Source organism: Triticum aestivum, chromosome 2D (genome assembly GCF_018294505.1).
Source record: "Triticum aestivum cultivar Chinese Spring chromosome 2D, IWGSC CS RefSeq v2.1, whole genome shotgun sequence".
In the NCBI taxonomy this organism is placed as follows: Eukaryota; Viridiplantae; Streptophyta; class Magnoliopsida; order Poales; family Poaceae; genus Triticum; species Triticum aestivum.
Genome location: NC_057799.1, coordinates 448,612,313 through 448,683,481, shown reverse-complemented (window position 1 = coordinate 448,683,481; position 71,169 = coordinate 448,612,313). Strand labels below are relative to the sequence as shown.

At 49.8% G+C, this 71,169-nt stretch overlaps 2 protein-coding genes, 1 long non-coding RNA gene and 1 pseudogene across 7 annotated transcripts; 1 reads left to right on the top strand and 3 right to left on the bottom strand.

Annotated features, from left to right (window-relative positions):
• Window positions 1-26,018: 26,018 nt before the first annotated feature.
• On the bottom strand, window positions 26,019-31,951 carry LOC123055831 (protein NRT1/ PTR FAMILY 4.4-like; annotated as a pseudogene).
• A 208-nt stretch (window positions 31,952-32,159) lies between these two features.
• On the bottom strand, window positions 32,160-37,813 carry LOC123053749 (protein NRT1/ PTR FAMILY 4.6). 5 transcript variants are annotated; one of them, XM_044477292.1, is made up of 8 exons: window positions 37,530-37,813; window positions 37,060-37,354; window positions 36,482-36,972; window positions 35,547-35,685; window positions 35,194-35,411; window positions 33,557-33,997; window positions 33,334-33,458; window positions 32,321-33,225 (listed from the first exon to the last, which is right to left on the bottom strand). In XM_044477292.1, the coding sequence occupies exons 4-8, from the start codon at window positions 35,632-35,634 to the stop codon at window positions 32,418-32,420; spliced, it is 1,680 nt and encodes a 559-aa protein (XP_044333227.1). In that variant the 5' UTR covers window positions 35,635-35,685; window positions 36,482-36,972; window positions 37,060-37,354; window positions 37,530-37,813; the 3' UTR covers window positions 32,321-32,417. The 5 variants fall into 5 exon arrangements, with proteins under 5 accessions (XP_044333225.1, XP_044333227.1, XP_044333228.1 ...); XM_044477293.1 differs by having other exon boundaries at window positions 37,060-37,377; window positions 37,530-37,693; XM_044477294.1 differs by having other exon boundaries at window positions 36,482-36,626; window positions 36,961-36,972; window positions 37,060-37,531.
• LOC123053751 (uncharacterized) lies at window positions 37,538-39,418 on the top strand. Its single transcript, XR_006425803.1, has 2 exons — window positions 37,538-37,708; window positions 38,494-39,418. It is a non-coding gene; the product is annotated as an uncharacterized lncRNA (long non-coding RNA).
• On the bottom strand, window positions 38,267-46,376 carry LOC123053750 (protein NRT1/ PTR FAMILY 4.6). The gene is made up of 5 exons (XM_044477295.1): window positions 46,162-46,376; window positions 40,985-41,199; window positions 39,950-40,390; window positions 39,462-39,580; window positions 38,267-39,210 (listed from the first exon to the last, which is right to left on the bottom strand). Exons 1-5 carry the CDS (start codon window positions 46,247-46,249, stop codon window positions 38,421-38,423), a joined length of 1,653 nt encoding a protein of 550 aa, XP_044333230.1. The 5' UTR covers window positions 46,250-46,376; the 3' UTR covers window positions 38,267-38,420.
• Window positions 46,377-71,169: the final 24,793 nt, after the last annotated feature.

Sequence of the window (71,169 nt, the reverse complement as noted above, 5' to 3'; positions counted from 1 at the left end):
GTTGGTCATGTGGTGAACGTAAAATATAAGCCTGGGCTAGACGGGCCACAGCCCAATTGAAATCCTGCTCCGTCTCAACAATAACAAAAAAATATTGCTCGAGCAGCTACGTCTCAGGTGTCAGCCGATCTTGTGTTGTTCTCTTGTCTATTGACTATACACTGACAATGTTGTGGGTCACAGATGTTAGCAAACCACTAGGAGGAAGCATTTTCTTTTTCTATACGCTGACAATGGAGTATATAACAAAAAATGAGGAATTTGCTTGCGTACGGCCATGGACATGGTGGGCCCCTGCTGTCATCCTCTCCATGTACAACCCTCTCCCGATTCCTCTTGTTTGTTGACCATGTTGACAACACGAGAGGGCGGCACCGTGGCGAGCGCACCAAAGAGCGCTGAGGACGACGGTGAGGCCTCGGACGTCGGCGTTAACAATTTAGGAGATGGTGGGGCAGCGATGCGTGCGCTGAGGCGCAGCCAGCCGTGGGAGGTGGAAGCAGGCAGCCCCGCCGGCGTTGGTTTCATTTTGGCAGCTGGAGGAAGACAGGACGAAGAAACACAACAGATTGTAAAAGTAGCAGGAGTACTTAACAACCATAACTGAAACCAGCAGGGCCTGATTGCGGCTTGAGCTACGTCGGTATTTCCCCAAAGAGGAAGGGATGATGCTGCACAGCGACGGTAGGTATTTCCCTCAGCGATGAACCAGGGTTATCGAACCAGTAGGAGAATCACGCAACACTACGTAAACAATACATGCACACAAAAAACAAATACTTGCAACTCGATGTGTTAAAGGGGTTGACAATCCCTTTCGGGTAACGGTGCCAGAAATTGTCGAGTTGACGGGATAAAAATATGATAGATTGGATAAATAGATCTTGAATAAATGCAAAATAAAATAAATTGCAACAAGGTATTTTTGGGTTTTTGGAAATATAGATCTGAAAATAAAAGCGAATAAAAATAGATCTCAAAGGCAAATATGATAAAGAAGAGACCCGGGGGCCTATATTTCACTAGTGGCTTCTCTCGAGAAAAATAGCATACGGTGGGTAAACAAATTACTGTTGGGCAATTAATAGAACTTCAAATAATCATGACGATATCCAGGTAATGATCATTATATAGGCATCACGTCCAAGATTAGTAGACCGACTCCTGCCTGCATCTACTACTATTACTCCACACATCGACCGCTATCTAGCAGTGTATTAAGTTCATGGAGAAACGGAGTTATGCAATAAGAACAATGACATGATGTAGACAAGATCTATTTATGTAGAAATAGACCCCATCTTGTTATCCTTAATAGCAATGATACATATGTGTCATTTCCCCTTCTGTCACTAGGATCGAGCACCGTAAGATCGAACCCATCACAAAGCTCCTCTTCCCATGGCAAGAAAAATCGATCTAGTCGGCCTAACTAAACCAATGATTTGAAGAAGAAATATGAGGCTATAAGTAATCATGCATATAAGAGATCAAAATACTCAAATAACTTTCATGGATAAAAACATAGATCTGATCATAAACTCAAAGTTCATCGGATCCCAACAAACACACCGCAAAAGGAGTTACATCAAATAGATATCCAAGAGACCATTGTATTGAGAATCAAGAGAGAGAGAGAGAGAGGAATCCATCTAGCTACTAACTACGGACCCGTAGGTCTACAATGAACTACTCACGGATTACCGGAGAGGCACCAATGAGGATGATGAACCCCTCCGTGATGGTGTCTATATTGGATCTGTGGTTTCTGCAACTTGCGGTGGCTGGAATTGATTTTCGTCGACTCTCCTAGGGTTTCTGGAATATTGGGGTATTTATAAAAGCAAAGAGGCGGTGCAGGAGGCCACCGAGGTGGGCACAACCCACCTGGGCGCGGCTGGGCCCCCAGGCGCGCCCTGGTGGGTTGTGCTCCCCTCGGAGCCCCCCTCTGGTAATTCTTTGGCCCAACAGGTGTCTTCTGGTCCAGAAAAAATCTCCAAAAAGTTTTGCTGCGTTTGGACTCCGTTTGTTATTGATTTTCTGTGAAGTAAAAAACAAGCAAAAAAACAGCAACTGGCACTATGCAATATGTCAATAGGTTAGTCCCAAAAAATGATAAAAAGTTGCTATAAAATAATTGTAAAACATCCAAGAATGATAATATAACAGCATGAAACAATCAAAAATTATAGATGCGTTGGAGACGTATCAGCATCCCCAAGCTTAATTCTTGCTCGTCCTCAAGTAGGTAAATGATAAAAGCAGAATTTTTGATGTGGAATGCTGCCTAACATGTTCATCACATATTATTTTCTTTGTAGCATGGACATTTGGACTTTTATATGATTCAAAGCAATAGTATAGTTTTGACATGAAGATTTCAATACTCAAGCATACCAACAAGCAACCATGTCTTTCAAAATATCAACACTAAAGCAAGTTATCCCTAGCCCATTATGCTCAATCATTGATCCATTCATGAAACACACTCGCTTATTAGCTACCCAATGCTCAAGTACGATCATAGTGCCCCTTAGTTGGTGCTTTATAAGAGAAGATGGAGACTCAAATAAAAATAAAATTGCATAAAGTAAAAGAAAGGCCCTTCGCAGAGGGAAGTAGGGAATTGTAGAGGTGCTAGAGCTCAAAGCGAAAAAGATAGAGATAAAAACATTTTGGGTGGCATGCTTTTCCTGTCAACAAAAACGATCGAGTAGTTCCCAATACTTTCCATACTAGATATCTCATAGGCGGTTCCCAAACAGAAAATAAGGTTTATTCCTTTTTCCACTATACTTTCACATTCCACGGCAAGCCGAATCCACGGGTGCTGTCCATACCAACACTTTCCAAGGAATTATTATTTGGCAACATAAAGAAAATTCATTTTTCATTTTGGGACTGGGCAGCCCTAATACCTTTGCCGTATTCTTGTGCAATGACAAGTGAATAAACACTCATCTTGAGAATAACACATCTAGCATGGAAACATATCAGCCACCCCCTACCGTTTCATGAGTGGTACGAGCACACAAAAGAGAAGTTTATTTTGAAAATTAGAGATGACACATACAAATTTGCTTAGAACGGCAAAAGAATACCGCATATAGCTAGGTATAGTGGACTCATGTGGCAAAACTGGTTTAAGGATTTTGGATGCACAAGTAATGATCATACTTAGTGCAAATGAAGGCTAGCAAAAGATTGAGAAGCATCCAACCAAGAAACGAAAAATCTCATAAGCGAGCATTAAGCATAACTAACACTGAATAATGCACCACAAGTAGGATGTAATTTCATTGCATAACTATTTACTTTCGTGCTTGCATAGGGAATCACAAACCTTAACACCAATATTCTTACTAAAGCATAATTACTCATCAACATGATTCACATATTATATCATCATATTGCAAAACTATTACCAGGAATCAAGTTTATTTTTTCCAATGATCTTCATGAAAGTTTTTATTGTATCCCTCTTGAATATCTATCATTTTGGGACTAATTTCATATGTTGCTTTTTATAGCTCAAACAAATCTAAGTGAAGAACCTGAGCATAAAAAATTTATTCTCTCAAACTAATTTAAGTCAAGCATGAGAGAATTTCTTAAAAAATTTACCAACTCTCAAATAAATCTAAGTGAAGCATGAGAGCATTTCTTCAAAAATAATAAAGCACACAGTGCTCAAAAAGATATAAGTGAAGCACTAGAGCAATTCCATAGCTCAAAAAGATTTAAGTGAAGCATAGAGAGCAATTCTAACAAATCATAGCATAATTTTGGCTCTCTCAAATAGGTGTGTTCAGCAAGGATAGATGACTTCAAATAAAAAGCAAAAAAAGCAAAGACTCATATCATACAAGACGCTCCAAGCAAAACTCATGATATGTGACGAATAAAAATATAGCTCCAAGTAAAATACTGATGGTCGTTAGAAGAAAGAGGGGTGCCACTCGGGCATCCCCAAGCTTAGTTGCTTGCTTCTATTTTAGATAATAGCTTGGGATGCCATGGGGCATCCCCAAGCTTAGGCTCTTCTTACTCCTTATTCCTTCATCCATCGTGATCTCACCCAAAACTTGAAAACTTCAATCACACAAAACGCAACAAAACCTTCGTGAGATCCGTTAGTATAACAAAGCAAATCACCACTATAACTACTGTTGCAAACCCATTCATATTTTGTTTTTGCATTATATCTACTGTAATCCAACTTTTATATAGCTTATACCCTCCAATACAAACCATAGATTCATCAAAATAAGCACACAACGCAAAGAAAACAGAATCTGTGAAAAACATAATAGTCTGTAGTAATATGAAAACTTCGAATACTTCTGTAACTCCAAAAATTCTGAAAAATTAGGACAGCATGGGCAATTTGTATATTAATCTTCTGCAAAAAGAATCATTATTTTATCGCGCTTCTGTTAAAAATGAGAACTATTTTCCTGGGCGCAAAAGTTTTTATTTTTCAGCAAGATCAAAGTAACTATCACCCAACATGATCCCAAAGGCTTTGCTAGGCACAAACACTAATTAAAACATAAAAAAACAATCATAACAGTAGCATAATTGTGCAAACACTCAAGAACAGAAAGAAAAAGAAAAAAATAAATGTTATTCATTGGGTTGCCTTCCAACAAGCGCTATCGTTTTATGCCCCTAGCTAGGCATAATGCAAAGATTCAAGTATTGTCATCTTTATTTTTTGCAACTTTTGTAAGGGCCTTTTCAAACCCGGGAGGTTCTTTACGCTTCCCAAGGAAAAGAGACCATTTTGGGATCCAAAATATCCAAACGCTTATTTGTTGACGTATAAATGTATTGTCTAGTCTCTTCCATCAGATCGGTCTTTTGGTTGCATTGGCTAGAGCATGCACTTCTACATGGTACCGGATCCAAGAGGTCTTGAGTTCAAGACCCGGCTGGCGCAATTAAATTGCAGCCCACTTTCGGTCCACGTTTAGGCCTGAGGGAGCCACACGTGAGGGTGAGTGTTGACGTATAAATGTATTGTCTAGTCTCTTCCATCAGATCGGTCTTTTCGTTGCATTGGCTAGAGCATGCACTTCTATATTATCGCAAAGAGTAATCAAAGTATTCATTCAATTAAGGTTTCCACTGATATGTTTCAGAGGTTCATGGTATTTTTGTAACTCAACCATATGTTTATGCAAATCACTCAACTTATCCAAAATTGGAGCTCCTTCTTGAGTAAAGGAAATCCCCTTTTTAATAGGCGGAATTCCCAGAATCCCCTCTAGGACCTCATAAGCGGTATTAGCATCAAGCTCAATAAAATTTCCTTTAGCGGCAAAATCTAAAAGTTGTCTATGATGCAAGGCTAAACCTATATAAAAATTTTGAAGCAAAATTTTTGCATCCCCTTTTAGATTGCAGATGCAATGGGATTCCATAAGCCTATACCAAGCATCTTTCAAATTTTCTCCTTGCCTCTGTTTGAAGTATAGAAGGAGGAGTAGTCATGCAGGCCATAGCAACAAGGTCACAAACAAAAAGACAAATCTGACGAGAAAATGGCGAACGAAAAAAAGGGCGAATAAAACGGCAAATTTTTGTGAAGTGGGGGAGATGAAAATGAGAGGCAAATGGCAAATAATGTAAATTGTAAGGAGATGAGATTTGTGATTAGGAACCTGGTAGATGTTGATGATGTCTCCCCGGCAACGGTGCCAGAAATTCCTTTTGATTGCGGCTTGAGCTACGTCGGTATTTCCCCAAAGAGGAAGGGATGATGCAGCACAACGATGGTAGGTATTTCCCTCAGTGATGAGACCAAGGTTATCGAACCAGTAGGAGAATCACGCAACACTACGTAAATAGTACCTGCACACAAAGAACAAATACTTGCAACCCGACGTGTTAAAGGGGTTGTCAATCCCTTTCGGGTAACGGTGCCAGAAATTGTCAAGTTGACGGGATAAAAATATGATAGATTGGATAAATAGATCTCGAATAAATGCAAAATAAAATAATGTGCAGCAAGGTATTTTTGGGTTTTTGGAAATATAGATCTGAAAATAAAAACGAATAAAAATAGATCTCAAAGGCAAATATGATAAAGAAGAGACCCGGGGGCCGTAGATTTCATTAGTGGCTTCTCTCAAGAAAAATAGCATACGGTGGGTAAACAAATTACTGTCGGGCAATTGCTAGAACTTCAAATAATCATGACGATATCCAGGCAATGATCATTATATAGGCATCACGTCCAAGATTAGTAGATCGACTCCTGCCTACATCTACTACTATTACTCCACACATCAACCGCTATCCAGCATGCATCTAGTGTATTAAGTTCATGGAAAACGGAGTAATGCAATAAGAACGATAACATGATGTAGACAAGATCTATTTATGTAGAAATAGACCCCATCTTTTTATCCTTAATAGCAACGATACATACGTGTCGTTTCCCCTTCTGTCATTGGGATCGAGAACTGTAAGATCGAACCCATCACAAAGCACCTCTTCCCATGGCAAGAAAAATCGATCTAGTCGGCCTAACTAAACCAAAGATTCAAAGAAGAAATACAAGGCTATAAGTAATCCTGCATATAAGAGATCAAAAGACTCAAATAACGTTCATGGATAAAAACATAGATCTGATCATAAACTCAAAGTTCATCGGATCTCAACAAACACACCGCAAAAAGAGTTACATCAAATAGATCTCCAAGAGACCATTGTATTGAGAATCAAAAGAGAGAGAGGAAGCCATCTAGCTACTAACTACGGACCCGTAGGTCTACAATGAACTACTCACGCATCATCGGAGAGGCACCAATGAGGATGATGAACCCCTCTGTCGTGGAATTGTCACGGCAGATGTCCTCGAGCAAGGACTTAGTCATGGAGCCATCGCCGCTAGGAAGCTTAAAGGGGTTAAACAGGACAAAGGACACGAAGATTATACTGGTTCGGCCCCTTACGTTCAAGGTAAAAGCCTACTTCCAGTTGAGGTGGTATTGCTTAGGGTTTCGATGACCAGGAGCTAAACCGCTCTGCCTGGCTATCGATCTGATCTTACTTGTCCTGAACCGCCGCCTGGTCGTCCCTTTATATAGAGAGGTTAACGCCCAGCGGCTCTCAGAGTCCCGGATGGCTTATAAACAGCGTCCAGCTCGGACTCTTAACTATTCTTGCCTTACACTACAAGTCACGCCTTACGGCAGTTTACCCCTACGGGCCTTAAGCCGCCTCTGGGCCTTAAACCTATTACTAAACCGCCATCCTTAACCTGTCCTTGGGCTTCTTGAACGAAGAGTTGTCGCAACGTAACCCGGCCCATCTACGGCGGGTTACACCAGTAGCTATATCCTCAACATTAGGCCCCAGATTGATTTGAACCGGTTCATGTCAATCTTCAGTATCTTAAGAGAAAAATCTTCCGGCTTCTGTTCGCGCGAAGGCTATAACCCGCCATGACGTCATCTTCTGGATTCTTGGTAACCCGCCGTGACATCATCCGCCATTAATGCTCGTTCCATCCAACGTATCTCAACAGATCCTTATCTTAATAACTATCCTGAAAATCGAGGCGCCTCTGCAGCTGGATAATCATGTCTTCAGCCTCCTCGTTTCTCGCGCCCACTCATCAGCCGTCCCTTATAAATAGGTCCGGCCCTCAGGTCTTCATCACTCTTCCCTTTCCATCGTCTTCCTCCTCTCGACACCCCAGAGCCCGAGCTCCGCCGCCGCCGCGCATCCCGTCTGCACCAACCAAGGCCGCTGCATCGACCTGTCTTGACCAGAGAACCGCGACGCATCTCCGCTGCTCGTCAGCACCAATAAGTCCTTGTCGTCCTGTATGCTAGATCCATATTAGGGTTCGCAAGTTCTTCTGTGTTCTTCGTGGTTCCTCGCGATTCCTTCGCAGTTCTTCCACAATGGCTCCCTTTGTTCCAAGAGTAATGCACAACTCCGGCGGTGGTCGTTTCACGCCCATTTTCAATATTAGCAGACCCCTTTTGCTTGCAAAAAGACCTCATTTAGAGCTTATGAACTTCTCCGTATCAGTTTTTAGGTCTAGAAATTTTTCTTTTCTGGACGATCGTTTGATCCAAAATAATCCCTGTAATCTGTGAAACTTGTTTGTACAATACTTAGGAAAAAATTGCATCTGTTAACCATGGCGGGTCATATCGCCGGCTTAAAAGAAGCCATGCCTTGTGAAATTTCTGGATCATTCATAATAGAGTTAAATAACTTAATTGCTCATGATATCCACGACGGCTTAAATAACCTAACACAATTAACCATATATCATTAGGCCCTTTCATAAGCCGCCATCTTGAATACTGAACTAAAATTTTCCTCCGGCTTAAATTTGAACCAAAAACTTTATTTTGTCATAGGCTTCCATCTTTCACAATGCCACCTAAGGCTCCCAAAGCACCCATCACCTGCAACTGGGTTAGATCCAACGTCACCGACAGCATCTTAGCTGACTTCATGAAACGGGTTATCTGCCAAAGAAAGAGGTCATGTCCTATCGTGCTCCTGACCCGTCAGAAGAGAGGCCTCAACCCAAGGATGGGGAAGTTGTCATGTTTACTGATCACATGAACCGGGGCTTTGCTCCTCCCGGCTCAAAGTTCTTCAGAGATGTCCTGCACTTCTTTGACCTGCGACCTCAAGACATCGGACCCAATTCCGTGTCAAACATCTGCAACTTCCAAGTGTTCTGTGAGGTGTACCTCGGAGAAGAACCCAGCTTGCTGCTCTTTAGGGAGTTATTTTACCTGAACCGCCAGAATGAATGTGCCAACGGGCCTAGCTTGGAACTTGGCGGAATTTCAATCCAACAATGGAGAGATTGTCTTTTTCCTTATGCTGAGCCGCCAAGCCACCCGAAAGATTGGAACCAGACATGGTTCTACTGCCAGGACACTTCTCCGGCTGACGAGAACCCTCTGCCCGGCTTTCGCGCCCTGCGTCTGGAATCAAATCACCCCTTGCCAGACAAATTATCTCAAGCTGAACGTCAACCACTTACACCCACCATCAACAAAATCAAAGCTCTTCTGGGGAACGGCTTGAATGGTATTGATCTGGTCCGGGTCTGGGTTGCCTGGCGGGTGATTCCTTTAAGCCGCCGCCCCGGCTTGATGTGTGATTACACAGGCCAGAAAGATGATCCTCTACGACACAGTCCAGACGACTTACCTGAGGACGTCATTGATGATACAACCAAGTCGCTTCTGAACGAGAGCCTGGCAGATTGCGGGAGAGTGGGCTTAAGCCCTTTCTGCAAGACTAATCAGGCTGCAGTGGTAAACCATTGACCTGAATGCTTCTCCTTCCATTTTAACGATTTTGTCTTAACTTACTAACCTTTGTTGTATTTTACAGGCTAATGATAAATTCTGGAAGGTCAAGTATGACCATGAAGCTGCCAAAAAAGCCAGGAAAGTTAAAAAAGCCGCCAGGAAAGCCGCTCCCCGTAAGAAGGGGAGTAAACCTAGCGCCTCGGACCTGCTTCGTCTGGAAGACACCTCCGAGTCAGAGGTAGTTCTTGACTCTTTAGGCTCCTTTTTTAACCATCTTATTGACACGGATTATCAGCAGGAGGATACTGGAACAAGTCACGAAGTGAATGAAGAGGTAACTATAATCTCATCCGACTCCGAGCCTTTGCCGAGATGGAAAGTTCGAAGAGTAACCCGGAAAGTAAGATTTTCACATCCTTTAGCTTATCGAGATCCTCAATTTCTTTTGAAGCGACAGATTTATGAGAGCCGGAGGCAGACCCGGACCAGCAAAGACGCAGACCTCTCCTTCGGCTTACCCGAAGCAACAAGGAAGCGCCGGACTGAGGTTATCTCCGACTTATATCCTTTTCATCCTTTGGCGGGCGTCACTCATCAACCACTCAATTCTTCTGATTCAAACTACCAGGGAACTTCACCTTCCTCCGGCGACTCAATGCAGTCTAGCTTGCCGGCCTTCAAGACCGCACCCAGGTAATGATGATCAGCTTACTTTGTGCTTATCTTACTCATGTTTTTGCACTAACTCTTTGACTTTGAGTGTACAAGTAAAGCCCAGCAAGAGGGCGAAGAAAAATAAACCGGCCGAAGAGCCTGTCCTGACTGAGCCTGAAGCTTCTGCTCATGAGCCGCCGTCTGCACCGGCTCCTGAAACCACCACTGCTCCATCTGATGATTAAGTTATGGAAGGTTCGGATAACCCAGAGATCCCCAGCCCGGCTCATCCAGATGATCCAGACGTTGTAATCACCCGGACAGAGTTTGTCGAACCAGGAAGACCCACCGTGTTAGCTAGATGCTCTGCCAAGGAAGAGCTTTTGGAACGCCGCAGGGCCAGGCTGGACATCACTGACTATACCAATCTGAGCATTGGAGATATTGTCTCTGGCTATGTTAATCAGGTGCACAACAGCCGGGACCTGGAAATTGACATGGTGAAGCAAATACAGCAAAAATCTGAGGTATGACTCTCTTGCTTACTCCATAGTTATCCTTACCATGCCAGCCCCCAAGTCTATGACTTATGATAAAATATGTTGTAGACTTAATACCGGCTTAATAATCACTGCAAGAAAACCGGCTTACCTGGTAACACTCAAGGGCCGGCTTAAACAGCATAGTTGACCCGGTTCCTTCCTTACTTTAATCAAGTAATTGAGCAACTTTACACATTAGCCCCCAAGTGCCAAGTACCTTTGCCTGCAAAGTGCTTGGGACTTATTTTCATGAACCGGCACTATAAATAGAGCTTTTCAGCATACATTAGCCCCCAAGTGCCAAGTGTCTTTGCTTGCAAAGTGCTTGGGACTTAATGTTGCATTATAATCACCCTAACTGTAACTCGGAATTTGTACAGGCCACCTGTAAGAAATTTGAATAGGAAATCTCTGATCTAAAGAACCGCCTGAAGACTCAGGAAAGTGAGACCCAAAAGGCGAATTCCAAATTTGAATTCAGTGTATCTGCACAAGAGAAACTGAAGAAAAAGTTTGAAGCAGAAAGAAAAGCCTGGGCGGATGAGAAAACTGCCTTGCTCAGCCGGGCCGAACAAGCGGAGGCCGCTCTTACTGAAAGAACCGCCGAACTTTCCGGCTTAAAACGCCATGTATCTCAGATGGTCTCCGCAATCTTCGGTAAGTTACTCTGTAAGTTTCTAACTAGTTTACATCGTTCATTTCCCATAAGTATCACCATTGCCATCAGCTCACCTGACTTTGTAATGCAGGTCCCAGAAGTTCCAATCTCAATCAGAACGTGCTGACCAAGCTGAAGGCGGTTTATACCTTGGTAGAACAACTTTACACCGGGTCACAGCGTGCCTTAGCCGTTGTGGCTCTGTCAAATGAGGTTCCCACTCACCTGGCAGATGTACTCAGGCGGCTTGCCGTACTTCCTCAACGCTTCCAAGAGTTGAGACGGGCTTCTGCAAGAGCCGAAGCTATAGCCGCTCTGAGCCGGGCCAAGGCGTTTCTACCGGAGCTAGACCCGGCCGACATCGCTCTTGGATACCCCAGCTTGAAGGAAGACGGCACCCCCTTTGACCAGAAAGACTTCGCCGCCTGTGTGAAGAGCGTGCGCCCGGTGGCCACCTTGATTAGTAATGATACAGACCTTACCAAGTATCAGCCGGGCTATGACGCGGAGAAGTAGAGGATCCCAACACCATGCTATGAAGCAGTCAGCCTGATTCCTCTGACTCGTAAGCATACCTTCGCCCCTAAAGTTGACCCGGCCGGGTTAATTGATGATGAGGCTCAATTTGAAGCCTTGAGTGGCATTGACTGGAAATCATCAACCTTCCAGGTCATGGACACAGCCGGAGGAGCGGAGAGGGATGACCCGGAAACCTCAGGCCAACAACGCCCTTGATCTCGCAGGCGGCTCATATGATGTCTTTAAAAAATGATGCCTCACCTTTCGGACTCGGGCAGTCATGTAATAGAGTAGGACAAACACCTAATTTTGTCGTGCCATCGTGCATGTGCGTAACGCTCAACATTGTGTAAGCTGCCCTTTTTATATTCTTCCGGGTTATGCTTGATCCTCTATTTTCCTTATGTTTAAAGAGTTGTCCTCAATTGTCCTGCATAAAAAAACAAAGCACAAGTCTCTAGGCAGCTTACTGCATGGAGAGTCACCTATTTCACATATAACCCGGAATATGAATCAAGGTCATAATAAACTGGCCCTCAATTATATCTTCGAGATAACCATAACAGCATACCTGCGAGCCTTCAAATATACTTCCGGTTTATATAACCCGAATAATGAGGTTGAGAACTCCGGCTCACCAGCACTTATAATACTTATTATGTGCCATCAACATTATTAATCAAGGTTAAGCCGGTGGAATTAGAACCACCCTTGAATACTTTTGATATGATCAAAAGAACTTGTTTGCAACAAAAAGATGTCAAAAATTTGGAGGCTTCTGATTCGAATACGACCAGAGAACCGTCCCAAAGGGGTTAAGCTAATATTCGAATACGATCATATAGCCCCCAGTGGCTTTGGCGTTGCCGATCAAGAGGGTACCGACAGCTATGTTCTCTTTGGTTCGAATACGACCTATGTTTGAACAGGAAGCCCCCAAATGACCTTGAGAGTTGTTTAACGACGCTGATTCGAATACGATCCACGTCGGTTCCCAAAGGGGGTTGAGCTACGATTCAAATATGATCAAGAAAAACTCCCCAATGAGCTCGGCAATATGTCAATCAAGTGGGTATCGACAGCTATGTTCTCTTTGGTTCGAATACGGCCTATGTTTGAACAGGAAGCCCCCAAGTGATCATATTTTTAACGGCTAGATTCGAATACGATCATAAGCCAGATCAACCTCCAAGTGACCATGTAATATTATAATGAAAATAACAATGATACATTTACCTTTGGAGGAAAAAAGGACAGAGGTCCTGCTTTATTATTTATCACAATATATACATGGCTATAGAAATATATACATTATGAGAGCCGGTGGCTCAAGTGTAATAAGGCCGAAGCTGAGCTATGTTCCACGGCCGGCGGGTCTCCTCCTCCGACTTACGTGAATCTTTGTGCTCCCGAACATCGATAAGGTAGTATGACCCGTTGTGCAAGTTCTTGCTGACCACAAAGGGCGCTTCCCAAGGCGGGGATAACTTGTGTGCATCTGTTTGATCCTGGATGAGCCGGAGCACCAGATCACCTTCCTAAAAGACCCTGGACTTAACCCGGCGGCTGTGATAGCGGCACAGGTCTTGTTGGTAAATCGCCGAGTGAGCTGCTGCTACGTCACGTTGTTCGTCCAACAAGTCAAGAGCATCTTGACGCGCCTGCTCATTATCCGCCTCGACATAAGTCGCCACTCGAGGCGAGTCATGACGGATGTCGCTAGGGAGGACCGCCTCCGCACCATAAACCATGAAGAAAGGCGTGTAACCCGTAGACCTGTTAGGAGTAGTATTGATGCTCCATAACACGCAGGGTAACTCCTCCACCCAACAACCCGGCGTCCATTGCAAAGGGACCAAAAGCCGGGGCTTGATGCCCTTCAAGATTTCCTGATTGGCTCTCTCAGCTTGACCATTGGATTGAGGGTGAGCCACTGATGAAACATCAAGCCGAATATGCTCTCGTTGACAAAACTCCTCCATGGCGCCTTTAGACAGATTGGTACCATTGTCAGTTATAATGCTGTGTGGAAAACCAAAGCGAAATATCACCTTTTTCATGAACTGAACCGCCGTGGCTGCGTCACACTTACTAACGGGCTCTGCCTCAACCCACTTTGTGAACTTGTCAACCGCCACCAAGAGGTGGGTCTTCTTATCTTTGGACCTTTTGAAAGGCCCAACCATATCAAGCCCCCAGACTGCAAACGGCCAAGTGATTGGAATCATCCTCAACTCTTGAGCCGGCACGTGAGCACGTCTTGAGAACTTCTGACAACCGTCACATTTACTGACTAAGTCCTCTGCGTCAGCATGAGCCGTCAGCCAATAAAAACCATGACGAAAAGCCTTGGCCACAAGGGACTTTGAGCCGGCATGATGGCCACAATCCCCCTCGTGGATCTCACGTAAAATTTCTTGACCTTCCCTCAGAGGAAACACAACGCTGAAAAGCTCCAGTGACACTGTGATGATGCAGCTCACCATTGATAATTACCATTGACTTAGATCGCCGGGTTATTTGTCTAGCCAAAGTTTCATCCTCAGGTAATTCTCCCCGGGTCATGTAAGCCAAGTATGGCACTGTCCAATCTGGGATGACGTGGAGAGCCGCCACCAACTGTGCTTCTGGGTCAGGAACAGCCAAGTCTTCCTCTGTAGGCAACTTGACAGAAGGGTTATGTAGAATATCCAAGAAAGTATTAGGCGGCACCGGCTTTCGCTGAGAGCCTAACCAGCTTAATGCATCAGCCGCCTCGTTCTTTCTGTGATCGATGTGCTCTACTTGGTAACCCTGAAAATGTCCCGCAATGGCATCAACTTCGCGGCGATAAGCCGCCATGAGGGGGTCCTTGGAATCCCATTTGCCTGATACTTGTTGGGCCACTAAATCTGAGTCGCCAAAGCACCTTACCCGGCTTAAGCTCATCTTCTTAGCCATCCGAAGACCATGGAGCAAGGCCTCGTACTCAGCTGCATTGTTAGTACAGGGAAACATCAACCGTAGTACATAACAAAACTTGTCACCTCGAGGGGAAGCTAACACAACTCCAGCCCCCGAGCCCTCCAATTTCCTGGACCCGTCAAAGTGAATAGTCCAGTATGTATTATCCGGTTTCTCTTCAGGCACCTGCAGCTCTGTCCAATCGTTGATGAAATCCACCAATGCTTGAGATTTGATAGCAGTGCGTGGCACGTACTTTAGACCATGAGGTCCAAGTTCTATAGCCCACTTAGCAACTCTTCCTGTGGCTTCTCTGTTTTGGATGATATCTCCTAGGGGAGCAGAACTGACCACAGTGATAGGGTGGCCCTGGAAATAATGCTTAAGCTTCCGGCTTGCCATGAACACCCCATAGACAAGCTTCTGCCAATGTGGATACCGTTGTTTGGACTCAATGAGTACTTCGCTGATGTAGTAAACCGGCCGCTGAACCGGATGTTCCTTACCCACTTCCTTACGCTCCACCACCACAGCCACACTGACGGCTCGTGTGTTAGCGGCTACATACAACAACAAAGGCTCCTTGTCGACAGGAGTAGCAAGGACTGGCGGCTCAGCTAGCTGCCTTTTCAAATCCTCAAAAGCAGCATTAGCAGCATTATTCCAGACAAAGTGTCCAAAAGGAGTAATGAACACCGTCTTCTCTTGGTCCTTAACAGCCATTTTGATCTGATGGTAACCAGAATACGCATCCAAAAAACTCAAACGCTCACAACCCGCCGTAGCATCAATAATTTGATCAATACGAGGGAGAGCAAAAGGATCAACCGGACAAGCTTTGTTTAAATCCGTATAATCCACGCACATACGCCAGGTGCCGTTCTTCTTGAGCACGAGCACCGGGTTAGCTAACCATTCCGGATGAAAGACTTCAACGATAAACCCGGCCGCCAAGAGCCGGGCTACTTCCTCACCAATGGCTTTCCGTCTCTCCTCATTAAACCACCGGAGAAATTGCCTGACTGGCTTAAATTTCGGATCAATATTGAGAGTGTGCTCAGCGAGTTCTCTTGGTACACCTGGCATGTCAGAAGGTTTCCATGCAAAGATGTCCCTGTTCTCACGGATGAACTCGATGAGCGCGCCTTCCTATTTCGGATCCAGATTGGCACTGATGTTGAACTGCTTAGATGAGTCACCTGGAACAAAGTCAACAAGTTTAGTCTCATCAGCTGACTTAAATTTCATTACCGGCTCATGCTCCGTGGTTGGCTTTTTCAAAGACGTCATATCTGCCGGGTCAACATTATCCTTGTAAAACTTCAATTCCTCTGTCGCACAAACAGATTCAGCGTAAGCAGCGTCACCTTCCTCACACTCCAAGGCTATCTTTCGGCTGCCATGAATCGTAATGGTCCCATTGTGACCCGGCATCTTGAGCTGCAAATACACATAACACGGTCGTGCCATGAACTTGGCGTAAGCCGGCCGCCCAAATAAAGCATGGTACGGGCTTCTTATTTTAACCACCTCAAAGGTTAGTTTTTCTGCCCTGTAGTTGTACTCATCTCCGAAGGCTACTTCCAGCTCGATCTTACCGACTGGATACGCCGACTTACCGGGCACTACCCCATGGAAAACAGTGTTGGACTGGCTGAGGTTTTTATCAGTTAATCCCATACGACGGAAGGTCTCATAATAGAGGATGTTGATGCTGCTGCCTCCGTCCATGAGCACTCTAGTGAATATATACCCCCCAACCTGAGGAGCCACCACCAAGGCCAGGTGACCAGGATTATCAACCCGGGGAGGATGATCTTCCCTACTCCATACAATAGGCTGCTCAGACCATCTTAAATAGCGGGAAACCACCGGCTCAACAGCATTTACAGCCCTCTTATGAAGCTTCTGGTCTCGCTTGCACAGACTGGTAGTGAACACATGATACTGTCCACCATTGAGCTGCTTTGGATTGGTCTGGTATCCCCCCTGCTGCTGCTGCTGATTACCCTGGCCAGATTGCTGATTAAAACCCCCTTGAAAATTCTGAGAATTGGAATTTGAGCCGCCGCCCGGGCCATGAAAGCCGCCGGCGCCTGAGCCGCCGCCCTGCCCATTGTTGCCATTAAAAGCGTTGGAATTTTTGAAGGCTTTCATGATTGCGCGGTCTTTCCATAGATGAGTGGTCGGCTTCTCCCTAGAGCCATGCCTTGAACAAGGCTCATTCAACAACTGCTCAAGCGTCGGGCCTGACCCGCCGGCTCGGGGAGGTGGTCTCCCCTTACGTCGGTGGTTGTTACCCTGTGCATTGGCGTTGGCCACAAACTCCATACTGCCATCAGCCTTACGTTTGTTACCTCCCTGGTTCGTCGGGTTATGCTGAGGGCCCTTGCCATTGCCGTTCTTCTTTCCCTTCCCTGTCCTTTCATCATCCAACGCGGGATCCTTGGTACTATCAGAGTCGGCGTACTTGACCAGAGCCGCCATCAGCGTACCCATATCATTGCAATCGCGCTTGAGCCGCCCGAGCTTCATCTTCAGGGGCGCAAAACGACAATTTTGCTCCAACATTAAAACTGCAGAGCCGGCATCCATCTTATCAGACGAATGTATTATCTCTTTGACCCGGCGAACCCAATGGGTTGTAGACTCGCCCTCCTGCTGCTTGCAGTTAGTCAAATCCACAATTGACATAGATTGCCTACATGTATCTTTGAAGTTTTGGATGAACCGGGCTTTTAGCTCTGCCCATGACCCGATAGAATTAGGCGGCAGTCCTTTCAACCAAGTGCGGGCGGTCCCATCCAACATCATGGTGAAGTATTTGGCCATTGCTGCTTCGCTGACCTCTAGTAACTCCATAGCCATCTCGTAGCTCTCGATCCATGCTCCGGGTTGTAAATCAGCCGTATAATTAGGTACCTTCCTAGGTCCTTTGAAATCCTTGGGCAGACGTTCATTACGGAGAGCCGGCACCAGACAAGGGACACCCCCGGTCCTTGCAGGTATACCCGCCTTGATAGAAGCCGTCGGATAAACCGGGAGGGGCTGGTAAGCCATCAACTGAGGCATCTGCTCCACCTCTTGCCGTGCTCTATCTGGGTCTGCCGCATTAAAGGCTCCATTATGAGCCGGGCCATGGCCAGCTGGCAAGTCACGGCGCCGGACGTTGCTTGAGCCGGTCGCTGAAACCATGTGTCTGCTATAACTTGGGCTCCGGCCTGGACGAGGGGTTGAATGAATCCTGTCCCGGCTATATGAATATGCCTCCTGTTGCGCCAGAGCCGTCTGAAGAAGTTCTCTGACCCGGCGGGTTTCGACCGCCGTTGGAGAGTCGCCCTCGATTGGGAGAGCCGCCAGTCGCGCCGCCGCGGTGACCATGTTTTCCAACGGGTTGGCATAATGACCCGGTGGTATTGGCACGTACTGAGGCGGGGTAGTGTTCACACGGGGAGGCCCCATCACTTGCGGCAGAATCAGCGTTCCAGCCCCGGGTGCCGTGATCTCTGGCGGGTTACTGGGCCCGGCACCAGGCGTGTTGAAGAGGTTTCGAGGATCGTAAACCGGAGGGAGTCGAGATTGAGCCTTCTGATGCCTCCTTCTCATGATCTCATTGGATGCGTTCTGATCCATCGTGAGCCGGAAAGACTGCGCCTGAATCAGCTGAGTCTGGGCGTCGAGAGCCGCCCGCTCTGCAGCCATCCTGATCCCTTCCGCTGCCAGATCTTCCTTGGCTCTTGCTATATCCAGCTTTAACTATGCCACCTCCGCATCATGCTGAGCTTGATCCGTTGGGACGACCGTAGCGGTTAACAGGGCCGTCATCTTATCTGTGAGATCCATTAGCACCTGAGCCGGCGAGTGCGCAAGGCCCCCTGCCCCAGCGGCGGGGTTTTGAACAGGTTGTGCGCCAGCCATGAAGATTCCAACCCGGCTGGGCGGCTCAAAGGGGTCCGGAATACGGTCGCCATCGGAACAACCCTTGAGCCTCCCATCTTGAAGTTGATATAACGAGTTGGTCTCATCTGTGGACGACTCGCCGTCAGAGCGAGCGGCCGTCTCATCGCCAGATCCAGATCCTTCAGAGAGTCCTCCATGGACGCATCCCACGAAAGCACGCTTCAAGGCAGGCAGAGTCCGGGCAGGTCTTGCACGCTGAGCCGTCTCGATGAGGTCGGCGCGGAGGTCCAGCTCAGGGCCCGGCTTGCCAATCTTGCCAATGAAAACGTGGATTCCGCCGAAGGGGACCCGGTACCCGTACTCGATTGAACCGGCGTCGGGGCCCCAGCTTGCATCGTCGATGTAGAGCTTGCCGCGACGACTCTTGGTCATCCGGCCCACAGCGTATCCCTTGAGCCCTTCAAAGCTGACCTTCAAGAACTCAAATCCACCGTGCGCTGGCCCCACGGTGGGCGCCAACTGTCGTGGAATTGTCACGGCAGATGTCCTCGAGCAAGGACTTAGTCGTGGAGCCATCGCCGCTAGGAAGCTTAAAGGGGTTAAACGGAACAAAGGACACAAAGATTATACTGGTTCGGCCCCTTACGTTGAAGGTAAAATCCTACTTCCAGTTGAGGTGGTATTGCTTAGGGTTTCGATGACTAGGAGCTAAACCGCTCTGCCTGGCTATCGATCTGATCTTACTTGTCCTGAACCGCCGCCGGGTCGTCCCTTTACATAGAGAGGTTAACGCCCAGCGGCTCTCAGAGTCCCGGCCGGCTTATAAACAGCGTCCACCTCATACTCTTAACTATTCTTGCCTTACACTACAAGTCACGCCTTATGGCGGTTTACCACTACGGGCCTTAAGCCGCCTCTGGGCCTTAAACCTATTACTAAACCGCCATCCTTAACCTGTCCTTGGGCTTCTTGAACGAAGAGCTGTCGCAACGTAACCCGGCCCATCTACGGCGGGTTACACCAGTAGCTATATCCTCAACACCTTCCGTGATGGTGTCTAGATTGGATCTATGGTTTCTAGAACTTGCGGCAGTTGGAATTGATTTTCATCGACTCTCCTAGGGTTTCTGGAATATTGGGGTATTTATAGAGCAAAGAGGCGGTGCGGGAGGCCACCGAGGTGGGCACAACCCACCTGGGCGCGCCATGGTGGGTTGTGCTCCCCTCGGAGCCCCCCTCTGGTACTCCTTTGGCCCAACAGGTGTCTTCTGGTCCAGAAAAAATCTTCAAAAAGTTTCGCTGCGTTTGGACTCCGTTTGGTATTGATTTTTCGCGAAGTAAAAAACAAGCAAAAAAATAGCAACTGGCGTTGGGCACTATGTCAATAGGTTAGTCCCAAAAAATGATATAAAGTTGCTATAAAATGATTGTAAAACATCCAAGAATGATAATATAACAGCATGGAACAATCAAAAATTATAGATACGTTGGAGACGTATCAGGGGCACTTAACAACCATAGCTGAAAGCAGTATGAGTACTTATACAGGTTCAACCGTACAAAGCACGCCTCGAACAGTGCTACTTTGCCTACAGTTAACCAAGGGTGAGGCCACCAAGCCCCAGGACAAGGCCCAGGCGCCACCCCGCGCATCCACAACCTTCTGAAAGTGGCTTCATCTCGCAATGTGGTCAATAATAGGATATTCACTTTAGAGCCATGGAAAAGCATGAGCATAACCTTCTGTCCTATTCTCCAAGATGGACAGGCCTTCATTATTTGAGACCACCCATGAATAATTATCTTTTCACATCCAAGGGAAATGGAGTAGGTCGACATAAACATCATGTTGTGACCAAGCGCAACTCTGACCCGACCATGGTCAGGCATCTGTATAGGAACAATATAACTGGGCAACTTCTGTTTCAAGAAGATCACAGCAGTAAAATTGTGTATAAGCAAGAGTTTATTCAACGTGTGCAGCAGTGGCACACATATCCCACGTGGCCTTCCACCATTGAAACGCCCCACAAGGACCTCAAGACGATCAATAAAGTGTAGGAACTGGTGGATGTCGTCCCAGTCAACTTCAGTGCCATCAGTAACAGTCGAGTTCTTATAGAATAATAAACGAGTAGCGTGCTTAACTTTGAAATAATCCAAACGTGCCACCAATTATAAGAAATATTAGTTAGAAGTAGCATCTTCGTGAGAGAAGGAATCATAACGTTGCTACTTCTAAAGTTAAATTGTGATTAGTTAGACAGAATAGGTTGATTAAGAAGTAATCGAGGCAACAAGCAAGAACAAGATACAAAACTAAGATGGATGAACTACTGGAACAACATCGGGGTGGAAGATCGCAGTGAAGATGAGACCAGGTTTTGCTATTTCCATCAACATTCGTGCGCCAACTTTCAGTCTGTAACACTTGAGAAAGTTAATCCAAGTTCAGCCATAAAAAAAGCAGCGATCTTCTTGGTTCATGAACCCAACTCGGAACTTATATCCATGGCTTGTCTTCAATGTGACCATTAAACGGTGTATCCAGTTATGGCAAGGCCGACCATCTTGAGTACATATGTTCTGGCAGAGCAAGGAATGCACTGCAGGAAAAATAATATGAGAACACAATGTATTCGCTATCCAAATCTAGAAATAATTCCTCCTTCACGCAGTGTTGACCATGGTACTAGTACCTTTTATCCAAATATATAGCAATCCAAATTTCCAAATTAGTCGACAGCATGTTCAAAAACCCCCACCCTCCCGGATAGAAAAGAGGATTCTAGGAACATACTGTGCGTGTTTAAAAGTCATGTGTTAGGATAAGAAGGAACAAGTGTGGCGTCTCGCCGAGGGTGCAGAAACCTGTAGGGTCCTCGCACTTTGGGCACTGCAAATGAAACACACTAGATTCAGTAAGAAGAAAAATGCATCAACGACGGCAGCTGCCATCCTAGGATTACCCGCGACGAAGGGACTTGGATTTATTGGGGATGGATGAAGAATTCGTGCATGGTTCTCCATGAGAAAACCCATGCAATCGCCGAGAGGGGGTTTTCTCTGAACAAGCAGACGAGGGAGAAGGGGATTCAGGCCCTGTGAAATATTGTTGCTTCGTCCGTCCAGCTTACTGCTAAAGCTGGAAATGTGGGGGTTTTTGTGATTTGATGGCTCATTGGGCATTACTGCGGCGCTACGACCGGGGTGAGTCTACCGTGCAGTTGTGCACTCTAATTTGGTGCATGGCACATGGACCCCATTGCCGGATGCCCCACATATCAGCGAAAGGGAGTAGAAAGGCAGGAGTAACTAATTACACATAAATATATTTTTGATAGAGAGATACTCCCTCTGTAAAGAAATATTAAAATCTTTTATATCGCAACTTTATACATAAGAAAAATCTATGGGAATATATAAAACATAATATGGGGGTTCAGCTGAGAATATAATACTCAGACAGGCTCATGGTTCTGGACTTTGGGCCATAGGCCGGTGGGCCTGCATGTTTGGGGGGCCATGTGTTCTAACTCGGTGCATTTCATATTGCAAGCGATCGGTACAGCGCTGGTTTTAGATGTTGTCGCAAGGCGAATACAGAAAATTAAATAAAGCACGACTGCTGTTAGAATGAAATCGAACGACAGTTCCTAACCAACAATCAGAGTTGCAATTCTTTCACGATATCCTACGTGATAAATAATACCAGCGTGCTACTTATACACACAGGACACTTGTTTCACCATGCCATTTATTACATCAAAAGCTCTCGGAGGATAGATCAGTTCGGCAGTTGCGTGCTGCTACTGAAGAATTTTAAAGTTGATTTGGACCCGCTCTCCTTGCCGAGAAAGTTCGATTTTGACATCATCCCCTACCGCGAGATTTGATTTAGTTTTGAACCTTGACCATCCTTTAGCATCAATCATCATGCGACCATCCTTTGTACTTACGGTATATTGAGCAGGTTCATTCACACCAAGGCTATGCATGGTAAGAGAAACTTGGCCACGGTCGCCGGATTATTGAACGACTCCCTCGTTGCTCTAGGAAAACCGGCCAATGAAAACTGACTAAAAAAATGTGCGCTAGACAATGATCGAACCCCGGATCTGTAGCTACGTATACGCTGGGACTACCAATTGAGATACCGATTATATCTATTTAAATATAGCAACACAAAACAATATACTTCTAAAACAAAGCAACACAAAGCTATATGAATCAACACCAGATTCGAATATTTTTTAAATTTCGAACGCAAAAAATGTTTTGATTCTTTTTGAGTGTTTATGAACAGCGACCACTTTTCAAATTTGTGAACAAATTTACGAAAATAAATTTGGAGAATTCAAACAAACTTTTGGAACATGCACATTTTTTAAAACACCAAAACAAAATTTGGAAAATGAACAGTTTTTAAAATTCGCAAACAATTTTGAAACGGGAACATTTTTTAAACTCCCGATTTTTATTGAAAACACGGACATTTTTAGAATTTTATGAAATGTAGGAATATTTTTTGAAACTCCAGAACAAAATTAGAACACACGAACATTTTTTAATTTTGTGAACAATTTTTGAAACCGAACCAGTTTTTGAAATCACAAAGGTTTCTTTAAAAAGTTGTCAAAATATGAACATTTTTTAAAATTCCCAAATAATTTAATAATCTGGTTCACGAATAACTTTATATTCTCTCCAGAATCTGGTTCACGAAAATACACAATGAACATTACTGTGATGTGCGCTGAACAATTTGAACATACATATTGAACACATTTTTCATATACGCTGAACATTGTTAAGTACATAATGAACATTTTCTTAAATATATGATGAACATTTTCATAATACATGTATTAATGGAAGAAAAAGGAAAATGAAAAGAAAGAAAAAAGAAAAGAAAACCAGGAAGAAAAAACCTAAAAGTTAAAATAAAACAAAAGGTCAACAAAAGAAATGAACGAAAAAACAAAGCAGTGAACGGGCAGCGCGCTGCCGCATAATGGGCCGGCCCACCCGCGGGCGTAGCCACTACTGCGGGCGGCAAATAGGTTTAGCCACCAATCCCGGCCATCCTTTGCAATCCCTGTTTGGCAAACGATTTCAGGGTTTGATTTAGACCGGAATTGCATAGTTCAGGGTGCAAACGACACAGATTTGGACTTGAGGGTTTGATTCGCCGAACCTTTACGAGTTCAAGGTTTAAAATGGACTTTTTCCTCTCTCGAACTAGGCTTTCGCCCCGCTTTATAAATAAAGCCAACATCCATACAATCAAGTGACGAACATGAAGGAAGATGCAAACAGCTGGGGCCACAGCACAAGCATGCCCAAAAAACTAGAGAGAAAACATAAAAGGCCACCTAGTGGCAAGCTCCTAAGGAAGTCTATGGAGCTGAAAGACGCCGCGCCGAAGCCACCAGCACATCCATCATCAACCCAAGCTGCTCGCGATCCTGCCGCCTAGCAAGCGGGTACCAGTGCTGCAAAAAAGCCAGAAATTTGAAGAACGAATCAGACGCCTGTCGCGGGAAGATCCGCTCAATCACCATTTTATTGCGAGTAGTCCAAAGGGTCCATGTCAATGCCGCAAATATAAGCCAGAATAGGCGGCACTTGCGCCCAGTTTGGGTTGCCCTGGCCTGCAAGAATTCCACCAGGTCTCCGGCCTCCCTGTCGGGCCCGAGTGCGTCCCGCCCAAAGCTCCACAGCGCCCTCGCCACCATGCAAGAGAACAGGATGTGAGAGCCCATCTCCGGGACACTACAGAGAGGGCAAATGTCGTCGCCCGGGCCGTTGCGCTTACGGACTTCTGTCCCCGAGGGCAAGCGGTCCCGAAGCAAATGCCTTGTGACCACGTTCACAATTTCCACCAGGAGGCTAGGACAAATGCCAGTTTGACAGGCCTCTCTCGCGCCGCTCCCGCGGGCGGCTCGGGAGAGGAAAATCTAGCCACCGCCGGAAGCCCACCCACCACACCTACTCCCCTCGCCGCCGCCGGTGTGCGCAGCCAGGCAAAGCCTGTGCAGCGTCGGCGGCGGCGGGGCCATTGGTCCCTTCTGCTCAGGCTCGAGCGGCGCGGGTGGCTCGATCTGGCGGGGAAGGGAGCTCGGCACGGCGAGGTGCGTGGAGGAGCACGAGTGGGGCAAGCTCGCGAGGTTCTGGTGCCATGGCGGGCGCGGGGCTGCGCGGATCTGGCGCCGTCGCCGGTGGACGAGGCGGAGAGGAGCTGTGGTGCTACGTGGGCCCTTGAGCGGGCGGGCAGGCGCAAGGAGACGGCGCGGGGCTGCAGCGATCTGGCGCAGTCGCCGGTGCTTGAGGCAGAGGGGAGGTGCGGTGCTACCAGGGCCTTGAGTGGCCGGGCGGGCGCGGGTGGCTCGCTGCTGCGGCGAGCGCCCTTGGCGGTGGTGTGGCGGGCACTTGCAGATCCGGCTAGTTGGTGGCCAGGGACGGCCGCGGATCCGGCGAGCATGTTGGGGCTGGCGTTGGTGAGGCGAGGCGCGAGGTTGCGGACGGCCGACCAGATCTGGGCCCGTCCAGGCCGGAGGCTACGCGCGGGGTTGCAGTGCGTAGTGGAGGAGGTCCGAGGCTGCGCAGCGGGCGAGCGCGGGCGGTGCTGGAGCAGAGAGGCTCCGACCGCGGTTGGATGCGGGGTGTAGGACCCGATATGGTCTCTGCAGGCCCGCCGTCGGGGAGGCTTGGTGGTGGCCCGGCACAGCGGTGGCGCGCTTGCTGTGTGGGGGGTGCGCGGTTCAGTGGAGGCACGGGTCGACCTCGACCTGCTGCATGGGAGTGGCTGCCCCGGGTGAAAGCTTGGCCGGTGCTGGCCGGCCGGCGGCGACGGCGCCTGTGGGCGTCGCTATCCTCCTTGGAGGCGTCGTCGGGAATCACACAGCCAGATCTCCCGGATCAAGTCTTTCGGGTGAAAACCCAGATCCTGCTGCAGGGTCGGGCGGTGGCGTCGTCTTCAACGCCGTTCCCCTCTTTAGGGCACCATCTTGAAGACTTTTATCCCTTTGGTGCTTCCAACAACTGGACACGCACGGTGGTTTCTGTGGCAACGATGACACGGTGGTTTCTGTGGCAACGATGACGATGGTGAGCAATGTCGGAGGCGTGGCCTTGGTCATGGTAGTCGGCTCTTCTTCTCCGGCGTGTCCGTGGGTGTGCCTCGACTGCCTTTTGTTGTGAAGTCAAAGCCATAGTGGGGGGCGGTGGTATACGATGACGCATAACAAATGGCTCGTTCGGTGATCTCTGTGATGCCACCCCTGCCTAGCTTCCTTAGTAGTTCGCCGTCGAAGTCGCTGCGCTGCCTAGTATGGATTGGTTTGGAGTGTTGAGCCGCGGCTATTAGGGCTGTAGTTTTTTTTTTCTTTCCCTTTTCTCTTTCTTTGACCTTCGGATCTGGTCCTAGGACTTTCACCACCTTGTTGTTTTCCGCTGCTTCCTGCTATTATCAATGAAATGCCAGCGATGCTGGATCTTTCAAAAAAATCCACCAGGCACCAGGAGTGTGGCCATCAATGACGCAAGCCCTAGATCACACCAGAACAAGGCTGTGGCAATTGACTTCATGCCCCGTGGCGCCTCGGTGTTGAAGAATTCAAGGAGCCCGGTGAATGATGTCACATCTGACACGCCAAGCAGCAAGAACTGTGGTGCAAGCCAGAAAAGGGACATCTGCACTGTATCTTCCTTTCTCTTTTTCTCAACAACTGCTGCGATGACAGATGCAAGTATCATGGTGGCGAAGCCTGTACCAATGCGTTGCAAATGAGTGATGCCACCAACATAGCCTGTACGTCTATGCAAGAACGGCACAAGAAATTGGTCATAGACAACTAGCATTACCATCTGGGATGTGGTGGGGATGATAAAGAGTGTCGCGGGCGAAACATGGATCCTGCCCAGCCTTGTGTTCGTCATGCGACCTTGTTGCACAGTGAATGTGAAGAGGATAATGTCCGACACATATCCAATCATGCAGCTAATGATGAGAGGAAACACACGTAGCACAATCTTCGTCTCCTGCACCTTCGTTGTATTGCAAACTGACCAGGCTCCATTTTTGCCATGGTTTATGCAAGCTTTGTCGAGGAATCTAGCAAGATGCATGAAAGAGTTTATAGTAGGGAACACTATTATAATTCTAGAGTGTCTACAACTTCTATTTTCAAACGAAACAAATGACCACGCTCCACTATCAATGAGATAATGGAGTAACAAAAGGTTTCCCAGCATCCCCATGCCAAAATATGAAAATAGTCCACATAGAAGCGAGAAAATGTTACTGTTTCAGTGAATCTTACTTCAGACTGTTTGTTTGAGAGAGTGTGGCAACAGAACTTGTCCTTGTTCCAGTGCAGCTTACCTGTGCTTCTTCCGGTTTCTCAGGAAGTACAAGCTTCCTGTTCCTGAATGCGACCACAAGAACCTGGGAGAGGCAAGATTGTAGTTAACTAATGTTTCTAACACATTCCCTGAAAATTCTGATGGCACATTGTGTTTTAAGCCAGGAATATGAAGCACAACCTCCAGAGCCGGATTAGATCTCGTCATCTGCGGCTTGCCTGCGGCTTGCCCGCGGCCTGCCCGCGTTGTTGTGTTCTTGTTTTTATGTTTTGGGCTTGTTGAGTTGTGCCCTCAGCAGAACCTCGCACTACTTATCCTGTTTCACTTTCTGTCTGTGTGTGTGGGTGTGAACCTTATTGTATCCGTTGGCTGTGGTGGTGGTTTGCTTTATTTATAAAGCGGGGAGAAAGCCTTTTTCGGTAATATGAAGCACAACCTGCAGTATGCCAGCATTCGAGTTAGAGGACTTCCTTCTGGTACTTGGTTGCGGTAGAAAGGGAGACCAGCAGCAACTATGAGCAATCCGAGCAGCACACACCCCAAGTCCGATATCCCACCCTTTGTAATTTGGAAAACGTTTATAATCAGCCGGATGATTTGTCTCTCACGTAAACCTGCTCCTCCGATTGACACGTGCCCCTCTTTGAGGCCAGCCCACCGCATCCCCAGCCTTATCCTCTCCACCTATCAATGTCCGATGCTAGGCGTAAGCCGGCTGATGCCAGGAAATTTTAGGCCGCCTAGTTGACCGTTAGATCAGCCCGGCCGAACCGTCTGATCCTTCCTCTCAGCCAATGGACTGGTCAACGCACGCACATCTCCCCCGACAACCAGGAACCAGCCCCCCACTCCCCTCTCTGCTTCGATGTCGCAACACTGGTGGCCGTCGCAAGCGCTGCGATGCGGCACCTTGAGCCGCCGCCGAGTGCTACATCGGAGCACAGGTAGCCATCAGCGATGCTCCATAGCAGCAAGGGAGCTGCTTCATCGCAGCGCCGGTGGTCCGGCGATGCTCCATAGCAGCAAGGGAGCTGCTTCATCGCAGCGCCGGTGGTCCGGCGATGCTCCATAGCAGCAAGGGAGCTGCTTCATCGCAGCACCGGTGGTCCGGCGATGCTCCATAGCAGCAAGGGAGCTGCTCCGTCGCAGCACTGGTGGTCCGACAGTGCTCCATCACAGCACCGGCAGCCGCCTGTCCATGCTCCATCGCAGCAGTACACGCGCTGCATCGCAGCTCTGCCGCGCCGCCGATGACTTGAGGTCCATGCACGCAGCGTTGCAGCTCCGCCACCGGTGTTGCATTGCAGCTCCACCGTAGCAGCACCGGTGACCCCCACGTAGCATGACGGCACTGGAGGGGATGCTCACTGAGGATTGCGGCGAGGTGGGCGACGGCGTCGGGCGGGGGGACGAAGCCGGGGGCGGAGCCGGCGAAGACCTCGTGGCTGGTGTCGAAGAGGCGCTGCATCGGCGTGGGCGGCACCGGCGCCGGAACAGCGACCACGGGGGCAGCCGCGGCGTTGGCGTTGGAGGACTTCTTCTGGTGGCGGCGGTTCCTGCGGGACGAGGCGCTGTCCGCAGCCACGGGTTGCCCTCCCGCCTGCGCCACCGGCATGGTCGTCGGGGAAGGGCGGATCTCGGGTCGCCGCTACGGCAGAGGAGGGGCGCGTCGTCGGCGGCGAGGGCGGGGGGTGAGGTGGGGTCGAGTGTGGAGGCCGGGTCGGGGGACGGGAAAGGATAAGGATGCCAGGGATGAGTGGTTATGCGGAGGTAGGGGGAGAGCACGTGAGGGGACACGTGTCACGAAAACGAGGCGGCTTACGACACGCTGAAATCAGTCGGTTGATTTCCATCGTTTTCCCCTATCAATCCTCATCCACACGTGAGTCATCTTCCTCTCGAGCATCTCTCTCCCTCGTCTCTTTCCCTCTGGTAACTCCCCTGATGCAGACCGCTGGGAGGAAGCGGAGCCGGCCGGAGATTTGCTCCTCCTCCTCCCCCTCTCCCTCCTCCCCGTCGAGTTCGAGGGATGCTGCGAGCCCCGCCGCCCAAAAACACCGTGAGGAGAGAGACGGGATGGAGCTGCGATGGAGGCAGTCGGTGCTGTGATGGAGCACCGCCGCGTCGGAGACCACAAATCGAGAGAAGCTTCTACGCCGACCACCGCCCGCCATGTCCGTCTCCGTGAGCTGCAATGGAGCGTCGCGCGTTGTTGCGACGGTGACCGCGGCGAGTGTTCGACAGAGGTGTCGCAACTCCGGCGTTGTTGCCTTGAAGCTGTCAGGTAGCACCGCCGGTGTTGCAATGGAGCAACGGCAATCCGCCGGAAGCATAGCCGGCGCTGCAATGGAGCTTCGCCGGCGCCGTCGATGCTGCGCTGGAGCTTCGCCGGATGTCGTCGATGCTACATTGGAGCAATTGCCGCCGCACGGTGCACCATGAGAGCTGCAGTGGAGCTTTGCCGAGGTGCCATAACCGCTGCGTTGAAGCATCGCGTGGTTGCTGCTGCTGTGGCCTTGCAGCGATCGAGCGGCTGCAAGCTGGCAGATCCAACGGCTGGCTAGGCGGATGATTTTCTCGAGAACTCACCCGACTTATTCGTAGCAGCCGCCTTGTAATTTTCAAGCCACACTATGAGAATCAGCCCTACAAAACCTCCGAAGGAGATTCCAAAGGTATACCAATTAAAGAAGCTGGACTGTTGACGGGACTCGGAGGGATCTTCGTGGTCAAATTGGTCAGCTCCGAGGGATGGCAAGCAAACACGCATAGCACCAAGTGCGCTCATATACAAGGCTGTGTACAGTAAGGTAGCATTACAGCCATGGACCTCTTTGCAGTTGTTTACCTCTGCTTCACTATTGCAAAGGTGGTGGGTGGAGTGAGAGAAGGTAGGCTTGCGGTGCTAGCAATCCGTATCCCTGCAAAAATGCATGTTTGATTACACTACAATGGCACAATTGCCTATAGAAGGTGCAAAAGTACTGCTGTCAGCCAGCACTCCACAAATGCATGTTTGATTATACTACAATTGTGCAATTGCCTATGGAAGGTGCAAAAATACCTGTCAACTAGTAAGAACTTGGTGTTAAAATCTAAGCCTGTTTGAAATCCTTATGAAGGAATTTCAGAAGCTAAGAAAACAATTGTGTAGCATAATTAATACTACATTTTTTACATGTCAACATCGTAAACTGTATCAACGTAAGGCCTGATAGGATACAACAAACAAGAAGATGCTAATACTAGCATTTTACACTAAAAGGTATCCCTTCATATCCACATCAAGTGGATTTTATGTAAAGGATATGCCAGAGTAAGTATTATATGTTTGTTAGGACATGAGCTGTATTAAACCACCACAAATTGTAAGGTAGTTCTCAGTTTTAGCATTTGCTCCATATGTAACAGGCGCATAGCTGTTTGAGTTAGATATACTGAGAGTCCATTCTCACCCTTACACCATATGATTTTGTACACCCATACATCTCAACTTTGGGAAATTACTTCTTCACTGCAGATAACGCTTCTCCCTAACTTTGGTCAGACCACATCACAATGACGAGAAATACAAGAAAATAAATTTTATGAGAAAAGATGCAAGAATAAAAGAATAGTTCCGTTGGATCGTAATAGAAAATCAGAAATCATGTAGGTAACCGAACAGACTAAAACACACATTACCAGAAACATAAACGGACCAAAGAGGAGCATAGTTCTAGAGCGAGTAATGTATGAGTCCGAGAGGAAAGCTCCCATCAGTGCAAAGCCAGATGTGGCACCAATAAAATTAGTGGCTGTAGTTGCAGAGCCTGAGACCCCCATGTGCATTGTTCCGTGTAGGTAAGTGACCAGATTCAGCAGGTTTGGGACAATAACCACGTTGGTTACCACAGTCAGAACTGCAAGGGGGATCATACAAAAATGCTTCAATATTTTGAACTCGGAACAGAAGCTTCAAATGGCAACAGTGAGATAGTGCATATGCCCAGCCCACGCATATGCAAATATGTCTGCAGAAGGATTTGGTGCATAATGACTTACCGTACAAAAACCAAGCTGCTCTGACTCCGCCATGCACCTCTTTATTAATGGCGTTTCCCCTCCAATCCACAAAGCCTCCAGGTGCCATGGTGCTTCTTCTTCCTTCGGATTACTGCATGTGGCATCCCTAAGTAATTGACAGGGGTACAAATTAGCAGATGTGGATGCTCATATTCAAAGGAGACACAACATCGACAGGAAGAATCATTGATTCTTGCCATTTGTTGGTAACTCCTACTGACTTGGATTTGGACACTATAAAGACATTCACTAATGCCAAAGCAGAATAAAAAGATTAGGGACATGTAAGATGAGATTATAGAATTCCACAAGTACAAACATGCAGATATGGATATCAGTGTGTCATCATCATGAAAGTGACATTTTGCAAGTCCTTTTGATAAGCTAATTTCCTTCAAAGTAGAGCACCCTAACTTGTGAACTGGAAACCTCACGTCTGAAAGCAACATGATAACCAAGTATATAAAAATTCAGCAGTACAACAAAATAAATTATCAACCAGTGCTCGACACACTGGTCCATGGGACAAAAAGCATACTCCCTCTGTTTTTTCTTCTTCAAAATAGCATACTCCCTCTGTTTGGAAATGAAAGGCGCAATATGACTGCCCAAGATTGAACTTTGCCTGTAAATTTCTTTTACTCTATTTTGTAAGCAGTTACAATATCAGAATTATAAGAAAGTGCTCTTGATTACGAATCCTATCAATATTGTGTAACATAACCCATACAATATTACTTTATTAGATTAATTTGGTCAGGAGACTGAACTTGGAGAGTCAAACTAATGCCGCGCAGAGCGGCAACTGCCCCCCTGACCTGTGCTGTAGCCAGTGGGGTTACTGCGGTGTCGGGTGCCAGTCGAAGCCATGCTCGGTTACTCAGTGAGCAGTGGACTACTGGTGCCGTCACCTGGGAGGCGTCCCAAAGCTGTGGGGAGGAGCAACAGCGCCCCTAGGTGGCACAAATGCTGCGTGCCCCTGCCTCAACTCCAAAGCCTGAAGTGATGATTCAGTTTTCCAAAGGAAACTGATGATCCCAGTTTAATCATTAGACTCAGCTAAGTAAATGAATTTATGGGAGTAAAGCAAAGCTACCGTATAATGTATACAACTAATACATACTGAAGGTGAATGATATACACACCTTCTACAGGAGTACGTAGTAACCAATGCTGAAATATAACCAAAGACCATAACTCACTGTTAGGAGAAGTAAGATATTTGCCCTTGGATATTATTTTGACATGAACAATCCACGTTAGGTAGTGTTATGCAGAAAGCCATTTCTTTTGACAATTTCACAAATGGAGTATATCAAGGATGAACCCAACCAATCAGCACAGCACATCAGAGCAGAACACCGGTTACAGGCTTCTACATTGCTTTGCAAACTTAACTGATCCATGTTATGGTGAATCATACATGTTACATTTGTACTCAAGTAAAAACAACGGGTATGCAATATTTCAAGGCGAATCCTGATCAACCGATGTCTCAACGATGTGTGGATTGTGCTGGTACACATACTTCTTGGCCCAGTACAGATAGTTGCAGAAGCCAAGCAATCCGACAACAGCCACAACCCAGTAGAACAGGTCAAGACGGCTGTTGTTCAAGCTTGTACCCTCGAGCCAGCCTCCCTGGCGCCTATGCCTTGTGGCCTTGTTCACAATTTCCACCAGCGTTGTGGCCAGCAAGGACGCGAGCCCCAGAGCACACCAGAACAACGCTGTGGCAATAGACTTCATGCCGCGTGGTGCCTCGCTGTTGAAGAACTCAAGGAGCCCGGTGAATGATGTCACATCTGCCACACCAAGAAGAAAGAATTGAGGTGCAAGCCAGAAGAGGGACATCTGCACCACAGCTTCCTTTCTCTTCCTCTCAACAATTGCTGCAATGACTGACGCAAGTAGCATGGTGACAAACCCAATACCAATGCGTTGCAAATGAGTGACACCACCGACATAGCCTGTGCGTCTACGCAAGAATGGCACAAGGAACTGGTCATAGACAGCAAGCATTAGCATCTGGAATATGATGGGGATGATAAAGAGTGTCGCGGGGGAAACATGGATCTTGCCCAGCCTTGTGTTCGTCATGGTGCCTTGCTGCACAGTGAATGTGAAGAGGATAACGTTCGATATATATCCGATCATGGAGCTGACGAAGAGAGGAAGCACATGGAGGATAACTTTTGTCTCCTCCACCTTTCTCAGACTGCTAACTGACCAGGCTCCACTTTGGCCACGGTTGATGCAAGCTTTGTCGAGGAATCTGCCAAGATGCATGAACAGTCTATAATCTCATACACTACTCTCAATGCCAACTTGATAAGTAGTACATACAAAAGTCAGAAAAAGGTATTATTTCACTGAATCTTACTTCAGACTATTTGTTGGAGCGAGTGCATCAACAGAACATGCCCTTGTCCCAGTGCAGCTTTCCGTCGCTTCCTCCAGTTTTTCAGGAAGTTCAAGTTTCCTGTTCCTAAATGCAACCACAAGAACCTGGGAGAGGCAAAATTGTAGTTAAGTAATGTTTCTAACACATTTCCTGAGAATTGGGATGGCATATTATGTTGTAAGCCAGGAATACGAAGCACGACCTGCAGTATTCGAGTTAGAGGACTTCCTTGTGGTACTTGGTTGCGGTAGAAGGGAAAACCGGCAGCAACTATGAGCAATCCTAGCAGAATTAGGATGGCACACACCCCAAGTCCGATATCCCACCCTTTGTAGTTCTCGAGCCACACTATGAGAATAAGCCCTACAAAACCTCCAAAGGAGATTCCGAAGGTATACCAGTTAAAGAAGCTGGACTGTTGGCGGGACTCAGAGGGATCTTCATGGTCAAATTGGTCTGCTCCGAGGGATGGCAAGCAAACACGGATAAAACCATCACCAAATGCAGTCATATACAAGGCTGTGTACAATAAGGTAGCATTCCATCCATGGACCACTTCGCAGCTGTTTAGCTCTGCTTCAATGTTGCAAGCTGGTGGACGGAGTGAAGGAAGGTAGGCTTGCAGTGCGAGCAATCCATAACCCTGCACAGATGCATGTTTGATTATAAAACAATAGCATTATATATATAATTTCCTATAGAAGGTGCATAAAACAGCTGTCAGCCAGTGACATTTCACTCGTGGACATCCTTATAAAGGTATTTTAGAGGCTGAGAAAAATATTTTGCAGCATAATTATATTTTTTTACAAGTAAAGATCATGAAGGGTGTTAATGTAAGGATTTATAGGATAGGACAACAATGAAGATGGCGTAGTAGCCTTTTACACCAAAAGGCATCCGTAACTATCGTCATATTCACATTAAGTGGATCTAATGGTCCAGGATATGCCAGAGTAAGTATTATTTGTCAGGAATTGAGCTGTACTAAAGCATGTTATGTTATAAGGCAGCTCTCAAGAACTGAGCATCACCCAGTTAACTATCTGCTTGTGTGCTTGGTCAGCCCACCCATGTTCGAGGCTTGGTCTCCCAGCGGTGCCTCACGGTTGTTCTAAATATAAACACCACAGGTGCTAGTTCCTGTTGGTTGATTTTTTTCTATTATTATATAAGGCAGTTCTAGGTTTTAGTATTTTCTCCATATGTTAGAGAAGCATCGCTGCTTTAGTAATATAGTTAGTTATTTACAGTCCATTCTCACCTCACCCCTTCCAATTTTGTACGTCCATACATTTCAGCTTCTGAAAAGTCTTCATCAAAGCAGATAACAGGTTTACTCATGTTTGTGGGATCACATCACAATTAGGATAATTACAATAAAAGTATATCAAAATTATGATAAATTTGCAGCAACTTTGTAATCATTTTTAGGACCAATCCAAGGGTAGTAAGGTGGTAGGATTTTATTTTCACTTCTTTAGCTAACATAGCTGCTTGTGTTTAAAAACTACTCCCTCCGTTCCTAAATATTTGTCTTTCTAGAGATTTCAACAAGTGACTATATACGGAGCAAAATGAGTGAATCTACACTCTAAAATATGTCTATATACATCCGTATGTGGTAGTCCATTTAAAATCTCTAAAAAGACAAATATTTAGGAACGGAGGGAGTATTTGATAAAGCCCAACAGGTATTATTAACACTCTCTAATCTCTATCATGGGCACAATTCTTGTTACAAAAAGAAAGAGAACATGTAAGTAACAAAATAATAATTGGATCATAAGGAAAATCAGAAATCATGCAGATGACTGAACAGAGGAAGATGGATATTACCAGAAACATAAATGGACCAAAGAGGAGCATAGTTCTAAAGCGAGTAATGTAGGAGTCGGAGAGGAAAGCTGCTATCATTGCAAACCCGGATGTGGCACCAAAAAAATTAGTGGTTGTAGTTGCAGAGGCCGAGACCCCCATATGCATTGTTCCATGAAGATAAGTAACCAGATTCAGCAGGTTTGGGATAATAACCACGTTGGTTACCACAGTCAGAACTGCAAGGGAGATTACAAAAAAATAGTTCAATGTTTTGAACTCAGAACAGAAGCTTGAAAATAGAAACAATGAGATATTGTATGCCCACACATATATAAATGTCTGCATACTAGATTCGGTGTATAGTAAATTACCGTACAAGAACCATGCTGCTCTGACTCCACCATGCACCTCTTTCCTGATGGCATTTCCCCTCCAATCCACGAAGCCTACAAGTGCCATGGTGCTTCTTATTCCTCCTAATCACTTCCTTTCTGCCTGCCCATAGCATCCCTGACCATAAGAGGGGTATAAATAAGCAGGTGATATCCATATTCAAAGGAGTGACAGCATCAACAGGATTAATCAAACATTCTTAAATATTTAATTCCATTGTTACCAACTATCAACACTAATTTGACTTCCATTTTATAAACTATCAACAATAATTTGACTCCCATTGTTCATAATTCCTACTAACTAAAAATTTGGGCATTACAAAAGACATTGAGCAATGATGAAGTAGAAAAATAAAAGATTAGGTGCCATGTACAATGAGGCTATTGAAGTCAATAAGTATCAACAACTAGCAGATATTGATATCAGTGTGCCATCATCCTGATAGCAACATTTTGTAAGTTGGCTCCTTATTCATTAATTGTTTCGAGAACAAGTCCTTTGATAGGCTAACTTCCTTTAGAGTAGTGCACCTTAGCTTATGAACTGGAAGGCTCGCGTATGAAAGCGACCTGACAACAATGTATATAAAAATTCAAAAGTAAAACAACAAATTATCAATCGGTGCTCAATGCATTGAGTCAAGACAAAAAATATACTCCCCATGTTTGTAAATGTATGGCATAAGGTATCAACTTTGTGTTCACACTGCGGTACTGATTGCTGGTCAGAGCTTTCACTTGACAGTCAAACTGCGCCGTACACTTCCAAACGGAGTGAGTATTTTCTACTCGTTGTTATTCATGGGCTAACGTAATTAATATGTTTAGTGGTTTACTAGAAATCAGAAAGCAAGGCACATTAAGCCAATAAGAAAATGAAGTCTAAATTCAAATATCATCATTGGCCATACCAGAGTAGAGAAGTCAAAGAACTGCAATCAACATCACTTGTTGGTTAGGTATGTTAATCCTCCTCCAAGCCGCTAACGGACAACAACGTATCTCTTTCCAGCACACAAGCAAGGGGGGGGAGCCTTTGTGGTATATTCATCATCCCTGCATCATTTTCATCCATATCCAAGTATCCATCTAGCTTGTGAGGTTATGATGTACTGCTGATGTCGTGACTACTACAAGAATGTGTTTGCTTGTGACATTCGAGAGTTTCTTTTTCCGATAAAGGGTGCTTTTATTAACTCAAAATGTAGCATCAAGCGGATACAAAGCATGATGAGCAACACCCGGCCTCTGCATAGTTAGGATGCACACAGCCAAACACGAACAGCCCAACAAAAGAAAAAAAAGAACGACATATCGACAATAGTAAAGTCATATCTGAGAGTTGAAAGCTAAGAAGAAAGTCATATCCACATGGTCATGTTGTACATACCGCAGCAAGAATCTGTCAAGCAATGAAGCAATGCATGTCAAGTTTGACAAATCGATGTGGGCTACATGAAGTAAAGCGTATAAACTGTAAAGATACTACCTCCTGCATTCTCCTGGGGCAAAATTCTCTCAGCGGCATCTCCGCCTCAATCTGGGATGGATGGGAAGAATAACGGAGCCTCGGAGGCAGGGCGAGTGGCCGCCGGGCGGGCGCCGGTGGCCAGAGGCTGGCTCTGAGTGGATTAAATCCACCGAGTCCCTCCATCGCGCCTGCCGCAGCCAACGGCGGCGGTGCCTCAGTCAGACGTAGCTCAGCCGCCGCCGTCGCCTCCACGGTCCGCGTCCGCACTCCTTGTCTCGTGGACCTCAGACGTAGCTTCTGCCAACCCTGAAAACTGCAGCGCCAGTGTCCACGATGCTGGGGGCTTGTGATTGATTGGTGAGGGGAAGAGCCGAACAAGAAAGGAGAGAGAGGAAGAGGAGCAAGAAGGGCATGCTGACAGGTGGGACCCACTCGTCGGTGTGACTGATAAGCTGATCCCAGCTGCCGAGGTACACTGGACTACCCACCTGCATTTCTTCTCGCCACCGGCGTCCACCGCCGAGCCGAGCCGAGCCGAGCGAACGAGCCCCTCCACTCCCCAACTCTCCCTACCATCTCACGCACACCGGCCGTCCACCTCGCCGTTTCGGTCCCCGCATTGTCCAACACCTCTGGTCCCCGCGCGCTTCGCCGGAGACTCGCCGCGGTAGGTTTTCCTTATCCGCATCTGGACTGCTTTATCACTTTTACTTTCCGGCCACCGCGTTTCGTGGTTAGTTTGGGGGTGCCGCGGCGCTGAGGCCTCCAGCTGGAAGACTGCGAGGGTTATCGACTTGGGAAGATGGATACGATGGTTCTTACCCAATTACTCCATCTACCACGATTCGCAATGAATCTGTTGATGACTTTGTGTGACACTTCTTTTTTCTCTTCACTAAAAGGGGTGAAATTTGACAAAACTGGCCCTTTTTCCAAACTTCAACACGAAATGGCCTGAAAATATTTCACAAAGTGGCCCTTTTACATATGACTCAGCATGGCGCCCAGCCCGGGGAGTCATGCTACATGTCGCAACCATGGCCCCTAGCCCGGGGCGTCATGCTCTCTAGCATGGCGCCCAGTTTGGGGCGTCGTGCAAAAAAGGGCCATTTTGTGAAACATTTTCAGATTTGGTTCATTTTGTGTTGAAGTTTCAGACAAGGGCCAGTTTTGTCCATTTTCACCTAAAAGGGAACATATCTATATGACACATTTTATCGATCACTGGTGCTGTCAAGCTACTATTGAATATTGATCGGTCCAATTATAGTACTTCTCAGTTACAGTCTGTATAGCATTGATACACTATCTAAAACAATTCATCAAAAAATATTTGGTCTATCACCTATTTGCCTATGTATCTCGCTATGCTTGGCTATTTAGTTTTCAGAGCTATCACCAACTAATCCAGTACCACTGCTCTGTTGCGTCTTGGCATATCTCCTCGCCCAGAAAGCATAGTTGATGAGTGCCACCAGCTCCAAGGCTGCCAGCAACAAGAAGAAACGATCAAGGCGCGTCCTGTTGAAGTCTGCTCCATCTAGCCACCCTCTTCCGCCATCTCCGTGCCGTGACGCATTGTTCACTAGCTGTATGAAGGCACATGCCAACCAGGCTGCTATTCCAGCAACGATGGATTGCGCCGCCGGTGCTACCAGCTTCATTTCTGGGGATGACTCGCTCTTTATGAACTCAATCAGTCCACTGAAGGATGCTGCATCCATGATGCTTAGCAGGAAGAATTGCAGCACCAACCAGAACACGGACATCGGGACGCCTGCTCCTGTCGATGTTAGTCCATGCTGTTCTGCGACGGTCAGCCTTCTTGTTTCCACTAACGCCGCAAGGCATGCTGCTGCTACCCCGCACACCGAGCCAGCACCGATACTCTGCAGTGGGGTGATTCCGTGTGTGTGGCCTGTAAATCTTTTTAGCAGTGGCGTCAATATCTGCCTGTAGCATGGTTGCATAAGCATGTGAAATGCTGTTGGGATTGCAATGAGAGAGGCGGAAGGTATCTGGATCGCGCCTATCCCTTTGTCCATGGTGCTGCCGACTTGTATCGTTAGTGTCATTAGCAGCGTGAAGGGCAGGTAGATGAGCAAGCAGCTGATGAAGATTGGAAGCATTTGGGTGATGGCCTTTGTTAACTCCTCGACCCGAGTGGTGCTGCAGAATGAAAATGAATTGTTACCTCCATCAAATATATTCTAGATTTTTCTAAGAATATGCTAAAAGGATTATAGTTGAGTACTTGAGTTAATATCACGATATTGCTACGTCCGGGCATTTCTTTTACTCTTTAAATTGTTGACATCCTAGGTTGTAACACTTCTACTTATTTTCAGAAATATAAATGTACTAACAATTAGCTAAACAGAAGGCAAGAGTTTGGGAATATTGACCACTAAGGAACTTACCCAGTGCTCTTGCTGTCATATTTGCCTTCCCCATCAACACTATCCGCCGCTCCTATCTCCTGCAGCTCGATAACATCTATGGTAGCAACCTGCCTCTTCTTTGATGAAGTGACAAGAACCTGGAGAATATAACTTGAATGTTGAGAACCATTTGCATCTTCAGTTTTTCTTGTTTTAACTTGATAGATGCAGGAGGAGACACATTCAATTTTTCAAAATTAGCGTGTTGATTCCTTTATTGCTTGATGAGTAACTAATATGCTAGTTAGGGATGGGACATGGTGACCTTTCAGGATTAAGATTATAAGAATGACTAATACAGTGCATTGGGATCAAGCAAAATTCTGTTCTACCCTGTAAAACTTGGACCGGATAGTCTAGAATTGTGTTGTTCACTTGGAGTAGGATGTAGGAACGATGACATGAGACTAATGAGTACTGGAACCTTCATAATTAGCATGCATACTGTGCTCTGTATGAAGTTTTACCTGCAATATTCCCTTTAGAGGACTTCCATTAGGCTTCTGTGTTCTATAGAAAGGCAGTCCACTGGCTGCCACAAACAGCCCTACAAGTACAATAAGTGCAGATATCATAAAGCCAAGGGCCCAGCCCAAATTGTTCTCGATCCAGACTAAGAATACCAATCCCATGAGTGCTCCAACGGAGTTTGCAAACTTGATCCAGCTCAAGAACGTACTCTTGAGATGTGTTTCTTTTGGATCATCATTGCTGAACTGATCTCCACCAAGCAATGGTATGCAAGCGCGCATGCAGCCTTCTCCGATGGCAAACATTAATAAGCTCAAGTAGAGCAGTGTTAAGCTCCAACCTTTAGCTGACTCACAGTTGTTTGGTTCTTTGTTTATCTCACAATCCAGAGGATGTAGTGAAGGCAAGTATGCCTGCAATGCTAGCAACATATAGCCCTGTGTCGTTGAACAGAAAATATTTAGAATTCAGGATTTGTCATCTACTTCCACAATCACAATTATTAGATACCTAAATGATCTGATAGTAGTTACTGTTAAGTACTCCCCCCGTTCCATACAATGACCGCCCGTTGACAAGAATTATGGAACGGAGGGAGTATATGGGAGCATGATCATACACTGATACACATGGCCAAAATTGTCTAAGTTGTTGGCAGATTGCTCAATCAACGGGCGGTCACTCTCTTGAATTGGTCAGTTACTGAAACAAAATACTATCAACCCTTTGGTTCATGCTCTTATGTTTATTGTCTTTATAGAAGACTAAAATTATATCCTATCTTATACAATAACTGCAGTCGTCAGTAACAAAAAAGAAGGGAACTAAATTCTAGATAATATGCTTCACTACAGCATCTCTACTTCAACCTGGTAGCCGAAATAGAAACTTAAGAAGCCAAAGGGAAACATAAAGCTTCACAGTTTACTTGATAGTACCAAGATAATGAAGGCCATTAAAAGTTTGCTACTTCACTATTAGGCTTGATTGACATTGCTCTTACAGGGAGTTTAATGGGCAAGGAGAATTACCAGGACTGCAAGGGGACTGAATACAAATATAGCAGTGGTTCGCTGGATATATGCGCCAGCGATAAAGTTCATCAGGGCAGCAAAGAAGAATATTGCACCGACCAGATAGGTGATCACAGCTGAGGAGGTCACAATATCCAGATGTAGTATCCTGTGGAAATAGGCTACAAGGCTGAAGTTTGCACTGTTGGGGCAACTTCGCAGCACGACCAAAACTGCAAATGAACATAGAATTCAGCTCCGACAGATTGTTCAATTCTGGTTCAAGATACATGCAACTATATTATTTTAGGATCAGCAAGAGTGAAACAAATCATACTTTTCAGGTTAGGCTAAGCCATTTGATTCCTACAAACAGATCTGTGTGGACCAATGAGATTCACTCAGTTTTACCAAGCTGAGTTGTAGATGCCCAATTAATAGATATATCATGCTTGAACAAACACAACTAGTCTGAATTCAGTTGAGCCCAAACTTTGCTTTGCCCGAAACTGAGTTGCTGGTAATACCGTCTGAGGTTGACCATGCTGTGGCAGATCTTCCAGATATTCAGTATAGAGTTATTTTGCACATGCAGCATGCCGCTTTCAACCAAAGGGAGGTTGTTCTTCTACTTATCCGTGGTACGTACAAAATGTTGCAGCTTTACAGATGATCTTTACCAGCATTTTCCAGATGTGGTGTATTTTCATCGTATTACATGACAACGTCTTTTTGTTAATTTATCTATTTTCCTTTTTCTTCCTTGAGAGAAGTGTAATAAGAAGAGAAAAAGGACCATTGATTAAATCAATGGTCCTTTTCTCTTCTTAAGCCAGAAAAAGGAAAATAGATAAATAAAAGGACCATTGATTCTTGACCATGAGGTTTTGTCAGAATTTCTCATTATCATGCATCATCAACGAGGATTTGGCTGGTTCTTTAACTTCCTCGCCACATTTCTTGTTTAATGCTTGGAAGTCATAGACTATGTCCTGAGATTTTGTTTGGTATCCTATATATCTTGGCAGATATATCTTTTTGCTGCAGCGATAGGAGACATGACAACATCTTTTCGTTTATTTATTTATCTGTTTTCCTTTTTCTTGCTTAAGAGAAGTGTAAGAAGAAGAGAAAAGGAGCATTGATTCTTGACAATGAGATTTTGTCAGAATTTCTCATAATCATGCATGATCAACGAGGATTTGGCCGGTTCTTCAACTTCCTCGCCCCATTTCTTGTTTAAGCTTGGAAGTCATGAACTATATCCTGAGATTTCGTTTGATATTCTATCTTGGTAGATGCATGATCAGCGAAGGGAGGTGGTTCTCGGAGGTGGAATCTTACAATTGTTCATATGGTGTAGAGTCAAAATTTGAAATGTAAAACTTCTACTTATCCATGGTAGGTGCAACATGTTGTAGCTGAACAGATGATCTTTATCAACATTTTGTCAGATGTGGTTTATCTTCATCGTATTTCAGTATTAGCCATGACAGCGTCTTTTTGTTTATTTAACTATTTTCCTCTTTCTTACTTGAGAGAAGTCTAAGAAGAGAAAACGAACATTGATTCTTGACCATGAGATTTTGTCAGAATTTCTCATGACCATGCATGATCAACGAGGATTTGGCTGGTTCTTTAGCTTCCTCATCCCATTCGTTTTTAATGCTGACCCAGGCATTCATCCATCCCTTTTTGTCTTTACGTAGCCCCCGCGTCGCCCTCCCGCTAGGGCGGCTCGGGTGGAAACCCTAGCTCCCGCTGCCGGGCGCGTCCATCCTCCCCCTCCCCTCCACCGCCGCTAGAGGAGGTCGCCGGGCGAAGCCCCGGGCGGCTGATGGCGGCGGCGAAGGCCCTCTTCCCTCCCGCGCCATCAGGTGAGGCGGGTCACCCATGGCGCCGGGGCGCTTCCTTCCCCGGTTTGCGTTGCGGCGGTGCGGCTGTTCGTCTTGGGCGATGGCGCAAGGTGGCGGCGTGGTGCTGGACAGAGGCGGCGGAGTTGCTAGGCTTCGAGGAAGATCTGGTGGCGCCGGCCGTTCGGTGGGCTCGCGGGGTCATGGCGGCTTTGGTCGCGGTGGCCGGCAGCTCGGCCTATCGGCGGCGGCTAGATCCCGGGGCGGCGGCCCTGGAAGGTGGCGGCGGGTGAAGCTCGGGCTTCCCACGGCGGCATGGCGTGGTGCAGTCCATATCCAAGGCGGATCTGCGTCGGCGATCTCGTGGTTTTGCCACGGATTGGTTCCGATTAGAGACGGTGATGAGTGTGCGGGATCCATCTCGGCGGCTCTCGCGGTTTGGCGAGGTAGAGTGGGAGCCCTCCTCCCAGGCTCCAGTGGTGGCGCATTCAGGCAGTGGCCGGTGCGCCAGGGCTCCTACGGTGGCACTGCTGTTGCGGTTGGTCGCCGGATCTAGGCGGCTAGATCTGGGGCTTTGAAGGCGGTCAAGACAGTGCACAGGTTGTCGGGTGGATTTCTTGGGACGGATCCGGGTGAAAACTTGGTCTTCGGTCGTTGGCCGGAGCCGGTGATGACGATGCCTTTATCATTGTTTCCTTCATGAAGGCATCATCGAGGTAAAACTCCCAACCTCACCCAATACCTCCGAGGGAAACCCTAGATCAGTTGATCGGATGACGGCGGCATTCATGTGTCGTTACCCCCTTGGGGGCGGCATTCTTGGAGATGCACTCGGGCTCGAGGGACCAGCGGATGGCTTCTTCGGTGGAGCGGTGTTTCTTTCTACATATTCATGGCGGCGGCTCTTGGCGGCATGGGAGCAGTGGAGGCTTGGCGTCAGATGTGTGGCGATGGACACGCGCAGGAGGTCGACCCTGTCTGGCGTAGTGGTGGCGTCGGCGGCAGCTAGACCGGGCAAGGTAGATGCAGCAGTACAGCTCTAAAGATGGATTGGTGGCAGGTGGCTGTGGCGGCCTCGTACTCGGCAGGCGTCCTGGTTGAGGAGCACGCCAGACTAGTGGGTGCCCATACCCGGCAGGCGTCCTAGTTGGGACCTCAGGTCTTAGATGTTAGGTTTGGCTGCGAGGTCTGTTTGGTATTAGGCCTAGACTATCAGCGCCCCTTCATCAACTGGATAGGAGTAGCGACAGATGTTGCTTAGACGGTGGTTTTAGTCTTACTGTTGTATGACTTTGTAAGGTCTTGTGTTAATAATTAATAAAATGGTTGTATGCATCGTCCAGATGCAGAGGCCGGGGTCTTCCTCCTTTTCTTAAAAAAAAAATCGTTTTTAATGCTTGGAAGTCATAAACTATGTCCTGAGATTTTGTCATAATTTCTCATGACCATGCATGATCAACGAGGATTTGGCTTGTTCTTTAGCTTCCTCATCCCATTTCGTTTTTAATGCTTGGAAGTCATAAACTATGTCCTGAGATTTTGTTCGACATTTTATCTTGGTAGATGTATCTTTCTGCTGAGGCTATAGGAGATCCTTTTGCTGGGGCGATGACAAGAGGTCCTGTCATGACTTCCAAGTGCAATATCTTGTACATGTCACTCTAGTTAAGAAAAAACATACTCTCTCAAGAGGTGGAACCTTAGAAATTGTTCATGTGGTGGAGATTGAGTCAAAATTTGAAGTGGCAAATGTCTAGTTACGCCCATGGTACTTGCAGCCGCACAGATGATCTTTACCAACATTTTGTCAGATGCGGTGTATTTCATCGCATTTCAATATTTGCCCTGACACCGTCTTTTTATTTATTTATATATATTTTCTTGCTTGAGAGAAGTGTAAGAAGAGGAGGAAAGGACCATTGATTCTTGACCATGAGATTTTATCAGAATTTCTCATGATCAAACGAGGATTTGGCTGCTTCTTTAACTTGCCCCATTTCTTGTTTAATGGTTGGAAATCATAAACTATGTCCTCAGATTTTGTTTGATGTTCCATTTTGGTAAGAGATCATCTTTTTTTCATGCGCCGGGGGTGGGGACATGCTGTCATACAATGGCAGGTGTAATATATTGTACATGTAAAATTGTTCATTTGGTGGAGATTGAGTCAAAATTTGAAGTGTCAAACTTCTTGTTATATCCATGGTAGGTACAAAATGTTGCAGCTGCACAGATGATCTTCACCAACATTTTTCGTCAGATGTGGTGTATTTTCATCGTATTTCAATATTTCCCATGACAACGTTTTTATTTTTCTTGCTCGAGAGAAGTGTAAGAAGAGGAGAAAAGGATCATTGATTCTTGACCATGAGAGTTTGTCAAAATTTATCATGATTAGCATGATCAATGAGGATTTGGCTGCTCTTTAACTTACTCGCCCCTATTTCTTGTTTAATGCTTGGAAGTCATAAACTATGTACTGAGATTTCGATTGATATTCCATCATTTTTTTTTGCCTTTTCCCGAAAAAAATGTATCTTTTTGCTAAGGCGGTAGGGGATCTCTTTTTTGCGGGGGGAGACGACAAGAGACCCTGTCATAGACTGCCACGTGTAATATATTGTACATGCCACCCTAGTTTAGTTGACTGCTACTCATGCACACACAAAAATAGTCTATGAGATAAAACTTCTAGCTCCAGCAAGCTCTTAGCCCCGCCCTCAACGGAGCCATGCCTCCTCCATGTTTCTCCTCTACTTTGGTGTGTGTTCGTATGCTATGATGTGGCAAGTTCATATATGCCAGCATGGAGCCATATAAGCAAGGGTGCTGCTTCAGATCGGCTAAGGAATCAAGTTTGCCCGGTTTAGAGAGATGATGGACCAAGATATAAAGGGACAAAGTTTACTAGTATGTGAACAGTTGACGCACCAAAGACGTACTTATCGATCCCTACACTTTGCATGTCAGTTAAGATAGAATGCGACCAAATCACTGGGCATGCATGCAGCAAGGGTCATCTTCATCCAATGCAACAAGCACCTCTTCCTAGGTCCTTAGATTGTTGCATCGTCGATCCTTAGCATGTTGTGTTGATACAATTATTGTTGTATAACAAGAAGCATATCGAAGAACAGAAACAACAGAGGCTGAGAGACAACGTAGCAAATAACACATTCATGTGTCACAGAATCTCAAGCGGTGCGCAGTTTATGGAACATTAGCCAAGACAAGTAGAGTTCTCAAAAACAACCCCAAGTGCATCACACGGAACCATATGCATGCATGCGCGCCCAGCAAAAGTATGACAGAAACAAGCTATATGCATGGTTAGCTGCTCACCGTAGAGGAAGATTGTAGCCTTGATGCCTCCATGCTTCCTTGGATCCACAGCATTCCCTCTCCAATCTACACACCCTTCAAGCTCCATGATCGAGTATATATATGCTTCCTGGTTATCCCAGGCTAACCAGCATATGCTCCTCTACAGCCCTGGCTAGCTAGTTTATCCCTCTCTCACATGCATGGATGGCACGACACAAACACAACGTAGTGCTCATGGCTGGCTAGCTCCTATATATGTATGTAGAAGCTGTGCAAACTCATGGACAGTGTTTGTTGGAGGCACAAAACAAAACAAAAGAGAAGCAAAGCACTCCGGAAGTCAAGTGATAGCTTAATCTATAGATAGATAGATCATGCACGTGATTCCGCTTAAATGTGTGCCTCTCGTTTCTCTAGGTGACGCCGCGTATAGACCGCGCGGCGGGGGACGTGGCGGGTGGTTTTGATTTGTTTTATGGAGCTGAGATCCCGCCGATCGTGTCCTCTAGTTCCAGTTAAGATGGAGAACCAGCCCAGCCACAGCCCCAGCTTGTGGATCGCTGATACCATTGTGATCGGATCTCTTGGCTGGTTTGAACTTTGGAGTAGTCTCCCACGTCGATCGATCGGCGATGTCACTGTTTCTGTTCGCGTCAAGCAGATCTTGTGTGCAATTAAAGATGCAACTAACAAGCATATTGAGAGCTGGTAACTGATTAGCTGGCTACAATATGAAACTGCGGATGTATCATTCTAGCTTGCAAATGGGTGCATTTTGTTTTGTCTTGAAAAGTCTTCTGCAAGTAGTACATGCTGAGGAGACTGCGTAATATATTATCCTGCACTTGCTGCAGGGGTGTATCTATCTGTTTACAGCTGTTTGTAGATAAAATATTACAGGGGACGGCACGATTTGCAGTTAAAAACTTGCTTTTAGCACGCATAGGGGATGATGCACATGGCGTTTGACCATCCTGTGTTTAGTTTTAACAATGATTTTGTGCCCTCCCTCAACTAAAAATGTGTTTTTAGTTGATACACCATTTGGTGTGTTTGAGTCAGAAGATCATCTGACCTGGTGGTTCCTGTACATTGAAGCAACAATTTAAAGATATGCACGGCCGCAGAAGACGCGCTAGCTTCTCCTACAAGAGATTCACAAGCGTTGGGAAAGAGCAGGGATACAATCAGCGTACTGTGACATACAGTACTATACGGTACTGTAGAAGAGAAGAATCAGAACATGCTTGCTCTGCATGGGAACCTGTAGTAGTAATACATGGAGCAGGAGCGCTTTCTCCGGAAAGTGCGACCTCTGAACTCGGATCCTCCTGTCCAGATCAAATCATGCCGATGCGCGTATCTATACTGACTTGTTTTCTGCGTGCAGGCATGCAGGATTTGGTTAACTCAGGAAGTCAAAATGGGTGGGGGCGGGCCGCCCCTGCGTGGCGTCACGTGCCTGCCTTGTGTACCACGGCGCCAGAAAGGGACGCAGGCAGGCAGCCGCACCGGAACCGCTCCCGGGCGGCCATCCGCATCGCCCGTGTCCCTCTGTTGAAAAACCCGTACCCGAGTGCGTACGCACGCGCCGCAGCGCTGGCCGCCGCGCCGTGCCCACGCGCGGGCGGCGCGGCGCGGAGCGCGACACTCCGAGCAACAGTCCACTCGTCAAGGTCAAGCCATCGAGCGGCGCCACGTACCGACGTTCACGGCCGCCGCCGCCGCCGCCGCGGATATGCCGCGGGCGCAGCCGGCAGGGCGTCCGTTCCGAGCCGCGCGTGTCGTGTGCCTTCTCCCGGGCCCGTGTCTCACGTGAGCGGCCTTTGGAGGACCTGGGGAGCCACCTGACTAGTAGGGCGCCATATCGCTGCGTCTGTTAACCTACGCCATACGGGCTACGGCGTGTGCGCGCCCATGCTTTGCTTCATCCTTCAGCCCGATCGGTTGCTCCAAGTCCAAGACCTACGTCGTCGTCAGTCCTCTGCCAACACCCCCCAGGCATGGCCGGTTATGATAAGCACTTTAGGCTGCCGTGCTGGACACGATCGGTACGCGCGGCCGCGTGCATGGCATGCACGCATGCTCCCGCCAGGGCACGGCACGGCAGCTAGCGTTTTTCCTCCACGGCAGCCCGGTCGATTAGTACCACACCGGTAATCGAGGGGAACATCGCGTCGCATAAAAGGTGGTGACCAGGTGCCTGATTCACCGTGCAGCAAGCACGGTCAAAGCAACAACATCTATTTGACCGCACAGGGCCTCCATGCTTAGAGGCCCTGCTCATCACGATTCATGAATTCTAACGAAATACTCCCTCCGTTCCTAAATCTAAGTCTTTTTAGTAAATTCCATTACAAACTATATACGGATGTATATAGAGATATTTTAGAATGTAGATTCACTCATTTTTCTCTGTATATAGTTCATAGTGGAATTTTTAAAAAGACTTATATTTAGGAACGGAGGGAGTATTATCTATCTTTGCAGGAGGTGGCCTTTTTTTATAAAAGCTTCCAGAAACTAAATAAAAGTTGAACTATTATATTCTACAATCCCATGGCCTTTTTTTATAAAAGCTTCCAGAAATTAAATAAAAGTTGAACTATTATATTCTACAATCCCATTATTACATCTTGGCCAAAGATGGAGCCTTCTCAGGGCATTGGATTTTCGGCCGTCGGATTAGCTACCCAAAATGATCTGGGTCGTCGGATCTTGAGGTGAGATGATCCTGGCCGTCGGATCGAACTGATGTGACTAGCAATGAATAGTGCGTGATTTTTCTCCCCCGATCTGCCGTCCTCTATGTCTATGAAAGGTGGGGTCAGGAGGTGGTGGGTCGCGCCTGTCAGCGACTGCAAAAGCAAGTGCTCCCGGTGTTGTCTACATGCGGCGGAAAAATCATGCCACCGCGCGAAATTTTGGCCACCCGCGGAAGGCAAAACTTGAATTTTGTGTGGTTGTATAAAAACGCCAATGCCCTAGGTTTCTCCCAATCGGCTTCCTCCCCTCCATATTTATGTTCCCGTGTGAGGAGAGTCGCCGCCGCTGCCAGCATCGTCTTCTCCTCCTCCCCATCCACGCGACCTTGTGCCTCGGCTTCCACACCCCGTCCCCGTCGCCCCTCATCTCGAGCCGCCGGCTAGCGCTCTCTAGAGTGACAGCTGCAAGCTCCCCACCCCCCCCCCTCCCCTGGGCGCTGTCCGGAGACGGCGATGGAGGCATACCAGAAGCCGCCGGCTCGACCTGGAAGCGGTGAGGGCAGATGATGCGGTGCCCAATCCTTCTCCCCCGTCCCACAAGGTCTTGCCCAGCCGCCGCCTCGGTTGGATCCTTCGCGTAGGTGGTCGTTGCTCCTTCACCGAGCCCCCGGCTACATCGTGCTCGGCACGCGCGTCGCACTAGGGTTTCTAACTCCTAGCGCATGACACCACCAGAAGGCGGCGGCCAGTGCTCCGCCCCTTCTTCCTCACCGGCGCTCAACAGGCTGAGCGTGAAATGCTGGAAAGGAGACATCGACGAGGTGGGCGAGCTGCACATCCCCAGGTATAGTAGATTGTCATAGCTTACTTTTCTAATCTTTTACATAGAATAGGGATGAACACACTGAGTTCAGTCTGGGTACATAAGCGGTTCATTCTTCTCCAATATGTTATTTTGATGCTTCCTGTGATTCAACATGGATTTTTTGTTCCTATTGGTTTACAGGTTATTCTAGTGAAACTTTAGTACCAACGGGGTAGCATACTTGCAGCTTAGTGGGGAGAGAGGTATATTCTATTTTCCTTATTACTTATCGAGCATTTTCTTGCTGTTATTCCATTATTAGGATTATTGTTTTCGTTGTTGTAGCATCCTAATGACGCATTGTCTTTTTCAGTTTTTTTCAGCTGGTGCAATATATGGTGCATAATCGGTTCATTTCCATCTTTGTTAACCGTGTCTTATTTTCACATTTACCAGGGCCAGCGAGTCAAATATGAAATTGGACATCATTTGAACTTATTTGGACACTTCGTTTGAGGCAAAAGAGGTAGATCTCCCATTTACTTAAAATATCCTATACAGTCTTGACAATAGGTGTCCTGAAGGGATGCATGTGAAATTAAAACATTTTTTGAGGAGGAGTTCAATCCATGCATGTTTTTGCTATCTAATTTTAGATTCTTGGATGCATCGAAATGATACTTTTCAATTCCCTGTGTTGTTTGTGTTGTTATGAAAATAATAATTCCAAAGTGTTTATAGAGAATGGGAATCTATTAATGTTAGTTTATATGTATTTCTACTAAAAATGCTTGAGCTATGATTAATGATTTTTTTATGTTGCGGTAGGTAATTATGGTATTACTACAGCATTAAACGAAGAAGTTCAATACATTGATATATTTTCTTGGTTACTGTTACACTAGAAAATCTAATCAGTTGAACTCATTGCAGGATGTCCGACACCAACAGTCAACATATTCTGGCCGTCGGGGGAATGGACCCCAGGCAGGCAACGGAACGCAGATCCTCTTCAAAAACGACGGGGCTGGCACCGCCCCTCAATACCGGCGCGCGCGCTTGGCCGGGTCGCTCGACCCGGCCAAGCCCCCCAAGCCGGCCAGACTAGCCGAACCGGCAAGACACGTCGACTCGGCCCCAACAACTGGCGCAAGACAGCCGAACCCGGCACGGCCAAAGCCTCCTCACCGAGCCAGCGCCACCCATGGCGTGCTACGCAATCCAGCCGCGGGTCAACTCCCGTCCCATCCAGGCCGTATGACGGGGACGAGACTTCAATCAACGATGAACGAGGCAACAGTGCCCCGCCCATGCCTCTGGTCAGCAGGAACGTGGCAACAGTGCCCCTAACCTACCCGATGACCAGGGCCGGCGTGGCAACAGTGCCCCCACCCTCACCGCTGACGACAGCAAGCGGCAACCTGACGGAGAGCACTGTACGCGGCTCGACTCGGCCACGCCCTGACGATCGACAAGACGGCGCACAGTCCCCCTAGGCTTGCGGGGCCCGCACCTAGGGGAACCCGGCGAACCACAAGCCCTCAGCGGGGCCCAGCCCAGGACACCGACTACACGGACCCACCGACTTATAACATTACCATTGTATCCCCGAGGGGTTGGACTATAAAACCCCCGGGAGCCCACGATCATTCGGGGGGCGAAGCAGAAGGACTAGCCACAAAAAAACAGCAACACCGGAGAGAAGGAGCAGCCCAAGCCTTGGCCAGCTTCCTTCCTCCTTCATACAGCTCCAGGAGCAACATTGTACTATCGATCATCCAACTACACTCGGCAGGACTAGGGGTATTATCTCTCCGGAGAGCCCCGAACCTGGGTATGTCCGGCGTCCCGCGCCCGCTCATGCCAACCTCGCCTCTGGAGCCCACCAGCGCCCTCGAGCCTCCTCCTCTCTTTAGCCATCCCTTGGCATCTGTCGTGCGCCCACCACGACAGTTGGCGCCCACCGTGGGGCAGCTCGAGGAGCTGGCCGGGAGCATGCTTCGGACGGGGCCCTTCTCCTACGCCGATGAGTCCGTCACTCTGGCGGACGACGTCGTCGGCGCGCTTGTCGCCTCCTTCGCCACGCTGCGCATCTCCGATGCGTTCGCGGCCGACGAGTACCCAGCGAGGTGCTCAGCTACTCCGACTCTCCCCTCTCCCTCGATGGCGGTGTTTCCGCCGGGGTAACGGGCGTCCATGTGGAGGTCTTCGTCACCGGCGACGGCGCCTCCTCCTCGTCGAGCAAGACGAGCAAGGCTGTCGAAGCCAGGGCCGCAGCAGATCGGATCGAGCCGTCCGATTCGTTGCGCGCCGCGATGCAGAGCCTCCGCATCCCCATCGGCACCGACGTCGACGCCACCAACGTCGCTGAGGCCCGAACCCAGCTCGAGGAAAGGCGCCATCAGATGCTGGACCTATCTGAGACGCTCGCCGCCACTCAGCGTTGCCTGGACGCCGCTCAGCTGGAGCGCGACGCCGCCTACGGATTCACGCCCGCCGTGGCCGAGCCAAGCCGGGTCGCCGATGTGCGTGCCCGGGGAGGAGCGATCGGCCGGGCCCTCGGCGCCGTCCCAACCGTCTACGAGACCCTAGCGAAGAACATGCGCGCGGCCCAGGCAGCCACAGTCGGCCTGGACCAGCTCGCGGGTGAGGAGCTGAAAGAGTACATCGAGCGGATGGGCGAACTCCTCCACACCGCCAACACTGAGCAGGACCGCCTCAACTAGCTCGCCAAGCCGGCGGGATCCGGCTCCGCCCGCCTTGGCGGGCCCGGCGAACTTCTGCACACCGCTTCCTCGCCACCCGGCGAGGCGCGCTCCGGCCAAGCCCGGACTCGGCGCGTTCCGGCCACTACAGCCGTTGGCGTATTGGGCAACGAGCCCGTCCTGGAGACCCAGCGCGGACCCGGACAGCATGGCCGGCGTCCGGCTCCAACCGATCCGGCCCCCCGTGGCCTGGCCGGAAGTCGACTCTGCCCGCGCGCCATCGACGACACCGACGCTCGCCACTGCCTCGATCAGCACGCTTGCTCCCTGGAGGTGGAGGAGAGCGGCGCAATCGGGCCAGCGTGCTTCGGCCTGCGCATCCGGGAGGAGCCCTTCCCCAAAGGATTCATGCTCCCCACGACACCCCCAAGTACAACGGGACGGTGAAGCCAGAAGACTGGCTCACGGACTACACCACGGCCATTGGCATCACCGGTGCCAATCGTCGTCTCGCCGTGCGCTACGCACCGATCATGCTCCAAGGGTCGGCCCGCACGCGGTTGAATAGCCTGCCGATGGGCAACATCAACACGTGGGTGGATTTCGAGGAAGCCTTCGTCCGCAACTTCACGGGGACCTACAAGCGACCCGGCCGCCCTAGCCAGCTCGCCATGTGCGTGCAAGGGCCTACGGAGACCGGTCGCGAGTACCTCGCACGCTGGACCGAGCTCCGGAACAGCTGCGAGGGCGTCCATGAAGTCCAGGCGATCCAGTACTTCGTCAGCGGGTGCCGAGACGGCACCCTTCTCAAGCACAAGCTCTTACGCTCCGAGCCGGCCACCATGGCCGCGCTCATGGTGACGGCGGACAAGTACGCCAACGCCGACTCCGCCATGAAGATCCAGGTGGCGCTGGATGAAGCCTGCAAGGCGAAGCCGATTCCCCCTCCGAGGCCGGCCGGCGAAAGCAGCCGGCAGCAGCATCACCAGAACAACAAGCGCAAGGCCGACCAGCCGGCGCCACGTCACCACAACCGGCTCGTCGCGGCCACCGAGCCCGCGGCGGACCCGGCGGCGAAGTGCCGGCAAACCGACAAGACGGCATGGCAACCCGCCATGAGCTTCAAGCAGATGCTCGACGCCCCCTGCAAGCACCACAGCGGCGCAAGACCCTCCACACACATGCTTCGGCAGTGCGCCATCACCAAGCGCATCATGAGGGCGACGTCCCGCCTCCTCCGGCTCCGGCTCCAGGTGCGGGACAGCCGCCTCCGCCTCCACCGCCGCCTCCAGCTGGCAGCGCGATGCGCGACGACGCCTACCCAGACCAGAGCGCGGCCTACGTCGTTTTCACCAGCCTCGGCGACGACAAGCGCAGCGAGCGCCTCCTTCGGCAGGAGGTGAACACCGTCGTCCTGGCCAAACCGGAGTTCATGCATTGGTCGGATCGTCCGATCACCTGGACCCGGGAGGATCACCCGGCAGTCATGCCAACCCGGGTGGTTACGCCCTCGTCCTCAACCCCACCATCGTCGCACGGCGCACATGCAAGCTCTCCCGAGTCCTCATCGACGGCGGCAGCAACATCAACATCCTCTACCGCAACACGATGACCAAGCTCGGCCTCAAGGCCGAGGACCTGGAGCCAACCCGAACGATCTTCCACGGCATCGTACCCGGCCTCTCCTGCTCCCCCATTGGCCGGGTCCGGCTAGATGTCCTGTTCGGTGACAGCGGCCACTTCCGGCGCGAACCGGTCTGGTTCGAGGTGGTGGACCTGTCCAGCGCGTATCACGCGTTGCTGGGCCGGCCCGCGCTCGCCAAGTTCATGGCGGTTCCCCACTACGCGTACCTGAAGATGAAGATGCCGGGTCCCAAGGGCCTCATCACCGTCGCCGGCGATTACCGCAAGTCCCTTGAGTGCGCCCGAGACGGCGCCAAGTTGGCCGAGTCGCTGGTCATTGCCGAGGAGCGGCGCCAGCTCGACCGGATCGTCGCCCTGGCAGGCGAGGCCTCCACCGCGTCAATCCCGACCCCGGACTCGGCCGACGAGGCCGCCTTCAAGCCCTCCAAGGAGACCAAGAAAGTGAAGCTCAACCCAGAAGACCCCAGCTGCAGCAAGTACGTTGTCGTAGGCGCCCGCCTCGACAGCAAATAGGAAGGCGAGCTCGTCGACTCCCTCCGTGAGAATCGGGATATCTTCGCATGGACCCCCAAGGACATGTCGGGTATCCCGAGGAAGTACACCGAGCACAAACTTCACGTCCGCAAGGACGCCAAGCCTGTCCATCAACCCCTACGACGATTTTTCGAAGAGAAGAGAAGAACCATTGGTGAAGAGGTCGCCAAGCTTTTGGTGGCCAGCTTCATAATGGAAGTGTTTCACCCCGAGTGGCTGGCCAACCCAGTCCTCGTCCTGAAGAAGAACAAGACCTGGCGCATGTGCATCGACTACACCAGCCTCAATAAGGCCTGTCCCAAGGATCCGTTCGCCCTCCCGCGGATCGACCAAGTCATCGACTCGACCGCCGGGTGTGAGCTCCTGTCCTTCCTGGACGCTTACTCCGGCTACCATCAGATCAAGCTAGACCCTGAAGACGTCCTTCATCACGCCCTTTGGGGCATATTGCTACATCACCATGACGTTCGGCTTGAAGAACGCCGGCACCACCTTCCAGCGCTGCATGCAGAAATGCCTGCTACCGCAACTCGGTCGCAATATCCACGTATACGTGGACGACAATGTGGTGAAGACCAAGAAGCACCTCACGCTCCTCGACGATTTGAAGGAAACCTTCGCCAACCTCTGCGAATACAAGGTCAAGCTTAACCCGGAAAAATGCGTCTTCGGCGTCCCGGCCGGAAAGCTACTCGGCTTCCTCGTCTCAGAACGTGGCATTGAGACGAACTCGGAGAAGATCAAGGCCATCAAGCGCATGCGCAAGCCGGCTCGGCTGCGCGATGTCCAGAAGTTCACCGGATGCTTGGCCTCGGTCAGCCGGTTTCTAAGCCGGCTGGGCGAGAGGGCGCTACCCCTGTACCAGCTGATGAAGAAGACGAGCCCGTTGAATGGAACGGCAAGGCAGACGAGGCCTTCCAAGACCTCAAGCGCATACTCTCCACCATGCCAGTCCTGGCCGCGCCGACCGACAAGGAGCCGCTGTTGCTCTACATAGCCGCGACCTCGCGGGCGGTCAGCACGGTGCTGGTGGTCAAGCGACCAGAGAAGGGCAAGATCCAAGCCGTCCAGCGCCCAGTCTACTACCTGAGCGAGGTGCTCTCCATCTCCAAGCGGAACTACCCGCACTACCAGAAGATGTGTTACGGCGTGTACATCACCGCCAAGAAGCTGAAGCAGTATTTCCAAGAGCACGTCGTCACCGTGGTCAGCACGGCGCCTATCGGAGAAATCATCGGGTGCCGGGATGCCTCTGGCCTGGTCGCCAAATGGGCGATCCAGCTAGCCGGCCACACCATCCTCTACGAGCCCCACACCGCGATCAAGTCTCAAGCCCTGGCCGACTTCCTCGTCGACTGAACTGAAACCCAGTACTTGCCGCCGCCTCCCGACTCGACGCATTGGCGCATGCACTTCGACGGGTCCAAGATGCGACTCGGCTTGGGGGTCGGCATTGTACTGTCGTCCCCGAAGGGCGACCGGCTCCGCTACGCGCTCCAGATCCACTTCGCCGCCTCCAACAACGTCGCCGAGTACGAAGCCCTTGTTGGAAATATGCCCTAGAGGCAATAATAAATGGTTATTATTATATTTCCTTGTTCATGATAATTGTCTATTGTTCATGCTATAATTGTGTTATCCGGAAATCGTAATACATGTGTGAATACATAGACCACAACGTGTCCCTAGTAAGCCTCTAGTTGACTAGCTCGTTGATCAACAGATAGTCATGGTTTCCTGACTATGGACATTGGATGTCATTGATAACGGGATCACATCATTAGGAGAATGATGTGATGGACAAGACCCAATCCTAAGCATAGCACAAAAGATCGTGTAGTTCGCTTGCTAGAGCTTTTCCAATGTCAAGTATCATTTCCTTAGACCATGAGATCGTGCAACTCCCGGATACCGTAGGAGTGCTTTGGGTGTACCAAACGTCACAACGTAACTGGGTGACTATAAAGGTGCACTACGGGTATCTCCGAAAGTGTCTGTTGAGTTGGCACGGATCGAGACTGGGATTTGTCACTCCGTATGACGGAGAGGTATCTCTGGGCCCACTCGGTAATGCATCATCATAATGAGCTCAATGTGACTAAGGAGTTAGCCACGGGATCATGCATTATGGTACGAGTAAAGTGACTTGCCGGTAACGAGATTGAACAAGGTATTGGGATACCGACAATCGAATCTCGGGCAAGTAACATACCGATTGACAAAGGGAATTGTATACGGGATTGATTGAATCCTCGACATCGTGGTTCATCCGATGAGATCATCGAGGAACATGTGGGAGCCAACATGGGTATCCAGATCCCGCTGTTGGTTATTGACCGGAGAGGCGTCTCGGTCATGTCTGCATGTCTCCCGAACCCGTAGGGTCTACACACTTAAGGTTCGGTGACGCTAGGGTTGTAGAGATATTAGTATGCGGAAACCCGAAAGTTGTTCGGAGTCCCGGATGAGATCCCGGACGTCACGAGGAGTTCCGTAATGGTCCAGAGGTGAAGAATTATATATAGGAAGTCCAGTTTCGGCCACCGGGAAAGTTTCGGGGGTTATCGGTATTGTACCGGGACCACCGGAAGGGTCCCGGGGGTCCACCGGGTGGGGCCACCTATCCCGGAGGGCCCCATGGGCTGAAGTGGGAGGGGAACCAGCCCCTAGTGGGCTGGGGCGCCCCCCTTGGGCCTCCCCCTGCGCCTAGGGTTGGAAACCCTAGGGATGGGGACGCCCCACTTGGCTTGGGGGGCAAGCCAACCCCCTTGGCCGCCGCCCCCCCCCCCTCAGATGGGATCTCCAGGGGGCCGGAGCCCCCCCCAGGTCCCCTATAAATAGTGGGGGGAGGGAGGGCAGCAGTACCCTAGCCCCTGGCGCCTCCCTCTCCCTCCCGTGACACCTCTCTCTCCCGCTTGTGCTTGGCGAAGCCCTGCCGGGATCCCCGCTACTTCCACCACCACGCCGTCGTGCTGTTGGACCTCCATCAACCTCTCCTTCCCCCTTGCTGGATCAAGAAGGAGGATACGTTGCTGCTCCGTACGTTTGTTGAACGCGGAGGTGCCGTCCGTTCGGCGCTCGGTCATCGGTGATTTGGATCACGACGAGTATGACTCCATCAACCCCGTTCACTAGAACGCTTCCGCTCGCGATCTACAAGGGTATGTAGATGCACTCCTTCCCTCTCGTTGCTAGTAGACTCCATAGATGGATCTTGGAGATGCATAGAAAATTTTAAAATTCTGCTACGATCCCCAACAGTGGCATCATGAGCCAGGCCTATGCGTAGTTACTATGCACGAGTAGAACACAAAGCAGTTGTGGGCGTAGATGTTGTCAATTTTTCTTGCCACTACTAGTATTATCTTGTTTCGGCGGTATTGTGGGATGAAGCGGCCCGGACCGACCTTACACGTACGCTTACGTGAGACAGGTTCCATCGACTGACATGCACTAGTTGCATAAGGTGGCTAGCGGGTGTCTGTCTCTCCCACTTTAGTCGGAACGGATTCGATGAAAAGGGTCCTTATGAAGGGTAAATAGAAATTGGCATATCACGTTGTGGTTTTACGTAGGTAAGAAACGTTCTTGCTAGAAACCTATAAAAGCCACGTAAAAACTTGCAACAACAATTAGAGGACGTCTAACTTGTTTTTGCAGCATGTGCCTTGTGATGTGATATGGCCAAAAGGATGTGATGAATGAGATATATGTGATGTATGAGATTGATCATATTCTTGTAATAGGAATCACGACTTGCATGTCGATGAGTATGACAACCGGCAGGAGCCATAGGAGTTGTCTTTATTTTTTGTATGACCTGCGTGTCATTGAATAACGCCATGTAAATTACTTTACTTTATTGCTAAACGCGTTAGCCATAGAAGTAGAAGTAATCGTTGGCGTGACAACTTCATGAAGACACGATGATGGAGATCATGATGATGGAGATCATGGTGTCATGCCGGTGACGAAGATGATCATGGCGCCCCAAAGATGGAGATCAAAGGAGCAAAATGATATTGGCCATATCATGTCACTATTTGATTGCATGTGATGTTTATCATGTTTTTCATCTTATTTGCTTAGAACGACGGTAGTAAGTAAGATGATCCCTTATAATAATTTCAAGAAAGTGTTCCCCCTAACTGTGTACCGTTGCGAAGGTTCGTTGTCTCGAAGCACCACGTGATGATCGGGTGTGATTGATTCTAACGTCCGCATACAACGGGTGTTGACGAGCCTAGCATGTACAGACATGGCCTCGGAACACACGCAATACACTTAGGTTGACTTGACGAGCCTAGCATGTACAGACATGGCCTCGGAACACGGAAGACCGAAAGGTCGAGCATGAGTCGTATAGAAGATACGATCAACATGAAGATGTTCACCGATCTTGACTAGTCCGTCTCACGTGATGATCGGACACGGCCTAGTTAACTCAGATCATGTTTCACTTAGATGACTAGAGGGATGTCTATCTGAGTGGGAGTTCATTGAATAATTTGATTAGATGAACTTAATTATCATGAACTTAGTCTAAAATCTTTACAATATGTCTTGTAGATCAAATGGCCCACGTTGCCCTCAACTTCAACGCGTTCCTAGAGAAAACCAAGCTGAAAGATGATGGCAGCAACTATACGGACTGGGTCCGGAACCTGAGGATCATCCTCATAGCTGCCAAGAAAGATTATGTCCTAGAAGCACTGCTAGGTGAAGCACCCATCCCAGAGAACCAAGACGTTATGAACACTTGGCAATCACATGCTGATGATTACTCCCTCGTTCAGTGCGGCATGCTTTACAGCTTAGAACCGGGGCTCCAAAAGCGTTTTGAGAAACACGGAGCATATGAGATGTTCGAAGAGCTGAAAATGGTTTTCCAAGCTCATGCTCGGGTCGAGAGATATGAAGTCTCCGACAAATTCTTCAGTTGTAAAATGGAGGAAAATAGTTCTGTCAGTGAGCACATACTCAGAATGTCTGGGTTACACAACCGCTTGTCTCAGCTGGGATTTAATCTCCCGGATGACGCAGTCATTGACAGAATCCTTCAGTCGCTTCCACCGAGCTACAAGAGATTTGTGATGAACTTCAATATGCAGGGGATGGAAAAGACCATTCCTGAGGTATATTCAATGCTGAAATCAGCGGAGGTGGAAATCAAAAGGAACATCAAGTGTTGATGGTGAATAAAACCACTAAGTTCAAGAAGGGCAAGGGTAAGAAGAACTTCAAGAAGGACGGCAAGGGAGTTGCCGCGCCCGGTAAGCCAGTTGCCGGGAAGAAGCCAAGGAATGGACCCAAGCCTAAGACTGAGTGCTTTTATTGCAAGGGAAGTGGTCACTGGAAGCGGAACTGCCCCAAATACTTAGCGGACAAGAAGGCCGGCAACACCAAAGGTATATGTGATATACATGTAATTGATGTGTACCTTACCAGTACTCGTAGTAGCTCCTGGGTATTTGACACCGGTGCGGTTGCTCATATTTGTAACTCAAAACGGGAGCTGCGGAATAAGCGGAGACTGGCAAAGGATGAGGTGACGATGCGCGTCGGGAATGGTTCCAAGGTCGATGTGATCGCCGTCGGCACGCTACCTCTACATTTACCTACGGGATTAGTTTTAAACCTCAATAATTGTTATTTAGTGCCAGCTTTGAGCATGAACATTGTATCAGGATCTCGTTTAATTCGAGATGGCTACTCATTTAAATCCAAGAATAATGGTTGTTCTATTTATATGAGAGATATGTTTTATGGTCATGCCCCGCTGGTCAATGGTTTATTCTTGATGAATCTCGAACGTGATGTTACACATATTCATAGTGTGAATACCAAAAGATGTAAAGTTGATAACGATAGTCCCACATACTTGTGGCACTGCCGCCTTGGTCACATTGGTGTCAAGCGCATGAAGAAGCTCCATGCAGATGGACTTTTGGAGTCTCTTGATTACGAATCATTTGACACGTGCGAGCCATGCCTAATGGGTAAGATGACCAAGACTCCGTTCTCCGGAACAATGGAGCGAGCAATCAACTTATTGGAAATCATACATACTGATGTGTGCGGTCCAATGAGTGTTGAGGCTCGCGGTGGCTATCGTTATGTTCTCACTCTCACTGATGACTTAAGTAGATATGGGTATGTCTACCTAATGAAACACAAGTCTGAAACCTTTGAAAAGTTCAAGGAATTTCAGAGTGACGTTGAGAATCAACGTGACAGGAAAATAAAGTTCTTATGATCAGATCGTGGGGGAGAATATTTAAGTCACGAATTTGGTACGCACTTAAGGAAATGTGGAATCGTTTCACAACTCACGCCGCCTGGAACACCTCAGCGAAATGGTGTGTCCGAACGTCGTAATCGCACTCTATTGGATATGGTGCGATCTATGATGTCTCTTACCGATCTACCGCTCTCATTTTGGGGATATGCTTTAGAGACTGCCGCATTCACTTTAAATAGGGCTCCGTCGAAATCCGTTGAGACGACACCGTATGAATTATGGTTTGGGAAGAAACCTAAGCTGTCGTTTCTAAAATTTTGGGGATGCGATGCTTATGTCAAGAAACTTCAACCTGAAAAGCTCGAACCCAAGTCGGAAAAATGCGTCTTCATAGGATACCCTAAGGAAACCATTGGGTATACCTTCTACCTCAGATCCGAAGGCAAGATCTTTGTTGCAAAGAACGGGTCCTTTCTGGAGAAAGAGTTGCTCTCGAAAGAATTAAGTGGGAGGAAAGTGGAACTTGATGAGGTGATAGTCACCCCTTCCGAACCGGAAAGTAGCGCAGCGCAGGAAGATGTTCCTGTGGTGCCTACACCGACTGGGGAGGAAGTTAATGATGATGATCATGAAGCTCCGGATCAAGTTACTGCTGAACTTCGTAGGTCCACAAGGACACGTTCCGCACCAGAGTGGTACGGCAACCCTGTCCTGGAAATCATGTTGTTAGACAATGGTGAACCTTCGAACTATGAAGAAGCGATGGCGGGCCCGCATTCCGACAAATGGCTAGAAGCCATGAAATCCGAGATAGGATCCATGTATGAAAATGAAGTATGGACTTTGACTGACTTGCCCGATGATCGGCGAGCCATAGAAAATAAATGGATCTTTAAGAAGAAGACAGACGCGGATGGTAACGTGACCATCTATAAGGCTCGACTTGTCGCTAAGGGTTATCGACAAGTTCAAGGGGTTGACTACGATGAGACTTTCTCACCCGTAGCAAAGCTGAAGTCCATCCGAATCATGTTAGCAATTGCCGCATTCTATGATTATGAGATATGGCAAATGGACGTCAAAATGGCATTCCTTAACGGCTTTCTTAAGGAAGAATTGTAAATGATGCAGCCGGAAGGTTTTGTCGATCCTAAGAATGCTAACAAGGTATGCAAGCTCCAGCGCTCCATCTATGGGCTGGTGCAAGCATCTCGGAGTTGGAACATTCGATTTGATGAGATGATCAAAGCGTTTGGGTTTACACAGACTTATGGAGAAGCCTGTGTTTACAAGAAAGTGAGTGGGAGCTCTGTAGCATTTCTCTTATTATATGTGGATGACATACTATTGATGGGAAATGATATAGAATTCTTGGAAAGTATAAAGGCCTATTTGAATAAGTGTTTTTCAATGAAGGACCTTGGAGAAGCTGGTTATATATTAGGCATCAAGATCTATAGAGATAGATCAAGACGCCTCATTGGTCTTTCACAGAGTACGTACCTTGACAAGATATTGAAGAAGTTCAATATGGATCAGTCCAAGAAGGGGTTCTTGCCTGTATTGCAAGGTGTGCAAGTGAGCACGGCTCAATGCCCGACCACGGCAGAAGATAGAGAAAAGATGAGTGTCATCCCCTATTCCTTGACCATAGGGTCTATTATGTATGCCATGCTGTGTACCAGACCTGATGTAAACCTTGCCGTAAGTTTGGTAGGAAGGTACCAAAGTAATCCCGGCATGGAACACTGGACAGCGGTCAAGAATATCCTGAAGTACCTGAAGAGGACTAAGGATATGTTTCTCGTTTATGGAGGTGATGAAGAGCTCGTCGTAAAGGGTTACGTCGATGCTAGCTTCGACGCAGATATGGATGACTCTAAGTCACAAACTGGATACGTGTATATTTTGAATGGAGGGGCAGTAAGCTGGTGCAGTTGCAAGCAAAGCGTCGTGGCGGGATCTACATGTGAAGCAGAATACATGGCGGCCTTAGAGGCAGTGCAAGAAGCAATCTGGATGAAGGAGTTCATTACCGACCTAGGGGTGATTCCCAATGCGTCGGGCCCGATGACTCTCTTTTGTGACAACACTGTAGCTATTGCCCTTGCCAAGGAGCCCAGGTTTCACAGGAAGACCAGGCATATCAAGCGTCGCTTCAACTCCATTCGTGAAAGTGTTCAAAATGGAGACATAGATATTTGTAAAGTACATACGGACCTGAATGTAGCAGATCCGTTGACTAAACCTCTCCCTAGAGCAAAACATGATCAGCACCAGAACTCTATGGGTGTTCGATTCATCACAATGTAACTAGATTATTGACTCTAGTGCAAGTGGGAGACTGTTGGAAATATGCCCTAGAGGCAATAATAAATGGTTATTATTATATTTCCTTGTTCATGATAATTGTCTATTGTTCATGCTATAATTGTGTTATCCGGAAATCGTAATACATGTGTGAATACATAGACCACAACGTGTCCCTAGTAAGCCTCTAGTTGACTAGCTCGTTGATCAACAGATAGTCATGGTTTCCTGACTATGGACATTGGATGTCATTGATAACGGGATCACATCATTAGGAGAATGATGTGATGGACAAGACCCAATCCTAAGCATAGCACAAAAGATCGTGTAGTTCGCTTGCTAGAGCTTTTCCAATGTCAAGTATCATTTCCTTAGACCATGAGATCGTGCAACTCCCGGATACCGTAGGAGTTCTTTGGGTGTACCAAACGTCACAACGTAACTGGGTGACTATAAAGGTGCACTACGGGTATCTCCGAAAGTGTCTGTTGAGTTGGCACGGATCGAGACTGGGATTTGTCACTCCGTATGACGGAGAGGTATCTCTGGGCCCACTGCATCATCATAATGAGCTCAATGTGACTAAGGAGTTAGCCACGGGATCATGCATTACGGTACGAGTAAAGTGACTTGTCGGTAACGAGATTGAACAAGGTATTGGGATACCGACGATCGAATCACGGGCAAGTAACGTACCGATTGACAAAGGGAATTTTATACGGGATTGATTGAATCCTCGACATCGTGGTTCATCCGATGAGATCATCGAGGAACATGTGGGAGCCAACATGGGTATCCAGATCCCGCTATTGGTTATTGACCGGAGAGGCGTCTCGGTCATGTCTGCATGTCTCCCGAACCCGTAGGGTCTACACACTTAAGGTTCGGTGACGCTAGGGTTGTAGAGATATTAGTATGCGGAAACCCAAAAGTTGTTCGGAGTCCCGGATGAGATCCCGGACGTCATGAGGAGTTCCGGAATGGTCCGGATGTGAAGAATTATATATAGGAAGTCCAGTTTCGGCCACCGGGAAAGTTTCGGGGGTTATCGGTATTGTACCGGGACCACCGGAAGGGTCCCGGGGGTCCACCGGGTGGGGCCACCTATCCCGGAGGGCCCCATGGGCTGAAGTGGGAGGGGAACCAGCCCCTAGTGGGCTGGGGCGCCCCCCTTGGGCCTCCCCCTGTGCCTAGGGTTGGAAACCCTAGGGGTGGGGGGCGCCCCACTTGGCTTGGGGGGCAAGCCAACCCCCTTGGCCGCCCCCCCCCCCAGATGGGATCTCCAGGGGGCCGGCGCCCCCCCCAGGACCCCTATAAATAGTGGGGGGGAGGGAGGGCAGCAATACCCTAGCCCCTGGCGCCTCCCTCTCCCTCCCGTGACACCTCTCTCTCCCGCTTGTGCTTGGCGAAGCCTTGCCGGGATCCCCGCTACTTCCACCACCACGCCGTCGTGCTGCTGGATCTCCATCAACCTCTCCTTCCCCCTTACTGGATCAAGAAGGAGGAGACGTCGCTGCTCCGTACGTGTGTTGAACGCGGAGGTGCCGTCCGTTCGGCGCTCGGTCATCGGTGATTTGGATCACGACGAGTACGACTCCATCAACCCCGTTCACTAGAACGCTTCCGCTCGTGATCTACAAGGGTATGTAGATGCACTCCTTCCCTCTCGTTGCTAGTAGACTCCATAGATGGATCTTGGTGATGCGTAGAAAATTTTAAAATTCTGCTACGATCCCCAACAGCCCTTGTGCACGGCCTCCGGCTGGCCAAGGAACTCGGCATCCGGCGCATCCTGTGCTACAGCGACTCGGACCTGGTGGTGCAGCAATGCTCCGGCGAATGGGACGCCCGTGACTCCAACATGGCAAGCTACCGCTTCCTCGTCCAGAAGCTGTCCGGATCCTTCGAGGGCTGCGAGTTCCTCCACGTCCCGCGCGCGGAGAACGAAACAGCCGACACGCTCGCCAAGATCGCCTCGTCACGACAAGCCATCCCGTCCGACATCTCCCTCGAGCACCTGCGCAAGCCGTCCGTCAAGCCATCGCCGGACTCCAAGTCCATCCACGTTCCAGACGACCCGGCCGCACCTCAACCCGGCCCGGGGACTGCTGAACCCGGCCCGGGGGCTGCTCAGCTCGACCCGGCCACCATCGTCCCGGACCCGGCCGTCGCCATCCCCGACCCGGGGGCTGCTCAACCCGGCTCGGGGGCTGCCGACTCGGAACCCACCCTGGTGGCCGTCTTTGCCGTGGTTATGGCTCCATCTTGGGCCCTCTCAATATCAGAGTTTTTGGAGAACGGGGTTCTCTCCATGGACGAGACCGAAGCTCGGCAAGTGCAGCGCCGGGCGTCCGCCTACAGCATCATCAACAACGGCTTGTCAAGCGCAGCTCCACCGGCGTGTTCCAGCGCTGCGTCGAGCAGGAGCGGGGCATCGACATCCTCCTCGACATACATCAGGGCAAGTGTTGGCACCACGCCGCATCATGATCCCTGGTGGCCAAGGCGTTCCGCCACGGCTTCTACTGGCCCACGGCCCTCCAAGACGCCGAGTCGCTTGTCCTCAAGTGTGAGGGATGCCAGCGCTTCAGCAAACGCAGCCACCAGCCGGCGTCAGCACTCCGCACCATACCGATCGTCTGGCCCTTCGCGGTCTGGGGACTCGACATGGTGGGACCCTTCAAAACCGCCCGAGGCGGCATGACGCACTTGCTGGTGGTAGTGGACAAGTTCACCAAATGGATCGAGGCAAGACCAATCAAGAAACTGGACGGGCCAACAGCCGTCCGATTCATCAAGGACATAGCGGTGCGCTACGGCATGCCGAACAGCATCATCACCGACAATGGCACCAACTTCGCGAAGGGCGCGCTCGAGCAATACTGCTCCGTCTCCGGCATCCGCCTCGACCTAGCCTCCGTTGCGCATCCGCAGTCCAACGGGCAGGTCGAGCGGGCCAATGGACTCATCCTGTCCGGCGTCAAGCCGCGACTCGTCGAGCCGCTCATCCGCTCACCTGGCAGCTGGCTTGACGAGTTGCCAGCCGTTCTCTGGAGTCTACGCACCACGCCGAATCGGTCGAACAGGTTCACCCCGTTCTTCTGCGTCTACAGAGCCGAAGCCGTCATCCCGACCGACATCGAGTTCGACTCGCCGCGCGTCGCGATGTACACCGAAGCCGAAGCCAGAGAAGCCCGCGAAGATGGCGTCGACCTGCTCGAAGAAGCACGCCTCCTGGCGCTCAGTCGCTCGGCCATCTACCAGCAAGGCCTGAGGCACTACCACAGCAAGAAGATCAAGCCCCTCGCGTTCCGCGAGGGTGACCTCGTACTCCGACTCGTCCAAGAGCAGGCAGGTCAGCACAAGTTGTCCCCTCCATGGGAGGGCCCATTCATCGTGAGCAGGGCCTTGCGCGACCGCAACGCCTACTACCTCATCGACGCACGCAAGTCGAGGAAGCGCAAGAAGGACACCACCGGTGAAGAAACGACCCGGCCGTGGAACGCGGAACTCCTCCGCCCGTTTTACAGTTAGCCGCACGAGCGTATGTATCATCACCTTTTATAAAACGCATGAAACTATGGGGTCCCCGAACGAGACTCGGGGGCTGCCTTTTGTCGACCAATTTATTGTGTCCCTATTTTATTGCATCACTATACCACTGAACCCGGCCACCGGTCCGACTCGCTCGACCCGGGGGCTCGGGGGCTGGCCGGCTCGGTCGCCACCCCGCCGCCTTACTTGGTGATTCCTGATAAAGTTAGGATGCCGCGGTCCCCCACTTCGCCCTAAAGCCACAGATCCAGCTTTGGCTGTCGGCTGGCAAGCACAACGGGCCAAAGCTCCTTTACGCTTCATACACTAAGCCAAAGGTTGCCGGGTCAATCAACCCGGCCCGCCATTCATCAAATGAACAACCGCACGACCGGCTGCTCGCCAACCGGCTTCGCCGGATTGCGGCCAGCCGGCCCAGTGGCTATTTCGCTCGCGCTCAACGTTTCGAGGGACCGAAGTCCTGCGCGCTCCTCTCAAAGAACCGAACTCCTTGTCACGGACCGGAGCCTCGGCCGTCTGACTCGCGGGGGGAGGTTTGAGAAAGGAAAAGCGCATGAAATCAGTCCAAAAAACGAAGGCAAAAAGCAAAAGCACCCACGACATCTACACAAGTACTTAAGAAAAGGCCCACAGCCCGAGTTCATTACACCCTAAAACCCCCCAGTGGGTGGGTGGACCTGCCATTTAACAAATTTTACATAAAGTGTCTCACGCATCTCCAGCGCCGCGCCGCGACATTGACGGCTCTCCCCTCGTTGCCTCCGGGTCCGGCGAGGTGCCGGTGCCCTCCTCAGCGTCCGCGTCGCGGTAGACGCCCGTCTCCTCCGAGCTCCCCTCCGGATCGTGGAAGAGCAAGCCGTAGTCGTCGCCGTCCACGACCCCGTTGTCTTCCGTCCGCTCCGGATGGAACTCGTCGTGGAAGGCGAACTCGGCGATGTAGCTGGCCCGGGAGGCGATCCGGCTAGCTTGCTCTTGCAAGAGCTGCTCCGAACCGGCCTGCTGGCCCATCAACGCGTCCAGCTGCAGGTCCGGGTGCCAGGACAGCGCGAACCGGAGCGCCATCTCAGCACCGGCACGAGCGGCGGAGACGCGCCACTCGCCAAGCCGGTCCGGCCCCATCTCCAACCAACGTGCCAGGCGCGAGAAGCTGCTCGGTTGGACGGAGTCCGGCCATAGGGCCGCCGTCATCGCGGTGCCGGCCTGGGACAGCCACCCCAACTGCGTTCCCAGAACCTGCAGGCGGGCCTCAGCGGCGGCGATGATCTCCGGGAAGGTCCACGCCGCCCGCGGATCCGTCCCGGACCCAACGACGCCGGTCGGGTCGCGCTGATAGTGGACGGCTTCCTCCGCCAGCCGCTGCGTCTCTGGGAAGGCCCCTGCCGCAAAGGAAGAAGCGAGTTAGAAGAAGAATAACAAGGAAGAAAGGCCGAATCCCGACCCGGCAAACGACAAGAAAAAAGCACTTATTGAAGAAGGACTCTTCCAGGTGTTGCGCCTCAAGCAATGTACCGCGCCGCTCCCGCTCGATGGCGCGGTCGCGCTCCTCGAGCGCCTTCTCCAGATCGGCCGCCTTGGCAAGGGCCGCCTTCAGCTCGGCGTCCTTGTCTCCGGCCGCCTTCTCGGCAGCCTCGCGGCGACGGGCCTCGTCCTGACGGCCCCCCTCACCCATGGTGACCTGCCCCCGCAGGCGATCCACCTCGGCCTAGAGTCGGCCCTTGTCGTCGGCCAGCTGGCCGCGCTGCTGGTCTGCCTCCACCAGGGCCTACTGCGCCTCCGCCACCTTGGCGGCTTCCGCGTTAAGGAGCTCTACCTCGGCCTCGAGGCGGCTCTTGTGACCCGACAGCTGCTCATGCAGCCGGTTGGCCTCGTCGAGAGACCGCCGAGCCGCGGCCGCCTCCGCCCTCACCTGCGCTGCCTCGACGCCAAGACGGCCGGTGTCGGCAATGAGCCGGTCGTAGTGATGACCGGCCTGGAGCAGACGAGCCCGCCAGGACAGCACCTCGGCTGCGAAAAAGAAGAACTCAGCACAAGAAAAAAGCAAGACTTAAGATTTGGCCCAACTGTTACACAGTTGGCCCGAATCTCGGGGGCTACACCCAGTGGGTGCGCTAGCGCGCCCCCACTAGAAAAGAGCACAAGGATACCTGCGGCGACGCGGAGCTCCTCCTTGGCGGCAAGCCGCTCCATGAGCTCCCGGTGCTTGCCCAGGAGACGATTGTAGGCGGTGACCCTAAAGGCGTCGAGATGCTGAAGAAAGCAGAAATCAGAACAAGGCCAACACTCTAAAGATTCGACCCAACTACTACGTAGTTGGCCCGAACCTCGGGGGCTACACCCAGTGGGTGCGCTGGCGCGTCCCCCACAAAGAAGAAAATTGCAAGAAGACTTACCAGGACGGCGCGCTCCAGGTCGCGCGTCCGCTCCACCTCGGCCTGGGTGAAGGCCTCGAGCCGTTCCGTCCGGCCTCGCAGGCGGTGACTGACGGCGTCCAGCGCCGCCTCCTCCTGGGTCTGAGGCCCGAAGACAACGGCGCCCCCGCTCCGCGCCGGCTGCGGCACGGCAGCTCGGCGCTCTCCCTGCCGGGGCACCAAGGCGTGCTCCTCGCTGACCGCTCGCGATGCGGCCAGCACCTCCTCCGGGACGCCCTGCGCCGTCGTCCTTGACCCGGACGCCGGGACGCTCTGCGTCGCCATCTCCGGCCCAGCTGCCGGGGCGACCTCCGGCACTGCCGCCCACGGTGCCTCCTCCAAAACCGGCGGCGCCTCCGACGCCGCCGCCCGCAGCGTCTCTTCCAAAACGACGCCGCCTCCACCACCATCAGTCCCCGCTCGCTCGGCCACATCGGCCCGCGGCGGGGTGTCATCCTCCACCTCCACGACCCCCCGGTCGGGGATCACCACCTCAGCCCGGCCTCCACGGCCGCGCTCCCTCACCGACGACGGCTCAAAGACCGTCGCCGCCACCACCGTGCCCTCCGGCATCTCGCGGCAGACCGGCTCCGCGCCGGGTCGCGCCCATGCCGCCGCCGCGTCGGTCCAAGCTCGGACCGACGCCGCCTCCAGCTCCGCCTCGGCCCGGTTCCTGTCCCGCCAGGCCAAGGCTTCGGCGTCATTCGGATCCAGGCCGAGGTCCGAGTCGGCCCGTCCCTCCGCCTCGGCCTGGTCGGCAAGGTCGGACCGGCTCCTGCGGAACGCGGCCCCTTCGGCGGTCGCGGCTTCCGCCGCCGCCCTCGCCAGCGCGATTGGCGACCTAGAGAAGAAGATAGAATGAGCAGAAAAGAAACAAGACTAGCTCAAGAAACAAAAAAACCTGAGCGCAAACAAGAGATGAAGCTTACCATGCCAAGACCGGGGCCGGGGTTGGCCCCCCGTGCCCGCCGCCGCGCTTCCTCTTGGCCGGCCTCCCGGCCCCGGCCGGGTCCGCCGTGCGCTTCGGGGCCCGGGGCCGCGACGCGACGCTGTCCTTCCCATGCGGGCGGCTCAGCGCCGCCCCATGCGAGGACCCGGCTCCGCCCGCGTCGCCGCCTCCCCCGCCCAACGCCACTACACCAACAACTGGCGTCAGCACCGGCCGTTCCGTGCCGCGGCCAGCAATTCAAGACACATGAAGAAAAACGCGAGACTTACCCGCGCGACGCCCAGCGCCGGCGTCGAACTCGGCCTCCTCCTCCCCGCCACGAGCCACGGGCTCCTCTGGCGCCACCGGCTCCACCTGCGACGGAGCCCGGGCGTAAGGATGCCGAATCGCGTTCAGAGGTACCCCGCGCGTCGCGTCAGGACGGATGAGAAGGTGCACGGCGGCAAAGTGAGAAGACTAGACACTCACCTGCGGCACCGGGTTCGACTGGCTGTACGGCGCCTTGCCGAACCGCCAGTCCTCCCCAAGGTTGGCCTTGGAGATGTCGTTCACGCCGCGCGCGACCTGCTCCACGGACAGCCGCGTCGACCCCATGCGGTTGGGGTCTTGAAGGCCGACCATTTCGCCGATGAGGCAGGAGCGCCCCTGAAGCGGAAGGACCCGGCGCATCATGAACGCGGCGAGGAGGTCGGTGCCGGTAAGCCCCTCCTGCGTCCTCATCACCGTCACCCCTCGCAGAGATTAACGATCTCCTGCGACGGGCGCTTGGGCGAGTAGCCCCAGTTCGTCTTCGCCCGCGGCGGTGCGATGGCGAAGGCCGGAAGAGATGCGATCCGCTCCAAGGTTGCGGACGTAGAAGAAGGAGTTCTGCCACTTCTTGGCAGAGTCCTCCAGCGGGATCTTGGGGAAATCCGCTCCCGGCCGCTTCGAGATGACGGCGGCGCCACAATCGGTGAACTCCCCGGCCGACGGGCCCTACTGCTTCAAGGAGAAGAAGCGCGCCCAGAGGTCGACCGTAGGCTCGACCCCCAGGTACCCCTCGCAGAGGGTGACGAAGCCGGAGAGCTGGACGATGGCACCGGCACCAAGATGATGCGGCTAGAGCCCGTAGAACTCCAGGAAAGCGCGGAAGAAGGTGCTCGCCGGCAGCCCGAACCCGCGCTCGAAGTG

Excerpts from the sequence above, each read along its gene's own strand:
- LOC123053749 (XM_044477292.1), bottom strand. The coding sequence starts at position 35,634 with ATGGCACTTGTAGGCTTCGTGGATTGGAGGGGAAATGCCATCAGGAAA. Across the intron at positions 33,998-35,193 it reads TTGGTCCATTTATGTTTCTG|GGTTATGGATTGCTCGCACT; the intron begins GTAATATCCATC and ends GCATCTGTGCAG. Across the intron at positions 33,226-33,333 it reads GCTCCAACAAATAGTCTGAA|ATTCCTCGACAAAGCTTGCA; the intron begins GTAAGATTCAGT and ends GCATCTTGGCAG.
- LOC123053750 (XM_044477295.1), bottom strand. The coding sequence starts at position 46,249 with ATGGAGCTTGAAGGGTGTGTAGATTGGAGAGGGAATGCTGTGGATCCA. Across the intron at positions 41,200-46,161 it reads GGCTACAATCTTCCTCTACG|TTTTGGTCGTGCTGCGAAGT; the intron begins GTGAGCAGCTAA and ends GTTCATTTGCAG. Across the intron at positions 39,211-39,461 it reads TATGACAGCAAGAGCACTGG|CACCACTCGGGTCGAGGAGT; the intron begins GTAAGTTCCTTA and ends TTCATTCTGCAG.